The sequence below is a fragment of the Myxine glutinosa genome, chromosome 2 (assembly GCF_964187855.1).
Source record: "Myxine glutinosa chromosome 2, kmMyxGlut1.1, whole genome shotgun sequence".
Taxonomy (NCBI): domain Eukaryota; kingdom Metazoa; phylum Chordata; class Myxini; order Myxiniformes; family Myxinidae; genus Myxine; species Myxine glutinosa.
The window spans coordinates 199,879,492-199,951,580 of NC_136262.1; the positions used below are offsets into that span (position 1 = coordinate 199,879,492).

Below are 72,089 nucleotides of genomic sequence, written 5' to 3' on the forward strand. Positions count from 1 at the left end.
TCAGGTCACCGCAACAAATCTCAGACTGAGATATAGAATATAGAATATAGATATAGAATAGACTGACGTCACTTTCGGCACTGGGTTCTGTGGGTTGATTATCGGCGGGAAATTCCAACTGACATAGTTTCGGTTTGTGGAAAGTGCATGCCTTTTCATATATTTTTTGTGTACACTCGTGGTGGATGATATGTTTTAGTTTTTGAGTTATTTTTATAGACAGATAAACGGTGTAGCACAATGCATAATTTGGAAAATCATACCAGTGTTGTTTCACTAAAAAAAGTACAAGTCTAATAATAAAATATTGAAAAATATATGATTTTTTTTCGATAATTGATTTTTATAATAATTAATCTAAAACAAAATGCTTCATATTATTTTTTATTTAGACGGTACACATCGGACGTATATTTAGTCGTCAACCGCACATCGATAGCTAGTATAGAAGTCCAGATACACGTGCAACAATGTACCCCACCAAATGGGCATTTTCGAGCTGGGTGGTTTCAAAGATGGCGTCCATCCGGGCACTAAGCTACCGTTCTCAGATGTCCATCACACCTTTTCTGACACTTGAGACATTGGTCTAATGGAAAATCATAATGAGAATTACTCCCCCCCCCCCCCCCCCCCCCGGAGCATTCACTTCAAAAAATGGCCGGTTGGCTCAAGGACTAAAAGTGCTTTCTGTGTTTCTAGTAAGTGTAAATTGGTCTCCCATAATATCAGGCATAATTATCCTGCTGCTGTGTTCTACTCAACAATTTGATGGATGATGCTGACACACTCAGGTCTGAATTACATACATTGTACCGATTTGTTAATTGTGTTCTAATGTCTAGTGACGTCATCCTTGGTGAAAGTGGACCATGCCGTGCGAGTACATCATACTGAAGGAACCCAACATGGGACTTTCTAAATGACGTCATCTGCCCCCAGAATGCTCAGTGCGCATGCACAGAAATGCCTAGAAATAGCGACTTTCAGGCATGTGAAGATCTATCGTGTGTGCTCAGTCGGGATTATTTCCTAAAATGGCTCACAAAGCTTCAAAATAAGCCGAAAATATTTGGAAAAGTACCTGAGAGAAAGCTGCGTTGCGTCTCTGCACAACGAAAGATTTGGACAGAGACACCGTATCATGCTTGGGTGCTTCTGAATACTGATGGGAAGGTCATATTTTGGGTTTGTGAATGCACAGGGTAAGTTTAAAGTGTACTTTAAAATGATGATTTTACTATTAATCATAATTCATGTTGAGGGCGTGAGGGGGGCAAAGAGTAACTGAGAGGGCTATTATGAATATATTGTTTGTTTGGTTATGATACCATAAGAGAAACTAGAACGGCACTCAGTAGAGAGCAGACCTCCGCCTGGTGAACAGTTTACGTTTTCTATCCCACTGATCGGCCGGATTTGGATTCGGACCTGAACCAAAATCGAATCGGCTTGTTCTTGTCACATAACCAACTCGTCCACCAAGTTTAGTCATGTCATCCATTACTTTTTTAAATATCATGTTATATATCGCTTTTCACCCGATGATCACGGGCCTCGATTCTGTATACAAAAAAAAAAAAAAATCTCTCAATGGTGAAGAATCACTTAAAAAATTTCTACCAGCTGGATCCGGATCTTCACCAAAATTGAATCGATTCTTCATTGTTACACACACAACCTGTCCACCAAGCTTCGTCCAACTCCATCAATAACATTTTGAGATATCCTTATATATGTTCGTTTTACCCATATCACTCAATGGTGAAGAACCACTTAAAAAAAAAAAATTCTCATATCCGAATCCATATTCAGATATTCACCAATATCGAATATATTTGCCTTGTCAGACACCCAACCGGTCCACCAAGTTTCGTCCAAATCCATTCACAACTTTTTGAGATATCCTGCTATGTATCGTGTTTGGCCTTATCACTCAATAGTGAAGAATCACTTAAAAAATTCTAGTAGGCGGATCCGAATCCGGATCTTCACCAAAATGTAATCATTTCGTCATTGTCACACATGCTACATCGCTGCTAAATTTCGTACGAATCCGTACTCAACTTTTTGAGATATTTTGTTCACAAACAGACAGACAAACGGACAGACAGACAGGGGTGATAGTGGATCATGGACCAGCCACCGAGCTAAAAGAGCGCTAGAAAAAGTTTTGATGGCATGGCGTGTTAAAAGCAGCCATCCATGTTCAATCTGCTCTACATGGCGTGGGGATTAGAAAGTGCCCGGATGACATTCTCAATTTTGACTTTTCAGGTCATTTCTGAGGTCACAAAGGTCACGTGGGGTCAAATAAGGACAATGTATCTAAATTTTGCGATAACTCGTGAATGGAATATACCTACGTGTTCAAACTTTGGCACTAGATAGCGTATTGTATTGGGCTTATTTTAAGGTCACTTGCATACGCATAGGTGAAAAGCATCATGGGAAAATTCAATATGGCGTCCACAAAATGGCCGCCAAACCTGTCTCTGGTCTAGAGTAATGTACAACATGTCTTTCTGTAACCCATAAACTTCCCAAACCAAGAACATTAAACTTATCAAGTATGTAGCTTACACTATTGGGCTATTCAGAAGACTATTTGCCTGACAGTGCGAGAAAAGGATCATGGGAAATTCAAAGTTGCGGCCACACAGTGTTGTCACAGATTTGTGTTGCTCTGTTTCACTATATAACATTGAATGTTGCGTACATGTTCTTGTGGAAGCGTCTTTACAATGATGTTTTCTCTTCTCGTTGCAGATTTGCAAGTGCAGGTGAGTGCAGGTGAGTGCAAGGAGAGTGAGGAAGAGTCCAGATGATTTCACGAGCTTCTCGTCAGAACAGAGATCAGGATTATGGATCCAGTAGCTGTGATTATGCGCAAAAGCCAGAATCAATCGCACTACACACGTTGTTTCTTCTGCCAGGAATGTACAGCAACATCTGTCGATCTGCGGACATCGTCTATCGAAGGAAAACGCCAAACTCTCAATTGTTGCTTCACAGAGAAGAAAACTTAATGATACAAACAATCTAGATGTGCTAAATAGATTGGATATTGTGTCAGAAGCAAATTTTCTTGCAGAAGAGGTGAAATGGCACAAGGCATGTGTTACGGATTCGTCACTTCCGTTGTTGTGGTTCTCATCCACTGTAAACATTTTTGGTTCCATGTACTATTATTGTTATCGTTTAAGTGAAATAGAGATTACTGTTTTCAAAAGGTAAAAAAAGTTAATGTTTTAAAAAGAAACCGGACGAGGAAGAAAAAAAAGAAGGAGAGGAAGAAGAGGCGGAGCGAGTGAGGTGGACAAGGAGCCGAGCTGCTTGGAGGTTTGGAGCAAACGCTGGTGACCGGGGGTCACTAGCGAAATTTGGGGTTTCCTGGGAAAGGGATTCCTGTGACAGGGTTGTTATCGCTGTGACAGATAAACCTGCGCGACAGGTTTTGCGGTTGATTCCGAAGAGAATCATTGCAGTGCCGTTTCGTCTCGAGAATGGACCGTTGGCCATTTTACCTCGTGCCTGATTTCGCATCGCTCCAGGTTTTTCCCCTCGCTTCAACCATTTAAACGCATCCAGACGTTAACCTGGTGTGTGTGTGTAACGTGGATTTTGAGTGTGAATTTGCGGTTCGCCGATTGGGAGCCGTTGAACGTCCATACCCGAAGGTGTGATTTCCCAGCTGCCTCTTGAGGACACTTTTGCCTATCTTTGGCAGTGTGACTGTCAACCGAGCGGGATTCTGGTCTCGATACAACATCGTTCTGACGATCACTAGAGCGTGGATCGACTTTGGTTTGAAGCTGGGACAAAGACATTGGGAATGTTATTTTCGCTCACTTGGAGCACAGTGAGTTATATTGTACGAAACTGATGGTACCATCATAGGAATGATATATTGGTTTTACAATTGATTAATATTGTTATTGTACTGTTATTCTTGTGTGACCTCAATACAATACTTGTTTGTTGGTAACAATTGGTGTGGTTTCAGCATTGATCTTTGACATACAGAATAACACATCTTTCTGCCGTGACTCCTCTCAAGGCTCGGAGGTACACCGTGACCGGGGTTTGAGGAGGAGCACGTAACACATGTTACAGTACATTTACGTCTGAGAGCCAGATCAACAGGCTTATAAAACGACTTGAATCGCATGTCAGTCCTGTTAACCTTCCTATTGCTGCAACTTCATCACATACTGAACCCATCCAGATACGTAGTTCTCAAGCGCCAATTAACTGGAAAGCATGTATGTTTTGTCAGAAGGCTGATGACGAGAAGGCCCATAGAGTCACAACAATGAGGAAATCCGAATGTATCATTTAAATGGCCCAGAATAACCCAGTTATGAGCGTAAGACTGGCAGGTATCAATGATTTGATAGCAGCTGAGGGTTGTTATCACCTCCGATGTTGGGTAGCGTTTGACAGGCAAAACAAGCAGAAACACGTTGCTTCTGCATCAGGTCTCGAGCACGATGAGAGTATGGGCACTCTATGTTGCGAGTTGATTACAGGATTGTCTCGTGGCCATGTGTATGACATGATGGATGTATGGCGCAGATATGAGTGCATATGTAAGGAAGCTGGTTCAGATGTACCTCTGAAATACCAATCAAGGAGGAAGACTTTCTTTGAAGATATTCAGCAGAAAGTTAGGCATAAGGGAAATTGTGTTCAGCCTTTAGACCCGAAAGCATACCTTCTTTTGTACCCTGGAGAGAAGTCAGAGTTTCTCATCTCTAAAACTCTCACGAAGGCAGCAGAACAACATGTGGCCTCATCGAAAGAGGAGTCTACCGATGAGGAATTGACATTATCCCTTCATCCTAGCAGTATATTCCAGGAAATGGTGCATGCTGCTCTACGTGTCAGACAAGACCTACAAGATACCCCGGGTCATTCAACCACACGGCAGGGTATTGATCAGGTTCATGTTGAACGGATGATTCCTGAGAGTTTATACGGTGGATTTACGGACCCGACAGATGCTAAGTCAGCGAGGAGAGATGACATTCGTCTCCATGCCAATCATGAAGAGGATGACACGAGATTGATTCTGCATGCACACGAGGCTGTAAACTGTGACTACAAGAGAGTCATTGTCATCTGTTCAGATACCGATGTTCTTGTGATGCTGCTACATTTCTTTGCTGATCAGGCCACAGAGGTATGGATGGTTTCAGGTACAGCCAAGAGCAGACAGTGCTACCCAGTACATCTCATCGCCAATAACTTGCCACGAAATGTGAAAGATAACATCATTGGATTTCATGGGTTGACAGGTTGCGATACGACCTCCTCCTTCATTGGATATGGAAAGAAGACCAGCTGGAAACTATTTCAAAGAGAGCCTGGTCTTCTGAGCGGTGTCGGTCGTGGTGGGGCAGATAGGGGAGAACGGGGTAAATACGGACACAGATTTTTAAACCTCTGTATCTGCACAACGAGTAGTATAACTTTCAAATTAACATGGTAGCAGATACATATGAGGCATCCCCTCAATATGAGATAGATACATACCTAAAACGTTTTTCTATATTTAAGTTATCTTTAAGAAACCATTTTCGTAAGTGTCCGCAATTCCCCGCCCACTAGCGGGGAAAACCGGACACCTGGTGGGGCAACTACGGACAAGTGAAGAAGTCGACTTTTAGGGTCTTGCATAAGCCCCCTCCCCTTTTCAAACAGGCTAAACGACCTTTTAAGACACCAGAGATGCTAAGTAGTTATCTTCTCAATAGGCCTACAATGAAATGTTCCCAATAGGCCTACAATGAAATATTTTCGTCTATAGATTAACATTGAAATGTGTAATATTTGTTTGTCGTATATTGTTTTTTTTTTTAATGAAGTGATCACTCGAATTACAAGTTCTGCACTAATGACTGTGTTTCCTTTCTTTAACTTGATGAAGTTATTGGACAAGGTCTTTTAAACCAATACACATAAACAATTTTAATAAGCCTTCATCACACACCAAAATAAAATGCAACTTTAGAAAACAAATGACAATCGAAACACAAAACAAACGAGATTTGTGAAACACTTTCATTCTTGATCTGGAACCCATCAATGTTCCAGTCAGACAATTGGTGAGTTGGTAGCTAAATGTTTCTGCAAAAGGACAATTTTAACTGTAAGACGCACAAATACAAGGAAGTTATCAGGGGTGAATGTGTTAAATTAAATTAACATTAAAAATTAAATGTGCAATTAACACTAAATGCATTAGAAATCAATATAGACCGCAGAAAACATGAATGGGGCAATAGCGGCCACCCGTCCGCAATTACCCCACATTGACCTTTGACACACGATACTTTCCTCCACACAACACTGTCTCATTACATCAATTGACACTGTATGTACTTAAACCATGCTTCAAACTGAATACACGTTTCTAATAAAATCGATGATTAACCAAAACGACTGACAGCAATAAACCCAAACAGCAAAATCTAAGAACACATTTTAGGGGGTGTACTTAACTCTCTGACTGAGTATTTCTCTTTAAATGAGGCAAATAATAGAAGTTAGCTGGTATTTACCTTGTTACCTGCTAGGCCACTCACGAGTGATGACGGAACAGCGCCAGCTATCGCGAAATTCCTGTAACAGCCTTGTCCGCAATTACCCCATGTCCGTATTTACCCCGTTCTCCCCTACTGAAACCGAGAAGTTTGTCTGCCAGCTGTATGGTTCAGCTGGTGAGGAGGACATTGATAAAGTTAGATACAATCTCTTCACAAAGGGCAAGAAGGACCTGGAGAAACTTCCACCGACCAAGGATGCTCTATATCTTCATATCACTGGAGTTAACCACCAGGCGAAAATCTGGCTACAGGCCGACAAGGAATTAATGGAGATCCAGGACCCTGTTAGCACAGAGGCATGGACAGCAGCTGACGATGGTGCCCTTCAAGTTGTATGGGCGAGACTTCCTTCTGTACCAGATGCATGTCTGGAATTGATCACGTGTGGTTGCAAGGCGAAATGTGGCTCTGCAAGGTGTAGTTGCTTCATGAAAAACTTAAGATGCACTCCTGCTTGTGGTTGTGATGCAGAGGACTGTAGCAACCCTGCAGGACAATAGATTGACTCGTGTAAATTCTCTAGTTCGATAGTTGATCTCAGAAGACATATCAGGGATGGAGGACGGGACGGAGTGATGATTCTTGTTCCTCTCGCTACATTCTTTAATTCTGTAGTTAAAGCACTATTTCTGGCAATCAAATATGCTACGATGCTTTAAGATTTGTGGGAAACCATCAACATGTGGATCTACCAGAGAAATATTACAAGAATTGAAATATATGCCCGATGATTTGCAAATATGACAATGTAACTTGTATCTGATATGACCAGCGATGTGATAACGACGTTTCGTCTTTTTGTTCTGTCAGTTGCCATACAGACACTTAAAGATCCCAAAAAGACTCTTAGAATGACCTATTATTACGATTGACCAAAGGATCAACATTATAATGCCATATTCTGTATGGCTATTCTGTATTTACGACAATGACCACTAACAACACAAACACGATCTCTGAGGATGCTATATGGTTGCCCTTTAAATTTCCCATGATCCTTTGCATAGATTCTTATGCAGATCAGATTTGAAATGGAAGCAGGTGTTGAGCGATAGAGTTGTGAAGTTTCATATTAAAATATTTAATGGTATAGAAGTTAGAGAAAAAAACACTGCATTACTCTACTTAAGAGCGACTTTTTTAATACCTCATTTGGCAGCCATGTTGAATTTTCCCATGATGCTTTGTATCTATGATTATGCAAATTGATTTGAAAAAAGCCCAGTACAATGGCCTATCGAATCTTTCCTCGTTTGGGGCCTCAATTGTTTTCGTCCCAAATATATTGCAAAAACCAGATATATATTACTTATTTGACCTCACGTGACTTTTATGACCTAAAAAATGACCTTTAAGGTCAAAACTGAGAATGTCATCCGGTCACATCTTTATCCCCATCACACGTAGAGTTGATTAAGCATGAATGACTGCTTTTAACACGCCATGCCATCAAAAGTTTTTTTACATCCCTTGGCTGGCCTATGAAAACATAACCTCCATCCACCTTTGGTGGCGGAGGTAATTATATCAGATTTTTGTATCTGTTGCTAAAAGAAGAACTGTGTGTGTGCGTGTGTGTGTGTGTGTGTGTGTGTGTGTGTGTGTGTGTGTGTGTATGTGTGTGTGTATGTGTGTGTGTGTGTGTGTGTGTGTGTGTGTGTGTGTGTGTGTGTGTGTGTGTGTGCCGTAACATTTTTACCATTTGAGTTTTGTAATCCAATTTTCACCAAAGCTTTATTATGAGAATATGGAGTAGGCAAATGAATAATTTGGTCAAAAGGTCAAAAGGTCAAAGGTCAGCATCACATAAAATCATCAATTTTCATCTATTTGACCTGAGATTTCAATTTACCATTTGAGTTTTGTCATCAAATTTTCAACAAAGCTTTATTATGAGAATATGGAGAAGACAAATTCATAATTTTGTCAAAAGATCAAAAGGTCAAAGGTCAACATCACATAAAATCATCAATTTTCATTCAATTGAACTGAAATTTAAATCTACCATTTGAGTTTTGTCATCGAATTTTCACCAAAGCTTTATTATGAGAATATGGAGTAGGCAAATTAATAATTTGGTTAAAAGGTCAAAAGGTCAAAGGTCAGCATCACATAAAATGATCAATTTTCATCTAATTGACCTGAGATTTCAATTTACCATTTGAGTTTTGGTGTAGAATTTTCAACAAAGATTTATTATGAGAATATGGAGAAGGCAAATTAATAATTTGGTTAAAAGGTCAAAAGGTCAAAGGTCAGCATCACATAAAATCATCACTTTTCATCTATTTGACCTGAGATTTCAATTTACCATTTGAGTTTTGGTGTAGAATTTTCAACAAAGATTTATTATGATAATATGGAGAAGGCAAATTAATAATTTGGTTAAAAGGTCAAAAGGTCAAAGGTCAGCATCACATAAAATCATCACTTTTCATCTATTTGACCTGAGATTTCAATTTACCATTTGAGTTTTGGTGTAGAATTTTCAACAAAGATTTATTATGAGAATATGGAGAAGGTAAATTAATAATTTGGTTAAAAGGTCAAAAGGTCAAAGGTCAGCATCACATAAAATCATCACTTTTCATCTATTTGACCTGAGATTTCAATTTACCATTTGAGTTTTGTCATCAAATTTTCAACAAAGCTTTATTATGATAATATGGAGAAGGCAAATAATAATTTTGTCAAAAGGCCAAAAGGTCAAAGGTCAGCATCACATAAAATGACCAATTTTCATCTAATTGACCTGAGATTTCAATTTACCCTTTGAGTTTTGGTGTCGAATTTTCAAAAAAGATTTATTATGAGAATATGGAGAAGGCAAATTAATAATTTGGTTAAAAGGTCAAAAGGTCAAAGGTCAGCATCACATAAAATGATCAATTTTCATCTAATTGACCTGAGATTTCAATTTACCATTTGAGTTTTGGTGTCGAATTTTCAACAAAGATTTATTATGAGAATATGGAGAAGGCAAATTAATAATTTGGTTAAAAGGTCAAAAGGTCAAAGGTCAGCATCACATAAAATGATCAATTTTTATCTAATTGACCTGAGATTTCAATTTACCATTTGAGTTTTGGTGTCGAATTTTCAACAAAGATTTATTATGAGAATATGGAGAAGACAAATTAATAATTTGGTCAAAAAGTCAAAGGTCAGCATCACATAAAATCATCAATTTTCATCTATTTGACCTGAGATTTCAATTTACCATTTGAGTTTTGTCATGAAATTTTAAACAAAGCGTTATTATGATAATATGGAGAAGGCAAATTAATAATTTTGTCAAAAGGCCAAAAGGTCAAAGGTCAGCATCACATAAAATCATCAATTTTCATCTATTTGACCTGAGATTTCAATTTACCATTTGAGTTTTGGTGTCAAATTTTCAACAAAGATTTATTATGATAATATGGAGAAGGCAAATTAATAATTTTGTCAAAAGGCCAAAAGGTCAAAGGTCAGCATCACATAAAATCATCAATTTTCATCTATTTGACCTGAGATTTCAATTTACCATTTGAGTTTTGGTGTCAAATTTTCAACAAAGATTTATTATGAGAATATGGAGAAGACAAATTAATAATTTGGTCAAAAAGTCAAAGGTCAGTGTCACATAAAATCGTCAATTTTCATTCGATTGACCTGAAATTTTAAGAATTAGAATATTTTAAAATTGTTTTGTTATTTTAAGCATACAGAAGAAGAAGAAGGAGAATACACCTGAATACAAACGGACGCAGACGGGTTTTGCATTTTCAAATGCTTTCTAGTTCCAATTGCACTGGGCCATCGACTGACATCTACAGTTGCATTGCAACAACTTACAACTTAAATGCCGGTAATTTCAGGAATACATTTTTATACGACCTTTAATGTCATTGTTTTATTTAAATTGGAGCATATAATTGAACAATGATTGGGGTTATGTGTTCTATGAACTCTCTACTTCCTTCTAGTATCGTTTTGAATCCAACTATGGTGGCCATTTTTGCTAACATAATGAAGCACCTTTCTTTATCGCTTGCTCTGCTTGGCGAGCTGCTTTCAAAAGAAGTTGGTGCGGCCCGACTGGCTTGGAAAGCGATAGCAAGCAGCTTGCTAATGGAACGCAGGTGTCGTGATGACAAAGGAATTGGGGAAAAAAACGAAGTGGAAGGAGATGGGAATATTAAAACACAAAAAACCTGGAAAGAACGGAGTGGGTTTGGGAGGGTTAATGAGGAATAGAAGGGTATTCTGTATTCCATGAGCCTCGGTTTTGCATGCAATAAAGCACAGACTCACTTTCCATCCATTTTGTTCTTGTTTGTTTTCCGGGCATGAGCTGTGTATACATATAGCGTCTATACGTTAAAATGGGGGCATATTCAGTTACGAAGCAGCTAGCTAGCGCTTGCCAAGCCAGCCGTTCCTTATCAACGGTTTCCAATGGAGTGCTTAAGCGACTTGGCGAGCACTCGACAAGAAACTTAGTAAATGTACAAAGAACATCCTTGTTACCTTCACCATCAAAGGTGGATGGAGGTTATGTTTTCACCCCTGTCTGTCTGTCTGTTTGTGAACAAGATATCTCAAAAAGTTGAGGACGGATTCGAACTAAATTTGGCAGAGATTTACCGGATGTGACAAGGACGAAATTATTAAATTTTGATGAAGATCCGGATTCGGCTACTAGAAGTTTTAAGTGATTCTTCACCATTGCGAGATCTGGCCAAAACCGATACGTAGCAGGATATCTCAAAAAGTTATGGACGGATTTGGACGAAACTTGGTGACAAGTTGGGTGTCTGGCAAGGAAGAAGCTATTCGATTTTGGAGAACATTTGAATATGGATTCGGATATGAGAATTATTTAATTTTTTAAGTGGTTCTTCACCATTGAGAGATAGGGCCAAAACCGATACGTAGCAGGATATCTCAAAAAGTTATGGACGGATTTGCACGAAACCTGGTGGACAAGTTGGGTGTCTGACAAGGAAGAAGCTATTCGATTTTGGTGAACATTTGAATATGGATTCGGATATGAGAATTATTTAATTTTAAAAGTGATTCTTCACCATTGGGAGATAGGGCCAAAACCGATACGTAGCAGGATATCTCAAAAAGTTATGGACGGATTTGGACGAAACTTGGTGACAAGTTGGGTGTCTGACAAGGAAGACGCTATTCGATTTTGGTGAACATTTGAATATGGATTCGGATATGAGAATTATTTAATTTTTTAAGTGGTTCTTCACCCTTGGGAGATAGGGCCAAAACCGATACGTAGCAGGATATCTCAAAAAGTTATGGACGGATTTGGACGAAACTTGGTGACAAGTTGGGTGTCTGACAAGGAAGACGCTATTCGATTTTGGTGAACATTTGAATATGGATTCGGATATGAGAATTATTTAATTTTTTAAGTGGTTCTTCACCCTTGGGAGATAGGGCCAAAACCGATACGTAGCAGGATATCTTAAAAAGTTATGGACGGATTTGCACGAAACCTGGTGGACAAGTTGGGTGTCTGACAAGGAAGAAGCTATTCGATTTTGGTGAAGATCTGAATATGGATTCGGATATGGGAATTATTTAATTTTTTAAGTGGTTCTTCACCATTGCGAGATAGGGCCAAAACCGATACGTAGCAGGATATCTCAAAAAGTTATGGACGGATTTGCACGAAACTTGGTGGACAAGTTGGGTGTCTGATAAGGAAGAATGGATGAGATTTTGGTGAACATTTGAATATGGATTCGGATATGAGAATTATTTAATTTTTTAAGTGGTTCTTCACCATTGGGAGATGGGGCCAAAACCAACATTTAACAGGGTATCTCAAAAAGTTATGGACGGATTTGGACGAAACTTGGTGGACAAGTTGGGTGTCTGACAAGGAAGAATCGATGAGATTTTGGTGAAGATCTGAATATGGATTCGGATATGAGAATTATTTAATTTTTTAAGTAATTCTTCACAATTGAGAGATGGGGCAAAAACCAACATTTAACAGGGTATCTCAAAAAGTTATGGACGGATTTGCACGAAACTTGGTGGACAAGTTGGGTGTCTGACAAGGAAGAATCGATGAGATTTTGGTGAAGATCTGAATATGGATTCGGATATGAGAATTATTTAATTTTTTAAGTAATTCTTCACCATTGAGAGATAGGGCAAAAACCAACATTTAACAGGGTATCTCAAAAAGTTATGGACGGATTTGGACAAAACTTGGTGTCAAGTTGGGTGTCTGACAAGGAAGAATCGATTCGATTTTGGTGAACATTTGAATATGGATTCCGATATGAGAATTATTAAATTTTTTAAGTGGTTCTTCACCATTGGGAGATAGGGCCAAAACCAACATATAACAGGGTATCTCAAAAAGTTATGGACGGATTCAGACGAAACTTGGCGGACAGGTTGTGTGTGCGACAAGGACTAATTGATTCGATTTGAATTAAGATCCGAATCCGGATCAGATAAAGTTTTAATTTTTTAAGTGATTCTTTACCATTGATAGGTCAAAAACGATAAGTAGCACGATATTTGAAAATGTTGTGGATGGATTAAATTGGTGAGTTGTGTAGACGACAAGAACAAGCCGATTCGATTTTGCTTCAGGGCCGGACTGTTCACCTGCCGCAGGTGTGTGTGCTCTCTTGTACCGGGTGCTGTCGATCGAGTTGTGCGCTGTTTTCAAATCTCTGTGATTTTCTTGTTTGTTTGTTGTGAATTTGTGCGATACCCGAATGTATAAGAGGTAGTTGAGTGAAGTGACGTCATTGGACCGGACTTCGCTGCAGCATTTACATTGTAACAACAACAACAACAACAACAAGTGCGTGCAAAGGACATGACAGGTTGACCCGGAAGTGCTTTTCCTTCGGATTTGAGACACGTGGGAAGTGTTTGACCTTATAAAACAAAGAAGCCCGCGGTATTGGGCATTATTTCGGTTTTCAATCGTTCACATTCATCTCTTCTCCGCACCTGTGTCACTCCCAATCATGAATTACATGCCCGGTACTGCAAGCCTCATCGACGACATAGACAGTAAGTGGACGACGGACGCGTTTACTGTCGCAGTTTTATGTGGAATTCCGAGCCATTGACGAGCCCTTTATTCCCTTGATGTGCTCTGTGTTCGACAGAGAAACACCTCGTGCTCCTCAGAGATGGAAGAACTCTGATTGGCTTCCTTCGCAGCATCGACCAGTTCGGTTGGTTTCTGTAAAATCGATTTTGTACATATTGATAATGATGGCGTTTGTTTGTCATTTCATTTCTGCTTCGGGCGGAGATTCTTACATAAGCCTACTTGTAATTAGGATATAAACATTGTGCAGCATTTCCAATGGATGGATGCCGATGCGTGATGGTTCCGTGGGGTCAGTCAGTCTGAGGGGTGAACCAGAATACCGGCCCCGTGGGTGGTGGGGGGGCGAGCGTGAGCTCTGCACTGTGTGGCGAGCGTGAGCTCTGCACTGTGTGGCGAGCGTGACCTCTGCACTGTGTGGCGAGCGTTACCTCTGCACTGTGTGGCGAGCGTGAACTCTGCACTGCGTGGCGAGCGTGAACTCTGCACTGTGTGGCGAGCGTGAACTCTGCACTGTGTGGCGAGCGTGAACTCTGCACTGCGTGGCGAGCGTGAACTCTGCACTGCGTGGCGAGCGTGAACTCTGCACTGTGTGGCGAGCGTGAACTCTGCACTGTGTGGCGAGCGTGAACTCTGCACTGTGTGGCGAGCGTGAACTCTGCACTGCGTGGCGAGCGTGAACTCTGCACTGCGTGGCGAGCGTGAACTCTGCACTGTGTGGCGAGCGTGAACTCTGCACTGTGTGGCGAGCGTGAACTCTGCACTGTGTGGCGAGCGTGAACTCTGCACTGTGTGGCGAGCGTGAACTCTGCACTGCGTGGCGAGCGTGAACTCTGCACTGCGTGGCGAGCGTGAACTCTGCACTGCGTGGCGAGCGTGAACTCTGCACTGCGTGGCGAACGTGAACTCTGCACTGCGTGGCGAGCGTGAACTCTGCACTGCGTGGCGAGCGTGAACTCTGCACTGCGTGGCGAGCGTGAACTCTGCACTGTGTGGCGAGCGTGAACTCTGCACTGTGTGGCGAGCGTGAACTCTGCACTGTGTGGCGAGCGTGAACTCTGCACTGTGTGGCGAGCGTGAACTCTGCACTGTGTGGCGAGCGTGAACTCTGCACTGTGTGGCGAGCGTGAACTCTGCACTGTGTGGCGAGCGTGAACTCTGCACTGTGTGGCGAGCGTGAACTCTGCACTGTGTGGCGAGCGTGAACTCTGCACTGTGTGGCGAGCGTGAACTCTGCACTGTGTGGCGAGCGTGAACTCTGCACTGTGTGGCGAGCGTGAACTCTGCACTGTGTGGCGAGCGTGAACTCTGCACTGTGTGGCGAGCGTGAACTCTGCACTGTGTGGCGAGCGTGAACTCTGCACTGTGTGGCGAGCGTGAACTCTGCACTGTGTGGCGAGCGTGAACTCTGCACTGTGTGGCGAGCGTGAACTCTGCACTGTGTGGCGAGCGTGAACTCTGCACTGTGTGGCGAGCGTGAACTCTGCACTGTGTGGCGAGCGTGAACTCTGCACTGTGTGGCGAGCGTGAACTCTGCACTGTGTGGCGAGCGTGAACTCTGCACTGTGTGGCGAGCGTGAACTCTGCACTGTGTGGCGAGCGTGAACTCTGCACTGTGTGGCGAGCGTGAACTCTGCGGCTGTGTGGCGAGCGTGAACTCTGCGGCTGTGTGGCGAGCGTGAACTCTGCGGCTGTGTGGCGAGCGTGAACTCTGCGGCTGTGTGGCGAGCGTGAACTCTGCGGCTGTGTGGCGAGCGTGAACTCTGCGGCTGTGTGGCGAGCGTGAACTCTGCGGCTGTGTGGCGAGCGTGAACTCTGCGGCTGTGTGGCGAGCGTGAACTCTGCGGCTGTGTGGCGAGCGTGAACTCTGCGGCTGTGTGGCGAGCGTGAACTCTGCGGCTGTGTGGCGAGCGTGAACTCTGCGGCTGTGTGGCGAGCGTGAACTCTGCGGCTGTGTGGCGAGCGTGAACTCTGCGGCTGTGTGGCGAGCGTGAACTCTGCGGCTGTGTGGCGAGCGTGAACTCTGCGGCTGTGTGGCGAGCGTGAACTCTGCGGCTGTGTGGCGAGCGTGAACTCTGCGGCTGTGTGGCGAGCGTGAACTCTGCGGCTGTGTGGCGAGCGTGAACTCTGCGGCTGTGTGGCGAGCGTGAACTCTGCGGCTGTGTGGCGAGCGTGAACTCTGCGGCTGTGTGGCGAGCGTGAACTCTGCGGCTGTGTGGCGAGCGTGAACTCTGCGGCTGTGTGGCGAGCGTGAACTCTGCGGCTGTGTGGCGAGCGTGAACTCTGCGGCTGTGTGGCGAGCGTGAACTCTGCGGCTGTGTGGCGAGCGTGAACTCTGCGGCTGTGTGGCGAGCGTGAACTCTGCGGCTGTGTGGCGAGCGTGAACTCTGCGGCTGTGTGGCGAGCGTGAACTCTGCGGCTGTGTGGCGAGCGTGAACTCTGCGGCTGTGTGGCGAGCGTGAACTCTGCGGCTGTGTGGCGAGCGTGAACTCTGCGGCTGTGTGGCGAGCGTGAACTCTGCGGCTGTGTGGCGAGCGTGAACTCTGCGGCTGTGTGGCGAGCGTGAACTCTGCGGCTGTGTGGCGAGCGTGAACTCTGCGGCTGTGTGGCGAGCGTGAACTCTGCGGCTGTGTGGCGAGCGTGAACTCTGCGGCTGTGTGGCGAGCGTGAACTCTGCGGCTGTGTGGCGAGCGTGAACTCTGCGGCTGTGTGGCGAGCGTGAACTCTGCGGCTGTGTGGCGAGCGTGAACTCTGCGGCTGTGTGGCGAGCGTGAACTCTGCGGCTGTGTGGCGAGCGTGAACTCTGCGGCTGTGTGGCGAGCGTGAACTCTGCGGCTGTGTGGCGAGCGTGAACTCTGCGGCTGTGTGGCGAGCGTGAACTCTGCGGCTGTGTGGCGAGCGTGAACTCTGCGGCTGTGTGGCGAGCGTGAACTCTGCGGCTGTGTGGCGAGCGTGAACTCTGCGGCTGTGTGGCGAGCGTGAACTCTGCGGCTGTGTGGCGAGCGTGAACTCTGCGGCTGTGTGGCGAGCGTGAACTCTGCGGCTGTGTGGCGAGCGTGAACTCTGCGGCTGTGTGGCGAGCGTGAACTCTGCGGCTGTGTGGCGAGCGTGAACTCTGCGGCTGTGTGGCGAGCGTGAACTCTGCGGCTGTGTGGCGAGCGTGAACTCTGCGGCTGTGTGGCGAGCGTGAACTCTGCGGCTGTGTGGCGAGCGTGAACTCTGCGGCTGTGTGGCGAGCGTGAACTCTGCGGCTGTGTGGCGAGCGTGAACTCTGCGGCTGTGTGGCGAGCGTGAACTCTGCGGCTGTGTGGCGAGCGTGAACTCTGCGGCTGTGTGGCGAGCGTGAACTCTGCGGCTGTGTGGCGAGCGTGAACTCTGCGGCTGTGTGGCGAGCGTGAACTCTGCGGCTGTGTGGCGAGCGTGAACTCTGCGGCTGTGTGGCGAGCGTGAACTCTGCGGCTGTGTGGCGAGCGTGAACTCTGCGGCTGTGTGGCGAGCGTGAACTCTGCGGCTGTGTGGCGAGCGTGAACTCTGCGGCTGTGTGGCGAGCGTGAACTCTGCGGCTGTGTGGCGAGCGTGAACTCTGCGGCTGTGTGGCGAGCGTGAACTCTGCGGCTGTGTGGCGAGCGTGAACTCTGCGGCTGTGTGGCGAGCGTGAACTCTGCGGCTGTGTGGCGAGCGTGAACTCTGCGGCTGTGTGGCGAGCGTGAACTCTGCGGCTGTGTGGCGAGCGTGAACTCTGCGGCTGTGTGGCGAGCGTGAACTCTGCGGCTGTGTGGCGAGCGTGAACTCTGCGGCTGTGTGGCGAGCGTGAACTCTGCGGCTGTGTGGCGAGCGTGAACTCTGCGGCTGTGTGGCGAGCGTGAACTCTGCACTGCGTGGCGAGCGTGAACTCTGCACTGCGTGGCGAGCGTGAACTCTGCACTGCGTGGCGAGCGTGAACTCTGCACTGCGTGGCGAGCGTGAACTCTGCACTGCGTGGCGAGCGTGAACTCTGCACTGCGTGGCGAGCGTGAGCTCTGCGGCTGCGTGGCGAGCGTGAGCTCTGCGGCTGCGTGGCGAGCGTGAGCTCTGCGGCTGTGTGGCGAGCGTGAGCTCTGCGGCTGTGTGGCGAGCGTGAGCTCTGCGGCTGTGTGGCGAGCGTGAGCTCTGCGGCTGTGTGGCGAGCGTGAGCTCTGCGGCTGTGTGGCGAGCGTGAGCTCTGCGGCTGTGTGGCGAGCGTGAGCTCTGCGGCTGTGTGGCGAGCGTGAGCTCTGCGGCTGTGTGGCGAGCGTGAGCTCTGCGGCTGTGTGGCGAGCGTGAGCTCTGCGGCTGTGTGGCGAGCGTGAACTCTGCGGCTGTGTGGCGAGCGTGAACTCTGCGGCTGTGTGGCGAGCGTGAACTCTGCGGCTGTGTGGCGAGCGTGAACTCTGCGGCTGTGTGGCGAGCGTGAACTCTGCGGCTGTGTGGCGAGCGTGAACTCTGCGGCTGTGTGGCGAGCGTGAACTCTGCGGCTGTGTGGCGAGCGTGAACTCTGCGGCTGTGTGGCGAGCGTGAACTCTGCGGCTGTGTGGCGAGCGTGAACTCTGCGGCTGCGTGGCGAGCGTGAACTCTGCACTGCGTGGCGAGCGTGAACTCTGCACTGCGTGGCGAGCGTGAACTCTGCACTGCGTGGCGAGCGTGAACTCTGCACTGCGTGGCGAGCGTGAACTCTGCACTGCGTGGCGAGCGTGAACTCTGCGGCTGCGTGGCGAGCGTGAGCTCTGCGGCTGCGTGGCGAGCGTGAGCTCTGCGGCTGCGTGGCGAGCGTGAGCTCTGCGGCTGTGTGGCGAGCGTGAGCTCTGCGGCTGTGTGGCGAGCGTGAGCTCTGCGGCTGTGTGGCGAGCGTGAGCTCTGCGGCTGTGTGGCGAGCGTGAGCTCTGCGGCTGTGTGGCGAGCGTGAGCTCTGCGGCTGTGTGGCGAGCGTGAGCTCTGCGGCTGTGTGGCGAGCGTGAGCTCTGCGGCTGTGTGGCGAGCGTGAGCTCTGCGGCTGTGTGGCGAGCGTGAGCTCTGCGGCTGTGTGGCGAGCGTGAGCTCTGCGGCTGTGTGGCGAGCGTGAGCTCTGCGGCTGCGTGGCGAGCGTGAGCTCTGCGGCTGCGTGGCGAGCGTGAGCTCTGCGGCTGCGTGGCGAGCGCGATCTCTGCGGCTGCGGCTGCGTGGCGAGCGCGAGCTCTGCGGCTGCGTGGCGAGCGCGAGCTCTGCGGCTGCGTGGCGAGCGCGAGCTCTGCGGCTGCGTGGCGAGCGCGAGCTCTGCGGCTGCGTGGCGAGCGCGAGCTCTGCGGCTGCGTGGCGAGCGCGAGCTCTGCGGCTGCGTGGCGAGCGCGAGCTCTGCGGCTGCGGCTGCGTGGCGAGCTCTGCGGCTGCGTGGCGAGCGCGAGCTCTGCGGCTGCGTGGCGAGCGCGAGCTCTGCGGCTGCGGGCGCGAGCTCTGCGCTGCGGCTGCGTGGCGGGCGCGAGCTCTGCGCTGCGGCTGCGTGGCGGGCGCGAGCTCTGCGGCTGCGTGGCGGGCGCGAGCTCTGCGGCTGCGGCTGCGTGGCGGGCGCGAGCTCTGCGGCTGCGTGGCGGGCGCGAGCTCTGCGGCTGCGTGGCGGGCACGAGCTCTGCGGCTGCGGCTGCGTGGCGGGCGCGAGCTCTGCGGCTGCGGCTGCGTGGCGGGCGCGAGCTCTGCGGCTGCGGCTGCGTGGCGGGCGCGAGCTCTGCGGCTGCGGCTGCGTGGCGGGCGCGAGCTCTGCGGCTGCGTGGCGGGCGCGAGCTCTGCGGCTGCGTGGCGGGCGCGAGCTCTGCGGCTGCGGCTGCGTGGCGGGCGCGAGCTCTGCGGCTGCGGCTGCGTGGCGGGCGCGAGCTCTGCGGCTGCGGCTGCGTGGCGGGCGCGAGCTCTGCGGCTGCGGCTGCGTGGCGGGCGCGAGCTCTGCGGCTGCGGCTGCGGGGCGGGCGCGAGCTCTGCGGCTGCGGGGCGGGCGCGAGCTCTGCGGCTGCGTGGCGGGCGCGAGCTCTGCGGCTGCGTGGCGGGCGCGAGCTCTGCGGCTGCGTGGCGGGCGCGAGCTCTGCGGCTGCGTGGCGGGCGCGAGCTCTGCGGCTGCGTGGCGGGCGCGAGCTCTGCGGCTGCGGCTGCGTGGCGGGCGCGAGCTCTGCGGCTGCGTGGCGGGCGCGAGCTCTGCGGCTGCGGCTGCGTGGCGGGCGCGAGCTCTGCGGCTGCGGCTGCGTGGCGGGCGCGAGCTCTGCGGCTGCGTGGCGGGCGCGAGCTCTGCGGCTGCGTGGCGGGCGCGAGCTCTGCGGCTGCGTGGCGGGCGCGAGCTCTGCGGCTGCGTGGCGGGCGCGAGCTCTGCGGCTGCGGCTGCGTGGCGGGCGCGAGCTCTGCGGCTGCGGCTGCGTGGCGGGCGCGAGCTCTGCGGCTGCGGCTGCGTGGCGGGCGCGAGCTCTGCGGCTGCGTGGCGGGCGCGAGCTCTGCGGCTGCGTGGCGGGCGCGAGCTCTGCGGCTGCGTGGCGGGCGCGAGCTCTGCGGCTGCGTGGCGGGCGCGAGCTCTGCGGCTGCGTGGCGGGCGCGAGCTCTGCGGCTGCGTGGCGGGCGCGAGCTCTGCGGCTGCGTGGCGGGCGCGAGCTCTGCGGCTGCGTGGCGGGCGCGAGCTCTGCGGCTGCGGCTGCGTGGCGGGCGCGAGCTCTGCGGCTGCGGCTGCGTGGCGGGCGCGAGCTCTGCGGCTGCGGCTGCGTGGCGGGCGCGAGCTCTGCGGCTGCGGTTGCGTGGCGGGCGCGAGCTCTGCGGCTGCGTGGCGGGCGCGAGCTCTGCGGCTGCGTGGCGGGCGCGAGCTCTGCGGCTGCGTGGCGGGCGCGAGCTCTGCGGCTGCGTGGCGGGCGCGAGCTCTGCGGCTGCGGCTGCGTGGCGGGCGCGAGCTCTGCGGCTGCGGCTGCGTGGCGGGCGCGAGCTCTGCGGCTGCGGCTGCGTGGCGGGCGCGAGCTCTGCGGCTGCGGCTGCGTGGCGGGCGCGAGCTCTGCGGCTGCGTGGCGGGCGCAAGCTCTGCGGCTGCGGCTGCGTGGCGGGCGCGAGCTCTGCGGCTGCGGCTGCGTGGCGGGCGCGAGCTCTGCGGCTGCGTGGCGGGCGCGAGCTCTGCGGCTGCGGCTGCGTGTTTTTCATGGTTTGGGCTAGGTCACTTTGTTCCAGTGAAGGGAGATCTTAACACCACAGCATACAATGACATTCTAGACGATTGTGTGCTTCCAACTTTGTGGCAACAGTTTGGGGAAGGCCCTTTCCTCTTTCAGCATGACAATGCCCTCGTGCACAAAGTGAATCCATACAGAAATGGTTTGACGAGATCGGTGTGGAAGAACTTGACTGGCCTGCACATTTGGCCCGCATTGAACACTTTTGGGATGAATTTGAATGCCGATTCCGAGCCAGGCCTATTCACCCAACATCAGTGCCTGACCTCACTAATGCTCTTGTGGCTGAATGGAAGCAAATCCCCGCAGCAATGCTCCAACATCTAGTGGAAAGCCTTCCCAGAACAGTGGAGGCTCTTATAGCAGCAAAGGGGGGGGGACCAACTCCATATTAATGCCCATGATTTTGGAATGAGATGTTCCATATTTGGGTGTCCACATACTTTTGGTCATGTAGTATACAGTCACGTAAAAAAGTAAGTACGCCCCATGTAAAGTTTTGACTTTTTCAACATATTTCAACATACAGCTATTTGATCTTCATTTCAACAATATTGAGAGATAAAGGTGATATAATATAACAAATATCATGAAACATTTACATTTTGTAGTCCATTGTATCATTTAAATAAACATAAATGCAAATTTCGCATCGACTCTCTGACATCGACTGGGAGAAATTTTTGCCCACTCCTCCATGCAGAATTCTTTCAGCTGTGCGATGTTTGAGGGGTTTCTTGCATGCACAAATCCCCCCACAACATCTCGATGGGATTTAGATCCGGGCTTTGACTTGGCCATTCCAGAACCCTCCATCAGAACCCTCCATTTCTTTCTTTTCAGTCATTCCTTGGTGGATTTACTGGTATGTTTAGGGTCATTGTCATGTTGCAAGGTCCACCTTCGGTTGAGCTTCAACTTCTGACAGATGGCCTCACATTATCCTCTGGTACAATGAAGAATTCATAGTGGATTCTATGATGGTGAGCTGCCTAGGCCCTGATGCAGCAAAGCCGTGCCAAACCATAATATTTCCACCACCATGCTTTACAGTTGGTATCAGGTTCTTGTGGTCAAATGCTGTCTTTGGTTTTCGCCAAACATGTCTTCTGGTACTGTGGCCAAATAGCTCTACATTTGACTCATCTGTCCAGAGCACATTGTTCCAAAAGTGCTGGTCTTTGCCCAGGTGTTCATTGGCAAGCTTTAGTCTTGCCTTGATATTCTTTCTGGACAGCAAAGGTTTCCTCCTGGCACACCTCCCATGTAGATCAAATTTGTGCAGCCTCTTTCTAATGGTAGACTCGTGCACTTTGACATCAACAGTGGCAAGAGCTACCTGTAGGTCCCGTGATGACATTCTGGGGTTCTTAGAGACTTCTTTCAGCATCTTGCGGTCTGCTCTCGGGCTGAACTTGCTGGGGCGGCCTGGCCTGAACAAGTTGGCAGTTGTTTGGAATCTTCTCCACTTGTAGATGATCTTCCGGACAGTCGAATGATTGATTTCAAATTGTTTGGAGATCTTTTTAAATCCCTTCCCAGACTCGTAGGCATCTATAACCTTCTTTCTGAAGGCCTCAGAGAGCTCTTTTGATCTAGGCATGGTGACGCCACATACTTCAACAACAAAGAGCAAACCAAACGAAATGTCTGAGGTTTAAATAAGACAGGTTCCTCCAAGATCCTCTCTAACGATGTTCTAATCATTTGCACCTGAGCTGGTGCACCTGATTCTAATTTTAGGTATTTGAAGTAGTGATAAATGTAGGGGTGTACTTACTTTTTCCACATGCAAAATTTGCATTTATGTTTATTTAAATTATACAATGGACTACAAAATGTAAATGTTTCATGATATTTGTTATATTGTTGCGAATATGGAATTTGGCCTCCATATCCGCTTGTAAATATTCCCCTATTTCCCCAATACTCCCCAACTATCCCCAATCCCCCATTCCCTAGTCCCATTGTCTGTAAACAACAATCAGTAGAGCCGACCTTCCCCTTTTTCCCCCATTAAATGTCGTGCCCAGGTCCACCGCATCACACGTAGACAACTTTCGGACATCTTGCTAGTTATTCTTAGTCTATGTCAGTTAAGGACTCGTTTCCATTAATTATGACTCTTCGTTGCACCAGAATGTGATTATATGGCACCAGTAGTGAGTTTAGGACCTTTCCCATACCTCCTTCCATCTTCTTCCCCAAACAACAACAACAACAACAACTACAACAACAACTACAACTACAACTACAACAACAATTACAACAACAACGACGCTGCGCGGGGGGAGTGTGCGTCCTCCCACCAGCTCGGTTAGCCGCCATGACCATGCGCTCCACGGGGTTACCACGAAGGGGCTGGCTGTCAGCTCCTCGTCAAGGGCGGATCCTGGTAAACCCCCCGCACGCACCCAATGAGAAGCAACGTGCCGATTCCACGAGGCGGAGCTAACGAGCCGAGGGCGTGTCACTCCCCGCCGGATATACGCGGCCACGTAGCGGACGTGACGTCAGATGCGCCCCCAGCCTGAGCAGACAAGTCACCATCTCCGAGCGCTGTGACCTTCCCGCATCTCTGGACCGGACCGATTCGATTCTGCCTCGAGCCCAGGTGCACCTGGAGCCATCGATTCTGCCTTTCCTTGCCATCAATCCCCGTGTGAGTCAGCCTTTTGTCCCGTTTATCTGTCGTCTGTTGGGAATAATATAAGAGTGTGTCTAAGTGCTTGTCTTTCTATGCTGTCCCTCTCATTCCTGTAATCTAACCTTCCGCCTTAATATAACCTCCTCCGGAGGTCTTGAGAACTGAACCCTGGGTGTCGTGTCATTTGAAACCCAGCCGTGTGTCCTTTTCCTTTATTGCCTTTATTGACCTAGCGTAGCGCGATTAGTCAACGTTCGAGTATAATCGGGTAACTTGTGCAGACGTGGTCATACCAAAACCGCTCGGTAAATAACATCTAAGCCACGTCTGTAACAATTGGTGTCGAGGAGTGGAATTCGAACCCGGGACTAAATTTATTAGGCCCAAATTTGTAACAATTAGAATCGATTCGGAGCGCGTTTCCCGCGCGTTGTTAGGCCCAAACCAGGGAGGGAGAATCGATTCAGAGCGCGTTTACTGCGCTCGACGAAATTATAACGGCCGAAATTTGTTTTGTTGTATAAAAACCCGAATTTTGAAAGTCGCGCTATGGCAGACCAAGACAGCTGGGGTCCGGTAGGGGAGAGTGAGGCAGGGTCGGTCCAGGACCAAATTGAGGGACATGAGGGACAGGAGGAGAGCGAAGCAGCGAGGGTAGCAGACGCACAAAATAGCGTCGTTGTGCCCGACATTGCGGGAGCGCAAAATGGCGCCTCGCTGATCACCGCGCCCGCGACCGTGGCAGCGCCGCCGGTGGATTTGAACTTGTTTTTCATACAAATGAAGGCCCTTATGGCCCAGAATAGCGAACGGTTAGAACAAAAGATGGGGGCCAATAGCGAACGGTTAGAACAAAAGATGGGGGCCAATAGCGAACGGTTAGAACAAAAGATGGGGTCCAATAGCGAGAAATTGAGGGAGGACATGGGGTCCAATAGCGAGAAATTGAGGGAGGACATGGGGGCCAATAGCCAACGGTTAGAACAAAGGATGGGGGCCCAGATCGGAGGGTTAGGGAGTAGAATAGAAGGATTAGACAATAATTTTAAGGGATTAGACATGAAATTTGGGAAATTAGACGATAGATTAGGGGAAATACAGGAGGGGTTAATGGGGGTAGAAAACAGAATGGCCGCTCAAGAGAATCAAATGGAAGGGATGCAAAAAGGGTTAGAGGGGTTAGAAAACACCATGGAAGGCAAATTGAGGGACATGAGGGACCAAGCGGAAAGGGAAGTTAAACAAATGGAGCAGCAGATAGAGGGGGTCAGAATGGGGGTAGAAACTAAACTGGATGCTCACAGGGAGGAAATGGAGCAGATGAGGGTGGCATCTGGGCAGGAGATGCAAGTGATGGGAGAGGAGATCAGAAGAGGTGTGAGTGAGGAGGTCGGAGGAGTGCGCGAGGAGGTGAGGCACTGTAAGGAGCACATGGAGAAGGAGGTGAGAAAGGGGACTGTAAAGTTACAAGGGGGCATAGAGGTCCTGACGCAGGAGGTGGAACAGCTGACGGAGGGACAAAAAGGACTAACGGAGCAGGTTCAAAGGAACACTGCGGTATTAGGAGGTTTAAAAGCGACACAAAACGACATAAAAAACGACTTGATAGCGACAAAGAGGGAATGTCAGATGGTACGTGAGGGACTGACAACGAGGCTGGACGAGGTGATAGAGGTAATGGAGACGAAGGACCGACAGGTAAGGACGCACCTGGAAACGGTCAAGGTAGCCTTAGAGGATGAGCTTGAGGAGACGTACCGGGGAATAAAAGAGGTGAAGCAGAAACTAGAAGAAGTGGAAGAAGGGATGAGCGAAATTAAGAAGCGACGGAGAGGGGATAAGAAAGAAATAAAAGAGGAGATAAAAGAATTGGTCCAAAGTCTGTGTTTGGATCGTGATGATGTGCTCATTAACCGGATGAGGGATTCGCAGGTGATGGAGGAGAAGCGAAGAGGAAGAGGACCCGGTGTAAGTGGTGACCAATATGGTCGTGCGTATGATGCGCCAGGTGATTTAATAAGCTTGGGGGTCGAGATGGACCCGGGTGTTCGTGAGAGGCCGTTGGTGAAGTGTGCGACAGGTCTGGTGTGCGAAAGAGGAGGTGTGCGAGAAAGTCCGACTCTGGGGTGTGTGAGGAAAAAGTGCGTGCGAAGGAGTGAGTGTGCTGGCAAGAGTGAGTCGGTCGTAGCGCGTGTGCGAGGGGGCACATGGAAGCGCGGTGTGGTGAGTGTTACAGAGGGTGTAACGGGAGAGTGTGCGCGAGAAAGGTGTGTGACGGACAGGTGCATGAGGAAAGAGTGTGCTGTCAAGAGTAAGGGTGAGTGCGTGGTCAAGAGTGGTGGTGAGAGTAGTGAGAGTGACAAGGAGAGTGAGCTGGTTGTGACAGGTGAGCGAGGATGTACACCTGGGATGGAAGGATGCACACCTGGAATGGTAGAGCGTGAGTGGGAATGCACGCTGGAGTTGGTGGTGAGGCACGTGGTTGGGTGTGCGAATGAGAGCACACCTGTGATTGTCACAGAGGAGGTGACTGAGGAGGGGGCGCGAAGAGGTGTTTTGGTGAGGTGTGCGACCAACGAATGTGTGCCAAAGTGTTCGGTGGTCAGGTGTGTGACCAAGGCTGTGAGTGGAATGAGGGTACCTGGGTGTGTAAGGAAAGGTACGAGGAGCATGAGCACGGCTGGATGTGTGAGCAAGGAACGGGCTTCGGGGTGTAAGCATGCAGGTGAAGCATCGACATTAAACGGGTTAGAGGTTAGGTCGACTTTTAGCCGAATCGGGCCCTCGGTGCGTGCTGGGCCTCGCTTTGAACGGCCGCGTCCGTGCTCCACTAGGCGGAGCTGGCAGCCCAATAGGAAGGGTCGTCATGGCGACCACTTCTTGGTGAGACGTGCCGGCAGGTCGAGATCGGGCAATTGGATGGCTCCACGCCGAGGGGGTGCGTGGGATCTCGGCCCGGGTAAGCCCCCGTCCCTGCACCGAATGCGGGACGTGTCCAGCCGCTGGCACCAAACAACCCGCATTCATTGCTCGGCTTTACGAAGCCGGGCTTTGGACGGGAATTGGCGCACCGAGAGGCATTAGTGAGTAGACTGGGTGATGAGGTTAGTGTTTTGGACCCAAAATTAGAGAAAAACAAAATTTGATGATTGGCAAGGGATTGGCAGTAGTGATTGGCAGATGATGGGTAGTGATTGGCAAATTTTTGATTTGTTGAAATTTGATGTGCAAAATTGGTAGTGAGAGACCCCCGATGGGGTGGGATGGCAAATCTGCCACCCTTCCCATGCTGGGGGGCAAAGGAGCACAAGATTATGGGGTGTATGGCAGTGAAAACTAGCCCGGGTGGGTTAGGTTATATTGTAGGGATCTAGAAGAGATTGACATTAGGTAACGTTAAGATTAGTTAGTGACTGATACCTGTAGTGGGGACGCAGGTAGATTAGTGTGGATGATAATGACGTGGGAGCGCAATAGTTTAAAGGGACGACTGGGAAGCGCAAGTTTCAGAAGGGAGTAGTTAGCTGAGATGATGCCGTGTGTGTGAGAATTGAACAGGTGTGATTGCACAGGTGTGCAACTGGACAGGTGTGTGGAGCAGTGTGTGAGTAATGAGTGTTGTGGATCAGCGCGAATGCGCTTGGGGAGAGAAGGGTGCAGGTGGCACCAGGTGTGAGAGCACAGGTGTGCAGGTACAGGTGTGTGGAGAGAGTTGGAGTAAGTGGTACGGAGTGGTGTGCATGGTGCGAAGGTGTGGATGGGGGAAGAGTGGACCCCTTTCACGAGTACCCGGGGCGGGTAGTGTAAGTGTTAGGTAGAGGGTACAGGTAAATTGTGGTTGGATATTGGCATTTGTGGTGCGGTGGCAGAATGGTGTTGTGGATGGGTGCATTAGTGTTGTGGAAATGGCTGGGCGTGTAGCCTGTTAGTGTGTGTAGTTGGTTGGGCACTCCACCACTGTGAGGATGTCGGCCAGGTGAGGCCGCAGGTGGGCTCTGGGAGCCGGTAGAGTTGTGGATGGGGCCCGAGGATCCGGAGGATGGACCCGGGTAGCCCAGTGCCAGAGAGGGCACCGAGTGGGGAGAGTGCCAGAGGGCCTTCCCCAGGTAGTTAGGTTAGGGTGAGGAGCAGGTAAGCTCGGAGGCAACTGCAGTGGTGGAGGTGTGCAGGTGGGTAGACCCACTGGGAGAGGTACACGCCACAGCCCAGAAATTGTGCGAGGGCACCGGGAGATGAATTGGGGGAGTGAGACCCCAAATTGAAAAGCACCACAGGTTGGCCAATGGGAATTGGTTTTTAGAACCCATAGTGTAAGAGGGCCAATGGTTTGGCCGGAGAAAGACCCCGGGTAGTGTAAAGTTGTTAAAGTCATTTAGGAAATAGTTAGGATTGATGAACCTGTCGCACCATACGCAGCCACTTACCTGTGGTGATGATGAGGACTCCACACCTGTGTTTTCTTTGTTTTGTTGCAGAAATGAGAATTGCTGTGAGGATTTGTGAGACGCATCACGACGTGGATGAGACATTGGGGTGATTCCATCTCTCCCTCCTTAGGAGGGACTGATGATGAATTGGAGATGGCAAATTATGATGTTGAGTTGAAAATGGCAAATTTGATTGGTTAGGAGGGAGAGAAGACGAATTTGGTTTATGGGAGGAACGGGGAAGACAGTAGGGATGTTTGTTGATTTGTAAAGTAGATGTTTATGGGTAGTGTTGTGTTGTGTGGATACAGTAAGGGGTAAGGGAGGGGCCATGTAGGTTACCTGGTGGGGGGGGCGTACGGTAGGAACGTACCTGTCTCACCTGGTTCCCATGTGCCCCCAGTGTGCATCATCTTGTATTGCGTGCACTTTTGCGCCCTTACCACCTTACTCACTTGTCTTTTCTTTTGTCTCCCACCTCCGAGGATCTGGCTTTGGGGTAGAGAGAGAGGAGAGAGAGGTGCTGGCTTCGCAGTTGTGGGCCTGCACTTTCGCTGTTTGCTGCCTGGATCGATACACCATATGGACCGCAATGTCTGTGGCCACCCACAATGGACCGCAGCTCTTTTGCGGCCAAGCACCACCCGTGGAAGGACCTATGGGTCAACGTGGCACCTATGCCATGCAGGTGAACCACTTTTAGTTGACACCACTGAAGGCCACAATATAGAAATGGACGCGGTTGGCGCCTTTCTTTATTTTTTTGAAAGAGGCAAGAAGGCCAAGTGCACCACACGAAGGCAAGACCAGCGGCAGAACATCGGCCGGCTGCGACACCACCGGTGATTTATAGACACTTTATTGGTGCACCGGATGGTGCTCACTGTGTGATGGGGTGGTGCTTGATGCTTGGAAGGGGTGCTCTGCACATTATTAAAGGCCGTAGGCCACAGAGCACTCGTGGGTTGGTGTATCGATGCTAGCATGCGTGCTCTCTCTATGCATAACATCTGCATGTGTTCCTCCAAAAACAGGTCCTGGATCGTAGTGTAAATATCAGCGTAGTCTTGTGTAAATAATGCTCCCTACCGGCTGTATGTTTAGTTTGAGGATTCTTTCCGGATTCGGTTATCCTGTGGGTGTGTTTCTGTGAGGAGAAGGGTGCAACGTCGCAGGGGGACATATTTACTCATTTGTGAATATCTGTAAAACTGTCGCACTCAGGGTAGAGTTAATAGTAGAGGGAACTACATTGCGTGCCACACTAAAGTAGGTAAAAATTTATCGGGTCGGGACGCCCCGAGGGTAGAGAAGGGTGCAATGTTGCGAATATGGAATTTGGCCTCCATATCCGCTTGTAAATATTCCCCTATTTCCCCAATACTCCCCAACTATCCCCAATCCCCCATTCCCTAGTCCCATTGTCTGTAAACAACAATCAGTAGAGCCGACCTTCCCCTTTTTCCCCCATTAAATGTCGTGCCCAGGTCCACCGCATCACACGTAGACAACTTTCGGACATCTTGCTAGTTATTCTTAGTCTATGTCAGTTAAGGACTCGTTTCCATTAATTATGACTCTTCGTTGCACCAGAATGTGATTATGTGGCACCAGTAGTGAGTTTAGGACCTTTCCCATACCTCCTTCCATCTTCTTCCCCAAACAACAACAACAACAACAACAACAACTACAACTACAACTACAACAACAATTACAACAACAACGACGCTGCGCGGGGGGAGTGTGCGTCCTCCCACCAGCTCGGTTAGCCGCCATGACCATGCGCTCCACGGGGTTACCACGAAGGGGCTGGCTGTCAGCTCCTCGTCAAGGGCGGAGCCTGGTAAACCCCCCGCACGCACCCAATGAGAAGCAACGTGCCGATTCCACGAGGCGGAGCTAACGAGCCGAGGGCGTGTCACTCCCCGCCGGATATACGCGGCCACGTAGCGGACGTGACGTCAGATGCGCACCCAGCCTGAGCAGACAAGTCACCATCTCCGAGCGCTGTGACCTTCCCGCATCTCTGGACCGGACCGAGTCGATTCTGCCTCGAGCCCAGGTGCACCTGGAGCCATCGATTCTGCCTTTCCTTGCCATCAATCCCCGTGTGAGTCAGCCTTTTGTCCCGTTTATCTGTCGTCTGTTGGGAATAATATAAGAGTGTGTCTAAGTGCTTGTCTTTCTATGCTGTCCCTCTCATTCCTGTAATCTAACCTTCCGCCTTAATATAACCTCCTCCGGAGGTCTTGAGAACTGAACCCTGGGTGTCGTGTCATTTGAAACCCAGCCGTGTGTCCTTTTCCTTTATTGCCTTTATTGACCTAGCGTAGCGCGATTAGTCAACGTTCGAGTATAATCGGGTAACTTGTGCAGACGTGGTCATACCAAAACCGCTCGGTAAATAACATCTAAGCCACGTCTGTAACAATATTATATCACCTTTATCTCTCAATATTGTTGAAATGAAGATCAAATAGCTGTATTTTGAAATATGTTGAAAAAGTCAAAACTTTACATGCGGTGTACTTACTTTTTCACGTGACTGTATATGGATGAAACTTGGTGAACATGTTGGGTATGTGACGAGGATGAATTGATTCGATTTTGATGAAGATCCAGATCTAAATCCAGATACGATAATTTTTAAAGTGATTCTTCACCATTGAGAGATAAGGCCAAAAACAACATACGTGTACTGTTTAGCACTATATCTGAGTTATAGGTGGATTCAGACGAAAGAAACCTGGTGGACAGGTTGGGTGTGTGATGAGTACCAATTTATTCTATTTTTTGGTGAAGATCTTGACCCCCGATACACAATTTTTTTAATTTTATAATTTGTTATTCACCATTGAGATAGGGCCCAAAACTATATAGGTGTACTGTATAGAATGATATTTCAAACGGTTATCGATGGATTCGGACAAAAGTTGTTGGATGAGTTAGGTCAGTGACAAAAACAAGCTTAGATTTTGTTTCAGGTATTGAATGCACATCCAGCCTTTCAGTGGGCACCAAAACATAAAGGGTCCAGCCGGGCTGAGGTATGCGCTCTACCGAATGCCGTTGTAGTTACTTTATGGTTTATATGGTCATCTTGCTGAATCGATCTTTCTCCAGCACTGTGAAGATCTTCATGTTCTGACGTTCAGGCTGCAGTAGTTTTTAGGCTGAAGTGAGCTGAAATACCCGAATGTGCATATTCAAGCCTTCTGACTTGTCTATTAGTGGCTCAACCATCACGATATTGAAACAGGGTTGGGTGCACTCGGAAATATTAGCATCGCAGACATGTTTGCGGACATGATCCCGGTGTGTACCCCGATTTAGAATGGGTACACCATATCCCTGCGCATCGCAAGAGGCGACTAAGGGTCGGCACCAGGAGGGCATCCGGCCATAAAAACATTGCCTCAAACAGGGAACCATGATTGTCATGGCCCGCAAGGCTAACCCCTGCTCTAGCAGGGAAAATGGCCTTAAAACGATCATTCATTCATTCATTTCATTCATTCATGTTTGTGAAACCGCCTTCTTGGGGCTATTCAATCCTCCACTTCCCTTTATAACGAGTGAGGTACAATGGCACCATGCTCCTGCCCTGCCTTGACCACAATACTTCTCCACTTCCTTCTGTCCTCAGCCAACTCTCTCCACTCTCCAACCACCCCTACCTAACTGATATCCCTTTTCACACAATCCTATCATCTCGACCGCAGACTTCCTCTTTTCCTCCTACCTTGCTCTTTCAACCTATCCACTATATTTGTCATTCCTTGTTCCCCCATCTGCACCACATGTCCAGCCCATCTCAGCCGGCATTTCACCAATTTCCCCGTCAAGCTCATCCTCCCTCAGTTCATCCATCCTCCTTCTATCCACCCTCTTCCCTCCTGCAATCCTCAACACTCAGTTGTTCTTGCAAACATACAGCCTCTGTTGATGTCTCTGTCAGTGCCACTGTTTCCAGGCCGTAAAGGTAGGCCGGCGTTACACAAGACATCAGAACCTTTCCTTTCAATCTCCTTGATATCTTTGTCTGCCATTCTAGTAACAGTGAAATAAAGAACCGTGGAGACGAAATACTTTTGTCAATTTCAACTTATTTTTAGACAAAATTGTGAGTTATTTGAAAAAAGTGCAAGGGTACCAATATTTTTGGCCACGACTGTATGTAAAAGCTCATATTAAATGATCCCTAACGCCATCCTTTAATGGGTGTAGGGTAGTGTTTTAGGCCCCCAACAGTTGCATGGATGAATTTATTGAAGAAGTGAAAGCGAGAAATTACTTGAGGACTGATGAGAAATTGGAAAGAAAATGGCGGGAGAAATTCAAATGAGAGAAATAGGCCATCAGCCAGACCCCCAAAATAGGGTCCATTGGTACCAAAATGAGGGAGTAAGCCTAATATTGATTTTTGGATAGGTCTTTACCCCTAGAATATGAAAATATGTGATAGCAAATTCAACCATGTAGCTAAATGGGTGTTATCACCTCATTTTCAAAATGGCCGCCAAAATGCATGTTTTTCTATTAAAAACACCATGTTTCATATTCTTGTAGGAATTTGTAACAAATAGCATTGCGTTTTGAGATGTTTAAGACTTTACAACTCTCTTAAAGTATGAAATACATCATCTGAACTTTAATCCAAGAAGATAGAATCCAATATGGCGCCCAATTTCACAAAATGGCTGCCATCATAGCAACAACTTTATGCACAAAATATGCACGAAAATAACTGGCATTCAGTAGATTTGCAAGTATACACATGGAAAAAAGTATCGCACCACCACGTATTTTCGACATAGTGGAAATGTACCAATTAATTTTTGCACCTTTTCGTTGCGGTGTAGGGTAATCTTGTGCAACATTTTGTCCAGATGTTGGAACGCAATGAAGAGAACAAAATTGGGTGACACATTCCTGCCTGTCCTTCACATCATTTGTTTGTTGATACTTTCTTATCAAACGACTAATACTGGTATGGTGATGTCCCAATTGGTTAGCATCATTTCTTAGGTTAGTGAATCATTTCTAACCCCTAAAACCAGGTATAAGATACCCAAATTTGGGGTATAGGGTGAATAGTGAAAAAAACACTACATTGACCATTGATATTTTGAGAAATTTGGCGGCCATTTTGAAAATGGGTGATAACACACATTTAGCTACATCGTTGAATTTGCTATCACATATTTTCTTATTCTAGAGGTAAAAACCTTGTCAAAAATCATTATTAGCCTTACTCCCTCAATTTGGTACTGGTTGACCCCCCTAGGACTAGCCTAGGACTAGCCTAAAAATAGCGGGAAGAATTCACAATGCAATAAATGATGGTAAAATTCAGAAGAGAGAGAAAATGGTGGAGAAAAAAAAAAACAGCTAGACACAGTCACAAGCAATTTAAGCATATATACGAACACATACATCGTCCCTCACCCATACCGATCATTCCGCCCCAGAAAACTTGGAACAATCATTAATTAGCACAAATGCGTTACTGGATCCGGACACCCGAGGTATGACACAGTTTGGGTAGAAGGGGAAGGAATGTATAGGATGATGGTAGAGAAAGAATGGGGACTTGGACGCACGGCTGAAGAGACTGTTACCACGCCTCAGTGCCCGAATCCACTTCTCGCACCTCCTCCCTCCCCTTCATCGGCAGTGTTCCGATGTTCGGGAACACCATCGCGGTGCCGTCCGACCCATTTGACGCTCTGCATGGCTGTGGAAGACTCGTCCGTCCGATGTGAGTGATGTTGGCGTTTTGGGAAGGTAACGAGGAACTACTGTGGTATCGAGGATGGTGCGCTGGACCGTGTCATTTCAAAGCCGGTGTGGAGCGAACATGTGGAAAAATTATGAGGAAATTACTTGAGGACTGATGAGGAGAAATTGGAAAGAAAATGGCGGGATAAATAAATGTGTAGGAATGAGAAAGGCGTGAGGTGTGAAAGATGCAAAACTCCATTCTGCGGAATCACACTGCGAACGGGGAATTTTATCCTTCTCGCAGTCAGTGGGGCGACGCTTGATCGAACCTGCGAGAAGACCCCAGCACTTTGTCCGCACCTAGATTGCCCTGTGACCGTGGTTGTTGCGTGATCGAGTGAACGGCTTTATGAGTAGGTTTGTGTGTAACTGCACTACTTTTATGTCCGTGCGCTTTTACTCTCTTGGAGGGCATGGGGGTGAGGGGTGGGTGCTAGAAGTCCATCCTGAGTCACAATATTCCAAGGTGTTTTTGAGTTCACATTTTGATGTTAAAATGTGGAGCGGAAACGATGGTTTTTATCGATACGATTTGAGTTGATTGTAGAAATTTCAAAGGTTGGTTGCAATGCTTTGTGTGATAACTTTGCAAGCTCAAATTATTTTCTCCCTGCAGCCAACTTGGTTCTTCATCGGACGATTGAACGAATTCACGTGGGCCGTCGCTATGGAGACATTCCCCGTGGCATTTTTGTCGTACGAGGAGAGAATGTTGTTCTGCTAGGAGAGATTGTAAGAGCATATTTACTTCTTTTTTTTTTTACTTTTGTATACAAGTATAATTTACTTTTTTAACACTGAAATGCTTTGGAAGTATTTTTTTAGCATCCAACATTATATTCTTGAATTATATTTCATCTCGAGATCTTGGCGGCGACAGCACGGTTTTTTGAAGCTGTACACGTTCTCCACGTTTTCTAAATTAAGTAATTGTTCACAATTGTATTTTTGTCGAAACTGTCGTCGGTTATTTCGTGCCGCGTTTTTTGAGGCGTAGTACCGTGTCCTACCTTGAGGCTTTGTTTTTCTCTCAGCGGTCGATTGTGCTCCGATTACTTTCGTTCTCTCAGTTTTTCCCAATCTTTTCACCCCATACGTTGTTGTTTAAAATCTCAACAAAAAACAAACAAACAAAAAAACATTTCCTTCTTTGTTCTTATTCATTGTCTTATTACTTTATTCGTTCGTTCGTTCTTCGACCACGTGTTTCACCCCCATTTCCCCAGATAGTTTTCACTGTTAAATTTAAAAATGTTTAAACTTTCCCCTGAAGTACTGTATTCTGTCAGATATTATAACACCTTTTTCTTCTTCTTTAAAAGGTTGCTTTCGACTTGCTCACCAAATCTATTCATCCCAAATAAAATTACATCTCTTAGAGTGCCTCTTTCATACATTCTCTAAACTCACCTGCACTCCATCCCCCCTCCAGCGTCCTTAAATGTATTTTTGACTCGAAGGTCACAAGAAACTCATTTTGCAATAAATGTTCGTTTCCCATTCATCGTACATTTTCTAAAATCCACTCACCCCTCCCCTCCAAATCTTCCCCATCACCCATCCCGTTCAAATCTCCCCCCTTGCCCCTTCGCTCCTAAACTCCCCCCACACCCCTCCCCTCCTAGCCTCCCCCTCGCCCCTCCCCTCAAAAACTCCCCCCTCACCCCTCCCCTCCATATCTCACCCATCTCCCATCCCTTTCAAATCCCCCCCTTGCCCCTTCCCTCCTAAACCCCCCCCTAACCCCACCATTCATAAACTCCCCCCTTGCCCCTCCCCTTCAAATCCCCCCACCCTCATTTCTTCTCCATTTCCCCCCTCTCACCCCTCTTCCTCAAAGCGTCCTCCCCGCTTCTTCCCCCTTCCAACTCTCACCTCCATCTCCCCCAACCTTCTGCCTCGCTTTTTTCCCTCCTCAATTAACACCTCACTGTGCCTCACCCAATCACCATCAAACATTTTGTCCGCCCCATCCTTCCCTTTCTCCGAGCTATTCTGAAATCTCTGACAGTCAACAGCTCTCCCTACCTCTTCCTCCTCTTCCACATCTTACCCTACCCCTCCCCTCCCCCCCTGTTCTGTATCCGATGCTCCCCCTTCCTCTTCATTAACGGTATGGACCTCAAACATCCGGGGCCTTCGCTCAAACTTGACTGATCTCTCCATACAGGTTGCTTCTGTCAAACCAGACGTGATCTGCTTAACAGAAACTTTCCTCCTTCATGATGTCTCTGATTCCTTAGTATCTCTCCCGGGTTACTCCCTCCTCCGGTATGATAGACCTGAGCCTCGTCCTGGAGGTGGGGTTGCTATCTTTATCAAAAACTCTTTCCTCACTCGCCCTGCACTGCCCTCTCTCCACCTCACCCCCAGGAATACCTCTGGCTACGGCTTCCCCTTCGCTCCCACCTTTTGTTAATATGTGTGTTGTACCGTCCACCAAACAGTGATGACTCCATCTACATCTCGCTGTCTGATAATACGGACCGAACTTCTATCTACTCATCCCAACTCTCTCTTCCTCATATGTGGTGATTTCAATTGTCACCATGCCAGTTGGCTGGGTGTGGGTACCTCTCTCACCAGCCACGGCTCCTCAGCAAAGGACTTCTGCGACTCACTGGGACTGACACAATCTGTCAATTTCTCAACAATGAATGGAGGTCCTCAATGCCAAACAGGAAATTAGAGCTGTCTCCCTTGACATATCACGTGCCTTCGATACGGTCTGGCACCCCGCTCTGCTCACCAAACTCTTCTCCTGTGGTATCCATGGAAATCTCCACACATGGCTGGCGGACGTCCTCTCCAGTCATAGTCAACGTGTGGCCATGAATGGGTTTCTCTCATCTCCTCTTCCTGTTCAGGCTGGAGTTCCCCAAGGCAGTGTTCTGGGCCCTGTGCTTTTTCTGGTCTTCATCAATGATCTCTCTGACTCTCTTGAAAATCCTCTCTATCTCTTTGCTGATGACTCCACTCTCTGCCGCTCCATTCCTCATCCCTCAGATCGGCAGTCTGCAGCCTCCTCACTCTGCAGACCTGGAAAAAATCAGACTGGTCAAACAAGTAGAACATGTCCTTCAATCCTGACGAATCTCACACTCTTACGATGTCTCTCTGAAAAGACCGACTGGACAACTCTCCCATCCACTTTCTGAATAATCCTCTCCAAGAAGTTCTGTCACTCAAGCTTCTGGGTCTCATTATCTGCCATGATCTTTCTGGGAAAACCACATTTCAAATCTGGCCTCCAAAGCCAGTCGCTGACTGGGCATCCTCCGTCGTGCGAAGTCCTTCCTTGCCACACCTGAGCTCCTCACCACATACAAGGCTTTCATCCGCAGCTCATTGGAATACTGCTCTCCCCTCTGGGCTGATGCTCCTGCCTCACACCTAGCTCGTCTTCACTCCGTTGAAACCAAAGCGTTCAGATTCATTGGAATCTCCCGCGATGAAGCTAACTCCGAGGACCTTTCACTTACTCACCGCAGGCAGGTTGGTGGTCTTTCCGTCTTCTACCGACTCCTCTCTGGCCTTGCTCCCCTAGCTCTCTCTGGGCTCTGTCCCCCAAATATTCCTACAGGTCGCACAAGATCTGCCTGCAACCCTCTTATGGTTAAACTGCCAAAATCAAGACTCTCTGCTCACCTTCACTCCTTCATTCCTCTTTTCTCCCACCTCTAGAACAAACTCCCTCACTCTCTTCAATCCCATTCCTCCCTCCAGGTCTTTAAAACAACTGTTCACCATCATCTCTTATCTTCCCCCATCCAAAACCTTGATCTTTTCTACCCCCACTAATTTGACCCCAGATCCACTTTTTTGAAATACCAACTTCTTTCCTGGAAGTCCTTGCAGTGTCCTTGTGTTTTATACTTCTCCCTCCTCCCCCCAAGCCCTCTCTCTCCCACAGATCTCCCGATGTCCCTGCTCTCAAATGTTGTGTTTGTGTGCTTCCCCTTCTCTCCCCATCTTGTCTGCCGCTCCCCTTTTTATATACTTTGTTTGTCTGTTTGATTTGTTTGTGTGATAAATGTTAGCTCTTTCACGAGCCTCGATTATGTATACAAAAAAAATTAAAATAATAATAATAATGTGTTAATCGGCCTCATTTATGTTGTTTTTTAATTGTGGATATCTGACAGATTGCTCGAGTGTATTAATGTCTTGAGCAATATGTGGTACAGACTGCTCATTCGCCTACCATGTAATTTTCTCATTGTACATCATCTATGTTGCACCTATCAAAAGGAAATCTGTTCCATGACCTTCCAAGATGCTAAATGTCAGTAAGCTTGCAATTATCATAGCTCAAAAAACTAGGAACTAACCTTTCAGCAACACTGTCTGGGGTCCAATATGACGGCAAAAATCTATGATCAGTCGGCGAACCTTAGAACAGAGTATACTTTCCCATACCTATGCATTTTTAGAAAGAAGCTACACTGACTGGTTTGAGAAAATGATTAGCAACTCCATTCACTTTTGGAGGCCTTGTGAAAAGCAGTTGAGGTTGTACTAACCCCCAGAGCCAGAAGCCATGAATAATACTTCCTCTAGAGGAAATCAAAGCTCCATAGGCATCTGCATGAAATGAAAGATGCATAGTGGAACAAAAGGCTGATCAGATACAGACATTATCTGAACTAAACAACTCGAGAAGCTGGTATGCAGCACTCAAGCAGTGATACGGCTTAAACGATTCCCAGTCGTTCCAGTCAAGCATTAAGCAATGGCAGTCATGGATGCTTTAGCCTCTCCCCAAACAATGTAAGAGCTTGTCTGCTATATGAAGTTTAACCGAGAGTGGAAAAGCTCCCTGCCTTCATGGAATACCAGCCAAAATATGTAATTGCCGCAAGCCAGGGAAACTGAATAAATACGGTTACTAGAATTTTGTAACGTTTTGGGAAGCAAGCGAGTTTCCAAAATAATTCGAAGATGCCCTCATGATTTACATATTTGAATGTAAAACTTACATATTTTGAAAGTTATCATGAGTCTACTGCATCGAGGTGTTGCACTTCTCTCGGTTGCAGTCAAGATCCTAGCGAAGGCCCTCCTTGTGCAACTGCAAAAAGTGGCTGAGCATATCATTGGAGATAAGCCAGTGTGGTTTCAGTGCCTCGTGCTCAACACGAGATCCAATTTTCACCCTGTAGTAGCTGCAGTACTATGTCGTTGAGTGGTGACGAGGGCTCCATGTTGCCATCATTGATTTCACTAAAATCTTTGACACAATGGACGTAACAATTCTTCCTGAACTTGCTAAATGCCTTTCGGATGTCCAGAAAGTTCTAAGATGATCCAATAATTCATGAAGGAATGGCTGGAATTATATCGGCAGGATGCACTACGTGTGAGCCCTTTTGTGGTCCACCACGGTGTGAAACAAGGTTGTGTCCTAACCACTGTGTTACTGCGTGCATCAGACGTTGTGCTAACTCCAGGTTTCGATAAATCTTTGCGCAGAAAATGCTATTTGCACATGATGCAGCCCTAGTTTCCCACTTCATGACATTTAATAAACTAGGGCATGCCCGTACTATATATAAGCTAGGACGTGCCCGTACGTGGGTGCCCGTTCCTTGCCAAAAAAAAAAAAAAAAAAAAATTTGTGTAGGGGTGTGTGTGTGTAAACATCCTAGGGCGTGCCCGTACGTGGGTGCAAAAAAACATGCGTGCAAACAACAACAACAAAAAAAAACTTTGAAACCACGTGGCAGTAACGACCACAGAACCCCCCCCCTCTATTTACATGAATGGTTTGGTCCATTCGCAACGACCACAGAACCCCCCCCTCTATTTACATGAAATGGTTTGGTCCAAAGCGAACGGCTTGCGGTGTTTGGTAAAGAAATCGCCATAGCTCGGTAACTACTTGTCCGATTAATTTCAAACCTTGAAAAGGCACATCCTCGGGTCCCCAGCAATATACCTGGCAAGTTTCAAGTATATCGGACCGGTAGTTGTCGAGAAACAGCGGTCACAGACAAACATACACACATACACACATACAAACACACATACACACATACACACAGAGATTAATGGAATTATAGATAGATTATCTCAGCCTATGAAGCAGCTGCCTCACCCTTTGGTCTCCCCATTAGCATAAAGAGAAACCGAGATTATCTGCTAGCCATTTTGTGCACAACCCCGCCATGACCAACAAGTATACATTGCTAACGCATTACTTAACTAGAACGGCACTCAGTAGAGAGCATACCTCCGCCTGGTGAACAGTTTACGTTTTGTATCCCAGAGTAGACCAGAAAATCACAATATAGAATCGCATTTAATCACAATCATACGTCCACCACTTTTTGAGATATCCTGCTATATATAGTTTTTGGCCCTATCACTCAATGGTGAAGAATCGCTGAAAAATTAAATAATCCTCATGTCCGAATCCATATTCAGATCTTTACCAAAATCGAATCGATTCTTCCTTGTCACACACACAACCTCTCCCCAAGTTTCGTCCAAATCCGTCCACAACTTTTTGAGATATACTGCTATATATCGTTTTTTGGCCCTATCTCCCAATGGTGAAGAATCACTTTAAAAATTGTAGTAGCCGGATCCTTATCCGGATCTTCACCAAAATCTAATCGTTTCGTCCTTGTCACATATGCCACCTCTCTGCCAAATTTCGTCCAAATCTGTCCACAACTTTGAGATATCTTATTCACAAACGGACAGACAAACAGACAGACGGAGGTGAAAACATAACCTCCATCCACCTTTGGTGGTGGAGGTAATTACATCAAATTGTTTAATTTATAATTACAGCACGTTCACAGTCAGCCTCCAAGTCTCATGATTGCCTGTGGAAGTGTTTGGTCACAGTATGGCATCAAACCAAATCCAAAGTTCACCTGGCAGTTATGCTCTCAGCACGACTGTATGACATTGAGAACCTCACACTCGGCGAGCATCATGTCAATACCCTACAGAGCTTGTACGTGCAGCATCCGAGACGGATTCACCAGATCAAAATGAAGGTCAGTATCTAAAACGTGGAGATACTGCAGCGTGCTGCTCTGCCTAATGTTTAAGCCATCCTTGCTTCACCCCAATTGCGATGGGATGGACACGTGGTTTGAACAGGGGATCATTGACTTCCAAAGGCAGCGTTTTACAGCGAATTACAGTACCTAAAGTTAGATGCAATCCCCCAAGTCAGAAACTGCGCATTAAAGATGTCATCAAACGACACCCAAAATTTCTCCACCTCTTGGTAGGGTCCCCTGAAAAGTGTCGTTCTTTGTGGAGAGTAGCTATTTTGAAAAGGTGTGTAGCTCATAAGGCAAGACCGAGAAGACGGATATCGTTAAGAGCAATGCCAGATGTAGAAAGAGCTCCCAGCCTCTTACCTTCTCTTCTCCTGTGACATCTTTGGATGGGCATTCATTTCAAGACATGGCCTTTACTCACACCAGAGATATTAACGTACAGCATGCCTTGATTTCTTCCCCTCCATAGAGGTAATCATCGATTTGACGGGCTGCCATCATAAGTTGTCAATGTAATTGGGTCCATTTTTGTTTGGAAGTTTCTAAGCAATTGTTCTAGTAATCACTGCCTATCACTTTCAACAATAATCTTGAATTATGGTGGTCTTCACAACTGTTATTTGCTGATTTGTACTGCCTTTTGATTTTAATGTAGTACATGTGCTGTCATACATGTGCAACTTCATGGAACTGCATGGGTGGCCATGTTTTGGCAGGATGTGGAGAAGGAGGCAGAGACACGTTTGGAGCGAGTGTCCATTGAGGAAATCCTGGCCGCACAGCGGGAAGAACAACAGGAGAAACAGGAGGCCGAGAAGGCCAAGGTGCAGGCATTGAAAGAGAGAGGGTTGCCACTGCCTCGAGCCGATGTGACTGAAGAATATTAGAGATTGCAGAGGACAATATGGAGACCAATGTATGAAGGTTGGAGAAGAGCGGATGGCATGAGCTATTCAGTGAGCTATACCGAATGATTAATCATTAATGCCTGGGTATATACATCCTCAGGCAAAGAGACTGCTAAAAAAGTTATTATTGAAAAATTGTTTGGTTGGGCCTGAAGGGCCATTATTGTACTTGCACAGCCTAATTTAATGCATGTTTTGAGTCAAAAGATGGGAATGCTTACAAGGCAGGATGGTAAAACCTCCAACAATATGAAGTGATTTCGGACTTTGCACACAATTGGCCTGTTTGTAAGCATTTGCCTTGTATTCCAGTACATTATTTGTGGATTCTTGTTTTTATGCCCAGTAAAAGCTGTATGGAACTCGAATTTTGTACTTGCTTAACCGACAGTTATAACAACCATTCTGGCTCATTATACTCGGTGTCTAAAACCTGTTGTGCAACACCGGGCATTGTAAGGACTCGCTTAATGTCATCCTCGTCAATTGGCAATTGGAGTGTTGTTGCTTGAATTGAAAATGGAAAGGATGCTGGGTCTTGTACCATTGCCCTCAACAATATGCAGCATATACGTATGTCTTGTCAGAATAGAATGTGCTTTCCACTCTTCTCACCACCAGATGGCACATCTAAACATTAGATTGTGCAGGCAATAGCACACCTGCCAGTAAGAGCATTGAGTAGACATTGAGACCTGACAGGCATGGTCCAAGCAAGAGCTGACGTACGTTTATTTGACTTATCTCCCAGAGGGTTTGATTAGGAGAGGCTATCTGAAGCGCGGACCATATGGGATATTTTATGGACGAAGAGTTGCTCAATTCCCCACCTCCATCCTGGTCATTCCTAATCCTTTGACCCTCAAAAGAATGATGGTGAAGAATGATTAATTCGGAGCAGCAGAAGTTGTCAAGCCACTTCACCTCCAATTTTGTCAACATGCGAGAAGTTTGTTTATCACCTCTATGGAAAGCCTATGCTGGACAGTGTCGAATCATAGCAAATATGTTGTCTTCCAGCAGACATATGCACCCAAAACTGAGGATCCGCTGGCATTGATAAAATGTGTAAATCCCAGTGCTTTGCCACCTTGTTCCATAGTTTTACGCAAAAAATCGGTCATACCCATTTTATAACATCCATTTGGAAGAATACTTCATTATTGCAACAGTCTTGTACTTCAGAACCTGTGGAAAATGAATGGGTGAAACTTGCCAGATAAAATGCTATGATGGTGTTCAGGTTTCAAAAAACCATACGTCAGGCATGCAACATGGAAACCTCACCAGTATTCACAGATGGGGGTGAGGATGAGGAAGTTGCTTATATACAGTAGATACACTTTGGCCCCAACGAACCAGCCAATGAAGAGAATGCCGAATAAACCAATGTATTCAGTTTACATTATGGCGACAGTGAATGCACATTACGGTGATGGTTAATCAACATCGTCTTTACACACGAGTAAGGGAGAACATCACACCCATGGCAATATGCATTAAAACAGGTTTATAAAAAAGAAAAAAAAAAGATTAACATAAATGTTTTTTTACATGGCTACTGAGACCAAAATATTTTTTGTCTCAGTAGCCTTCATGGGTGCCATCTTGAAATTTAATCATGACATTTTCAAATTTGTATGCATACGTGTAAAGGTCAATTCTTTTTTTTCTTCTTTTTTTTGTATACAAGATTGAGGCTCGTGTAAGAGCTAACATCAATCACAAACAGAAAAAGAAACGGAGACACAAAACATACAATAAAGGGAGCGGTAGAGAGAGGGAAGCACACAAGCACAACAGCAGAGAACAGGGACAACAGAATATCCATGGGAGGGAGAGGGCTTGTGGTGAGGAGGCATGGGAAGGTGGCGGGGGGGGGGGGGGGGGGGGGAGTGGGAAAGGTGTAAAACACATGGACCAATTAATTACTTTAAAACTTAAAAAAAAAAACTGCTAGAACTTTCAGGAAAGAAAGAAGTCGGGATTAAAAAAAAAAGTGGCTCTGGGGTGAATTAACGGGGGTAGAAGAGATCAAGGTTTTGGATGGGGGAAGACAAGAGATGGTGGTGAACAGCTGTTTTAAAGACCTGGAGGGAGGAGTGGGATTGAAGAGAGTGAGGGAGTTTGTTCCAGAGGTGGGAAAAAAGAGGAATGAAGAAGTGAAGGTGAGCAGAGAGTTGATTTTGGCAATTTCACCAGAAGAGGGTTACTGGCAGATCTTGTGCGACCTGTAGGAATATTTGGGGGACAGAGCCCAGATAGAGCTGGGGGAGCTAGGCCAGATAGGAGTCGGTAGAAGACAGAAAGACCACCTACCTGCCTGCGGTGAGTGAGTGAAAGGCCCTCGGAGTTAGCTTCATCGCGGGAGATTCCAATGATTCTGAAAGCTTTGGTTTCAACAGCGTGAAGACGAGCTAGGTGTGAGGCAGGAGCACCAGCCCAGAGGGGAGAGCAGTATTCCATTGAGCTGCGGATGAAAGCCTTGTATGTGGTGAGGAGCTCAGGTGTGCCAAGGAAGGACTTCGCACGATGGAGGTTGCCCAGTTGGCGACTGGCTTTGGAGGCCAGATTGGAAATGTGGTTTTCCCAGGAAAGATCATGGCAGATAGTGAGACCCAAAAGCTTCAGTTGCAGAACTTCTTGGAGAGGACTGTTCAGAAAGTAGATGGGAGGGTTGTCCAGTTGGTCTTTTCGGAGAGACATAGTAAGAGTGTGAGATTTGTCAGGATTGAAAGACATGTTCCACTTGTTTGACCAGTCTGATTTTGTCCAGGTCTGCAGAGAGTGAGGAGGCTGCAGACTGCTGATCTGAGGGATGAGGAATGGAGCGGCAGACAGTCGAGTCATCAGCAAAGAGATAGAGAGGAAAATCATCAGTCATCAGCAAAGAGATATTGTCATTGCTTATGAACAACTGTACAGCAGTCTCAGCCACCTTCCGCACGTAATTGTGCCGTTTTTCCATCCGCAGCTTAGCAAAACGCAGCGCAGACTGCCCTCCTCTGCCATGCTTCTTAGGCAAATCGACGGTGAACCTGTGAAGCACAATTAAGGAGTTGACACCATGCCCCAAAACAGATTTTCGATGCATCCAGATAAGACTTTACTCGAGTGAATCTGGTTAAACATTTTGGGGCATGAGCAATTTTCTGCCAAATACTTTTGAGGGTGCCACACTTTAAAGCTAATTTGTGAAAAAGTGCAAGTAGATTTTTGTCAGACAGCCAAATTCAGATTGCTGAGATATCTTTTACCCTAGAAACAACCTTCAAATCTATTGGGAGAAAAAAGACAATAAAAGTGTTCCAGCTCTTGGCCTCGCAGTGGACAAGACGACTATCTTCAATCGTAGTTACCTTCAGATATTATGGGATATCTTTGTAACTCGGTCTTACAATAAGAAAGCAATTGCATGAATGTTTTGCAAAATAATTATTCTGACATTGTGTACACAAATTCATTTCTTTAAGAAATGTTCATGGCAAGCAAACTTGCTGAATAATATTAATCGATACTGTGCATCACAATATTATCTATAAACTTTAATCCTGAATCTGCCATATAGTTGTGACTTGAAAACAAAACATTTTTGGGAATCTGTGTGCTCATTTTGTCTAACAATCGAGTTTGTCAAAATCAATTTTTAATTTAAAAATTTTTTTTTTTTAAACCTTAATTTTTTTTCTTTTCCAGATTTAATTTCAAATTTTTATATTTAAAAAAAAAAAACTTTTAAGTAACATTGTCTTCCAACTTCTTTTTAAATAATAAAAACGTTTCATTAACACATTAGTTTAATTAACATTACAAGTCAAAATTGGTCATGCATTGAAGTGGCAAAACTGATTTTACATTTGAGTATATCTTGCACTAATGTGCTCCCTTAAAATATATGAAAATCTCTGTTGGTTTACAGGATGCAACAGGTATTGTTTATGGTGTGAGGGGCATGGGAGTGTGAGGGGGTGAGGACAGACATTACTGCGGCAAAAACCAACCAGGATGATGTCCTGTTCTGCTGCTCTCGCTTCTTTGTATGCACTATTCAGCGTGTTCTACTTTGACCCCTTATCATCTGCCTGAAGGTCGGCAGACATCAGCCCCATCCACAGGAAGGGTGCAAAAGTAGATCCTATCAACAAAAGATGAGTAGGCTTATTCCATCATTGCTGCCAATGTCGAGTCTTTCCTCCTTACAAACAGCTTAATCTCTGACATTTTGATTCCATCTTGGTCACTCAACTCTGGAGATGCTGAAGCCATGTCCTCTCTTGGGATATAACTCCGTCTATTTAAGTTAAGGCCTCACCATCAGCCATGTCCTCTGCTGAGCTGACAAATTTGCCAAGCTGTCCTCCAAAGCCAGCTAGTCTGGGCATTCGAGAGGCTGTTCTATCACACACTTCCCTCTATGGCATTCGAGCAGGTGGTGCACGTCATGGCAACCCCTCCCCCAACCTAACAAACAATATTTTTTATACAAGCATCAATCCTTCCCAACCCAAACCTCCAGCATAGAGTGCCTTCACAAAGTATTCACACACACACACACACACACACACACACACACACACACACACACACACACACACACACACACACACACACACACACACACACACACACACACACACACACACACACCTTGACTTTTTCACATTTTGTTGTGTTAGCATGAATTGAAAATTGATTAAATTGAGATTTTTACGGCATAGCCCACAGGGCAATGCTGTCTAGAATGGCGTTTGTCTGTCTGTATGTGTGTATGTATGTCCCTCACAAACGTCCACCAATCAGAGCTGACGATCTGGTCAGATGACAGGTGGGCAGCATCTAGTAACCACTACAGTTGCATATTTTACTAAAAGGAAATATAATAACCTTCTGTGGAACGTTTTGGGGTCCCAGCAGTTGTCGTAAGGTAGGTAGGAGGTTTCAGAAATTCCTCAATACAATTATGATTTTGAAATGCGATCGACACGGACCTTGCTCCCGAATCCGGAAGTAAACAGATGATGGTTCACTGGCTTAAATAATATCTCAATACCCTGCTCAACAGCCTGCTCCCAATTATCAGCAAAGTCATGGAATCCATCATTGCTTCGGATATGAAATCTTTCCTCTTCTCCAATGGCTTGATCTCTGATCATCAATTTGGTTTCAGACCAGGTCACTCTACTCTGGACATGCTGCTTCTGCTGTCTCAACAATGGATGGAGGTCCTCAATGCCAAACAGGAAATCAGAGCTGTCTCCCTTGACATATCACATGCCTTCGATACGGTCTGGCACCCAGCTCTGCTCACCAAACTCTCCTCCTATGGTATCCATGGAAATCTCCATGCATGGCTTGCGGACTTCCTCTCTGGTCGTAGTCAACGTGTGGCCCTGAATGGATTTCTCTCATCTCCCCTTCCCGTTCAGGCTGGAGTTCCCCAAGGCAGTGTGCTGGGCCCTGTGCTTTTTCTGGTCTTTATCAATGATTTCTCCGACTCTCTGGAAAATCCTCTGTATCTCTTTGCTGACGACTCCACTCTCTGCCGCTCCATTCCTCTTCCCTCAGATCGGCAGTCTGCAGCCTCCTCACTCTCTGAAGACCTGGACAAAATCACAGACTGGTCAAAAATGTGGAACATGTCTTTCAATCCTGACAAATCTCACACTCTTACTATGTCTCTCCGAAAAGATCGACTGGACAACCCTCCCATCTACTTTCTCAACAATCCTCTCCAAGAAGTTCTGTCGCTCAAGCTTTTGGGTCTCACCATCTGCCATGATCTTTCTTGGGAAAACCACATTTCCAAGCTGGCCTCCAAAGCCAGTCGCCGACTGGGCATCCTCCGTCGTGCGAAGTCCTTCCTAGGCACACCTGAGCTCCTCACCACATACAACAAGGCTTTCATCCGCAGCTCAATGGAATACTGTTCTCCCCTATGGGCTGGTGCTCCTGCCTCACACCTGGCTCGGCTTCACGCTGTTGAATCCAAAGCTTTCAGAATCATTGGAATCTCCCGCGATGAAGCTATCTCTGAGGGCCTTTCACTCACTCACCGCAGGCAGGTAGGTGGTCTTTCTGTCTTCTACCGACTCCTCTCCGGCCTTGCTCCCCCAGCTCTCTCTGTGCTCTGTCCCCCAAATATTCCTACAGGTCGCACAAGATCTGCCAGCCACCCTCTGATGGTTAAACTGCCGAAATCTCGGCTCTCTGCTCACCTTCACTCTTTCATTCTTCTTTTCTCCCGCCTCTGGAACAAACTCCCACACTCACTTCAATCACACTCCTCCCTCCAGGTCTTCAAAACAGCTGTTCACCACCATCTCTTATCTTCCCCCATCCAAAACCTTGATCTTTTCTACCCCCACTAATTCACCCCAGATCCACCTTGTTTGAAATTCCAACTTCTTTCCTGGAAGTCTTGGCAGTGTCCATATGTTTTATACCTCTCCCACCCCCCCCCCCCTTCCCATGCCTCCCCCCCAAAGCCCTCTCCCTCCCACAGTTCTCTCGATGTCTCCATGTCTCTCGGTCCCTGCTCTCAAATGTTGTTTGTGTCCTTCCCCCTCTCTCCCCATCTTGTCTACCGCTCCCGATGTTATTTGTTTTGTGTGTCTGTTTGTCTTTCTGTGTGATTAATGTTCGCTCTTTCACGAGCCTCGATCTTGTATACAAAAAAAAAAAAAAAATACAATCGTGATTTAACATTATATTTTGATATATTAATTATATAGTATTAATTTGTGATTGGAATGATGAATTATGTTGTTTGGAATGGAAACATAGAGATATTGAGTTTAAAGCAGAATGAGGAAATGACGTAAGGGTTTCCATCCGTGACACTCGTGGATTCCCCATTTGCAGTTTCACTATTGACTGGATGGATATAGCAACAATCAGAGTTAGTACGATTTTTGTCCAAGTCCTTCACGAACCTGCTGTCAATGTCTGACGTTCGACTGAAGGTGGCACAGGAATGTGGAATTTATCGGTTCATCGTTTGCCATTCGCAGTTTTTTTTTTTACCCAAGTCATTCACGAACCGGCTGTCCATGCCTGAAGTCAAAAATATTTACCACTTACATTATTTGCTAACTGCATGTATCCCCACTCAGGCCATACTATCTTCAACTAAAGTATCAGACAAGCCCTACTACGCCGCTGTTAGACTATCGGTCTTGTTTGTCATTGATCTACACATAATACCCCATAATCTCAAAGTAGAAATTTCTTGAGAAATCCTTACTAAATAATAAAAAATGAATTATAGAAATATGTAATTTACATAAGTATTCAACCCCCCCCCCCCCCCCCCCCCCCCTAGTCAGTACTTCGTAGAAGCACCTTTGGCAGCGATTACAGCTTCGAGTCTTCTTGGGTATGTCCACATCAGCTTTGCACATCTGGATTTGGGGAGTTCGGGAGACGTATCAGCGGCGGTAGGGAAGGTGTTAGATGGGTGATGAGCTGTTCTCGGATTCCACCAAATATAGCGCTTTGCATTCAGGCCAAAGAGTTCAATTTTTGTCTCATCAGATCACATCAGGCCTCATGTTGTCAGTCTTTTATGTGCCTTTTTGCAAACTCCAGGTGTGCTGTCATGTGCATTTTTCTCAAGAGTGGCTTCCACCTGGCCACTATCCCATAAAGCCAAGATTTGTGAAGGGCTGTAGAGACTGTTGTTCTTCCGGCAGATTCTCCTATCTCAGCCAAGGAACTTTGTAATTTTTTATTTTTTGTGTGCAGAATCGAGGCTCGTGTAAGAGCTAACTCATTGAACATGAAAACATGCACAGACACATAAAACATGCAATGAACGGAGCGGGAGACAAGAGGGGGAGAGAGAGGGAAGCACACAAGCACAACAACAGAAGAGAACAGGGACGTTAATCAAGGTCGAGGGTAGAAAAAAATAAGAGATGGTGGTGAGCAGCTGTTTTAAAGACCTGGAGGGAGGAGTGGGATTGGAGAGAGTGAGGGAGTTTGTTCCAGAGGCGGGAGAAAAGAGGAATGAAGGAGTGAAGGTGAGCAGAGTCTTTATTTTGGCAGTTTCACCATAAGAGGGTTGCTGGCAGATCTTGTGTGTCCTGCAGGAATATTTGGGGAACAGCACAGACAGAGCAGGGGGAGCAAGGACAGAGAGGAGTCGGTAGAAGACAGAAAGGTCTTCAGAATCGGCTTCATCACGGGAGATTCCAAGTTCTGTGTGAGTAGTCATTATTGAGTTCTTGGTCACCTCCCTCACCAAGGTCCCTTTTGCCCGGTTACTCAGTTTGGTTGGACGGCCAATTCTAGGAAGAGTCTGGGTAGTTCCATATTCTTTCCAATTCTGAATGATGGAGCTCACTGTGTTCTTGGGAACTTTCAACACTAGAAATTGTTTTATACCCTTCCCCAGATTTATGCCTCCTCCTAATTCCATCTCGGAGTTCCTCGGACAGTTCCTTGGACTTCATGGTAGAATTTTTGTTCTGACATGCAATGTCAACTGTGGGAACTTGTATAGAAAGGTGTTTCTTTCTAAATCATGTCCAGTCAATTGAATTGGCTACATATTGACTCAAATCAAGTTGTAGAGACATCTCAAGGATTATCAAAGGAAATTGGATGCACCTGAGCTCAATTTGGAGTGTCATAGCAAAGGGGTTGAATACTTATTGACTCGAGACATTTCAGATTTTCATTTTCATTATTTTGTAAAAAAAATTTAGAAAAACAAATTCCACTTTGTCATTATGGGGTATTATGTGTAGATCAGGTACAAAAAAAATCTCAATTTAATTCATTTTAAATTCAGGCTATAACACAGTGGATAGCAGTGGACCCTGGTGTTGGGCTAGCGGCTAGGGTGCCAGCTTAGGATAACCTAGGATCCTGGGTTCGAATCCCGGTCAGATCGCTGAATTAACGCCAGGGGGGTTGACTCAGCCTGTCATCCTTCCGAGGTCGGCAAATTGAGTACCAGTTCACTGGTAATTCCCTGTTTGTCGTTAAAGGCGGCAAAAAGGGTTGGCGTCAGGAAGGGCATCCAGCCGTAAAAAAAAAAAACATTGCTTCAAAAAGGGGACCAAAAAACAACAACCACGGTTCCCGAAAAAGGCCAACCCCCGCTTTGCGGGGAAGAAATGGCCTCTAAAGGTGGTTATTTTTTTTATTTAACACAAAATATGAAAAAGTCAAGGGGTGTGAATACTTTATGAAAGCAGCTTGTACATTCCACCCCCACACCACTCTCTCTCTCTCTCTGTTGCTTGTGTCCAGGTGGGTGCCTTACTCTCAGTTCATCCCATCTGTCGCCTTGCTCTTCCATGAGCCTAGATCTTGTAAAGAAAAAATAAGAGCGATTTCACAAATTACAGACTTGGTGATGAATTAATAGTTTAACGTAAAAGTCTACAGTCTGTAATCAGATTTTGTTCAACCCTGCCTTGCAGTAATAATTTATTTTGGTGTAGAATTGATTTACTTTTGTACATTGTATTTGTATACTCTATATTGATGTACTGTTTTATTTACCTGCATTTTGACATTTAGTTTATTACAATTGCCTATTTTGTACATTGTATTTAACAGATTTCTCATCTGAAGAAAATATTAATACAGTACTTGCTTTTTAACATGCAAACCAACTGCCATCACCATGTGCCCATGTTTGTGTGATTGTTTAAAAATATATTTTTGCATATTTTCTCTGGTGGAGTCATGTAAAATAATTTGAAATGGAACTGCAGCTTCCTTGATTGAGGCTCAGCATTTAGAGGATGAAGAATGGATAAACTCTGTAGATAAGCATCACATTATGGGGGAGGGAGGGTGGGTTTCTCCTTGCCTGATGACAGAAAGCTGAGAAAGTGATGTCATAGATGACGTTGCTGGCACCCAAACTGCTCTGGAAACTTGGATCACCACCAAGGTCCCCAGTTGTGCTTGATGTTTAAAAAAAAAAAGTGCATGATTTGTGTGACAGCTCTTCCAGAATCCTTAGATCCTGGAAAAAAAAACATCAGAAAATAAATGTTTGGAATTAAGCTATGACATTGCCCTTTTTTGCTGTTTCCTTGTTTGCGTTTGTGTGCTACTACAATTGTCTCAATTATTCCCAGCTTTGTGTGGGGGTGAGCTAGTGATAGTTTTTGGCCGAAATCTTTCACGAACTGGTTGGCCAGGCCTTATGTTCGACTGAATTTGGTCAGGGCAGGAAGGTGTAATTTGTTCAGGGTGCTGACAGTAACTCACCTACTATTTGCAACGTCCATGAACTAATGCCAGCAGACGGGATGAGTTATTTGTGATCTGAGAAATCATCTGAGAGTTATAGTTATTTGTGATGCCATGCCTGCAAAACACCAATCCGACAGTTTATAGTTGGCTCGGGAATGTCGGTGTCATTAATTACCTCCACCCACCGAAGGTAGACGGAGGTTGTGTTTTCACCCCTGTCTGGTTGTTACTTGGAAAATCGAAGATTTTTCGAGTATATTGGTCGGTTGACTTTGTTATTCTGTCTGTTTGTCGGTTTGTCACTCACCTACAGGTCACAATTCTAAACCTGTCATCATGAAACTTTACCAAGTTGTAGAGATGGTCACAACTGAGAAGCTTATTGATTTTGAGGTCAAATTTCTGACTCTGATTGACTTTAAAGTTAAACAGCATTTGCATCGTGCATCACTAAATTGGGAAACCAACTATTTTTGAGGTCAGGTCAAAGGTCAACTCAAGGTCAAACTTCTCAAATCATCAATTTTCATCTGAAAAATCATCAATTTTCATCCGATTAACCTGAAACTTAAACAGCAATTGCATAGTGCCTCACTGAATTGAGAAACCAACTAATTTTGAGGTCAAAGGTTGACTCAAGGTCAAACTTCTAAAATCGATTTTCATCCAATTGACCCGAGCTGTGATTAAGATCGTCAATTTTAATCTTCATGAAATTGACAATTTCATGTCTCCGTGACAACTTTTTTTGGGAGAGCGGAGGTGGAGGTGGATTTTGCAAGTATCCTGTATGTCTGTATTTTTTGTTTGTCTATCTGTCTGTTTGTTACCTGCGAAAATCGAAGATTTTTCAAGTATATTGGTTGGTCTTGTGCGTTATTCTGTCTGTCTGTCTTTGTTTGTCTGTCTGTTTGTTTGTCGATGTCAGTCGCCTACAGGTCACAATTTTCAACCGATCTTCACGAAACTTCACCAAATGGTAGTTGGTCATAAGCAAGAAGCCTGTTGTTTTTGGGGTCAAAAGGTCACCAACTTTGTCATATTTCTAAAATACTAAATTTTCAACCGATTGACTTGAAATTTTAAGAGGATTTGCATATCTGGACACTAAATTCAACCACCAAGTATTTTTGAGGTAATCATAGGCCAACAACTTCTTTTAGAGATATCGCAAGTATCGTGCTATGCACGACATATTTCTTGTTTGTTTGTTTGTTTGTTTGCAGGATATCTCAAAGTTGTGAACAGATTCGGATAAAATTTGGTGGCAGGTTGGATGTGTGACGAGGACAAATTTATTAGATTTTGGTTAAGATATGCATCCAGATACGAGAATCTTTTTTGTTTTTAAAGTGATTCTTCACCATCAATTCAGAGATTGGGCCAAATATGATAAATAGCACGATAAGTTGTGGACGAGTTATGAGAAAACTTGGTGGATGAGTTGGCGAGGTGAGGAGAACAAGCCGGTTAGGTTTTGGTCCAGGTCCGGATCCAGATATGGTCTCAGTTGGATACAAAATATAAATTGTTCATCATGGTGGAGACATGTGCTCTACTGAGTGCCCTCATAGTTGTAAGCTTTTATTAAGATTTTTCGGAATAAGATGGTAAATTCTGCATTACGTTTGGAACGACCTGCTGCCTCTTTTTTCTTTTATTTGATGTTAACAGCATGTTCTCATGCAGCCAATAATACATTTGCTTTTTGGCAAGTTTTACTGAACTGAACAACAAAAGCTGCTCACATGTTTTAATACGTCGTCAACAGTTTAACGAGTACATTTGACAGCTGGTCTCGGTGCTAGCAAATGTACATCGACCTGTAAGGAGCCAATTTTGCAGTTAAAGTTAGTTTGATTTTCTGAAAGTTCTTGAGTTTGATTCACAACCCTCACATTACACACTTTAACTGCAGTTAATGGCTCTGGTACAAGGCTATGCTATTGCATTCGTATTGAAAATTGGAAAACATCAGCTTATCTTCTTCTATCTATCTTCTATCTATATATCTATATCTATATTCTATATTATTATTTATATATATTATATATTATCTATATATATATATAAAAGAAAGTTTTTGTTTGTTTGTTTGTCTGCACGCGCTAATCTCCTGAATGATGAAAGATAGGAGGAAATCTCTGAAACAAAAAATGTCGGGACGGCCCCCTGGAAGGTTATCGGCTTGGTGACGAGGCCGGTCGAGGCCGCCTCGGCCGGGCTGAGCCCATTTCGCAATACATCTTCTTCTTCTTTCATAATTCTCTTGAAGTACAACTTATGCACTTAATCGGAATATCTGACTGATTGCAACACATGCTTTCAAGATTCTCTCTCGTGGGGACCGACAGAAGAATGAACAAGGAATCATTGAGCACTAACTGATACTGGGCTCGCGTCAGATCTATGTACAACAAACAACAACAACATGCATTTTAAAGGCCATTTTCCCTGCTAGAGCGGGGGTTAGCCTTGCGGTCCCCATGACAATCTTCTCCATTTTGCCCTATTTTCTGCATCTCTCCTTGTTAACCCCCTTGCCCGCATTTCTTCTTCCACCATCTTTAGCCAAGTCTTTCTCGGTCTTCCCCGTCCTCTGCTTCCTTCTACATTCATTTCCATCACTCTTCTCAACCAGTCACTTTCATCCTTCCTCAACACATGACCAAACCATCTCAACCTGTTCCTCTTCACAGCATCAATCACAGGCTCTATTCCCATCATCTTTCACAATTCATCATTTGTCTTCCTCTCTCTCAACGATACTCCGCACATCCGTCGAACCATTCGCATTTCCACCCTTTCCAATCTTCGTTGCTGCTCTACGTTCATTACCCATGTCTCGCTCCCATAAATCATAACACTTCTCACACATGCAGCATACACCTTTCCCTTCAGCTTCAACGACACTCCCCTCATCATCAGCACGCCACTCAGTTCCCGAAACTTCTTCCATGCACATCTCACTCGAGCAACCGTTGCCGAGTCTGATCCACCTTCTCCATTCAGCATGTCTCCGAGGTAGCAAAATGTTTTCACACCTTCCAGCTTCACGCCGTCTCCAAGATCCAACTCAACATTTCCTCCATCTGCAGCTCCCTCTGTGCACACCTTACATTTGAATGTAGCTGCCACACTGGTTAATGACCCTCTCGGACCACTACATTTTTGATGAACCCACTCAGCGCACATTGTACATTGAATGGAGTTCACTCCGACACCCTTCCTACACACAGCACAGGGCCACTTCCCAGTTCTTTCCACCTCACCACATGCTTTACCACTTGCCATCACCTTCGTCTTTCCGATATTCACCTTCAGACCTTTTGTCTCCATACATTCCTTCCACGTGTTCATCTTTTCCTTCAGTCCATCCATACTTTCCGCAATCAACACCAGATCATCTGCATACAACAACTCCCACGGTAAACCCTCCAGATCTATGTACACAAGATTAAATTCATTCAAAAAGAACCCGGGCAACGCCGGGTGCATTCAGGTAGTTTAAAATGAATGTGTATTTGTGTCGAAAGAGCATTTGATTAATGATTTAGGTCGAGGTTTTGGATCAGCACTTTGTTTTTCTTATGAAATGCACATCTTCCTGGTAACGTTGCTTTGACCTCTATCACACTCAGATAAATTCATTTTTCCTGGGAAAATTCGACCAACTTTTATTTGCATAGACAACAGGGAGTGTGACATCACATTTGTGATGCACCATCTTGGAGTACAAGCAAACAAAGCGAAACTACATTTGGACTGCATAATTAGCCCATCCCCTGGACAACAGGACACGGGGTTTTGTAATCACTACTGTGTGTGTTTGTGTGTCCAAGTGTCTGGGCCATAACTTTTTTTTACCACTTTTTTTTTTAACCAACTTCCAGTTTTGAGGGATGTTCAAGAGGGATTCCGAATGAGATTCTTGCAGTACTCCAAGAAACAGCTAACTTGTCTTTTATTTCTCAATATGTAATTATGTACACGAAGTAAGGTGTGTGTGTGTGTGTATGTGTGTGTGTGTGTGTGGGTGTGTGTGTGTGTGTGCACGCTTTCCGTTGAACCTCTCTTCTGGAAGAAAAAACCATCTGTATTCCAGATGGCTGAACAGAGGTCATGAGAGTGATCGGCTGAAGTTTGCAAGGGCATGTAGCGATGCTCGGCAGGCCATGAGAGAAGCAAATAATGTATGTTTCTGGGAAAAGCACAAGAAGCCCAACAAGGTAGATTTGGTGGAAAGAAGGTAGTACAGTGTATCAGGGATATGCAGCATGGTTGACATGGATTCATACCACAAACTAGAACAATGCGACTGTCGCAAATATGCCTCTGCATAGTCCCACAATGGCTAGATGCCAGCACTCTGCATATGTATGGGTAGTGGATCACGATTGTGAAGTTTCGTGTTTTTTTTTTTTTTTTTTTTTTTTAGTATACAAGATCGAGGCTCGTGAAAGAGCTAACATTAATCACACAAAAAGACAAACCGACACACAAAACACAAAAAACAAGGGGAGCGGCAGACAAGATGGGGAGAGAGGGGGAAGGACACAAAAGAGAGGGGGAAGAGGGGGAAGGACACAAACACAACATTTGAAAGCAGGGACATCGGGAGGACTTGGGGGGAGGTGGGAGAGGATTAAAACATATGAACACTGCAAGGACTCTGGGGTGAATTACCGGGGGTAGAAAAGATCAAGGTTTTCGATGGGGGACGATAAGAGATGGTGGTGAACAGCTGTTTTAAAGACCTGGAGGGAGGAGTGGGATTGAAGGGAGTGGGGGAGTTTGTTCCAGAGGCGGGAGAAAAGGGGAATGAAAGAGTGAAGGTGAACAGAGAGCCTAGACTTTGGCAGTTTAACCATAAGAGGGTTGCAGGCAGATCTTGTGCGACCTGAAGGAATATTGGGGGGACAGAGCACAGAGAGAACTGGGGGAGCAAGGCCAGAGGGGAGTCGGTAGAAGACAGAAAGACCACCAACCTGCCTGCGGTGAGTGAGTGAAAGGCCCTCGGCGTTGACTACATCGCAGGAGATTCCAATGATTCTGAAAGCTTTGGCCTCAACAGCGTGAAGCCGAGCAAGGTGTGAGGCAGGAGCACCAGCCCAGAGGGGGGAACAGTATTCCATTGAGCTGCGGATGAAAGCCTTGTATGTGGTGAGGAGCTCAGGTGTGCCAAGGAAGGACTTCGCACGACGGAAGATGCCCAGTCGGCGACTGGCTTTGGAGGCCAGCTTGGAAATGTGGTTTTCCCAAGAAAGATCATGGCAGATAGTGAGACCCAAAAGCTTGAGCGACAGAACTTCTTGGAGAGGATTGTTGAGAAAGTAGATGGGAGGGTTGTCCAGTCGGTCCTTTCGGAGAGACATTGTAAGAGTGTGAGATTTGTCAGGATTGAAAGACATGTTCCACTTGTTTGACCAGTCTGTGATTTTGTCCAGGTCTGCAGAGAGTGAGGAGGCTGCAGACTGCCGATCTGAGGGATGAGGAATGGAGCGACAGAGAGTAGAGTCGTCAGCAAAGAGATAGAGAGGATTTTCAAGAGAGTCAGAGAGATCATTGATGAAGACCAGAAAAAGCACAGGGCCCAGAACACTACCTTGGGGAACTCCAGCCTGAACAGGAAGAGGAGATGAGAGAAACCCATTCAGGGCCACACGTTGACTACGACCAGAGAGGAAGTCCGCCAGCCATGCGTGGAGATTTCCATGGATACCAAAGGAGGAGAGTTTGGAGAGCAGAGCAGGGTGCCAGACCGTATCGAAGGCACGTGAAATGTCAAGGGAGACAGCTCTAATTTCCTGTGTGGCGTTGAGGACCTCCATCCATTGTTGAGAAAGCAGAAGCAGCATGTCCAGAGTAGAGTGACCAGGTCTGAAACCAAATTGATGATCAGAGATCAAGCCATTGGAGAAGAGGAAAGAGTTAATATCTGAAGCAATGATGGATTCCATGACTTTGCTGATAATTGGGAGAAGGCTGATTGGTCTGTAGTTGCTGGGATCTGTTTTTGCACCTTTTTTGTGCAAAGCGGTGATGTTGGCTGATTTCCAAGCAGATGGCAGATGACCTTGAGCAAAAGAGAGGGTGAAGAGAACAGAAAGAGGGAGTGAAAGAGCAGAAGAACATGATTTTAGGACCCGTGGGCTGATGCCGTCAGGACCAGTTGCAGAATCAGAGTCGAGGGTTGACAGAAACTTTTCCACCTTGTCAGGAGGAAAGGACACAGAGTCCAGGAGCAGCTGGGTACGGTGGGTACAGAGAGGGATGGGTTTGGGACACAAGATTTAGAGGCAAACACAGAGTTGAGGCATTCAGCTTTTTCACGTGCGGAGTCAGCCGTTAAGCCGTTTGAGGTGAGGGAGGGGATGGAGGGGGAACAAACACCAGAAACAGATTTGACCAGACGCCACCAGGATTTGGAAGAGGGAGACAGATAAGAGAGTTCGGTCTTGAGAATGGTGAGATATTGTTTCCTGGCTCTCCTGAGGGTGGACACACACTTGTTTCGGGCTTTGTGAAAGGAAATGAGATTTCCTTCCGTTGGATTTGCTTTCCAGGAGACGAAAGCAAGTTGTTTCAGGGCAACAGCCTCACCACAAGATTCCGTGTACCATGGACGGGAGGAAGGGTATGACAACTGAAGACGAGATGGTATAAATCTGTGCATGAGAGAGAGCAATTTACTTTGAAAGAATTCCCAGGATGAGTTGATGTCAGAGGCGGTAGAGATGGGAGACCAGTCCAGATGATTGATGGCTGCTTGAAGACCGTGCCAGTTGGCCTGAGTGAAATGCCAGACTCGTCGACGCTGAGGAGGCTCTCTGAGAATGGTCAGAGAGATGTCCACTTTGACAAGCACATGATCAGATGAGCCGATTGGAGCAGAAGAAGAGCAGCAGACATTTTCAGGGAAGTTTGTCATAACCAAATCCAGAAGAGAAGATGCTCCGTTGACTGAGATCCGGGTCGGGAAATTGACAGATTGTGTCAGTCCCAGTGATCGGATAAGGTTCGTTTTTCCATCCAAGATGGCTGCCAAACCACGTGACCGATGACATCATCATTATCAAATTGTATGCAACAGTGCTGTTAGATTATATCTTGCTATAATTCACCAAATGTCCATCCATCCGTCTGTCTGTCTGTCCGTCCATTCGAATGTACCGCAAAAACGGCTGTACCGATCGCAACGATATTTTGGGTGGGTAATCCTGGAACCCCCTGAAGTAAAATAGGCTGTATTGTTTTTCCAATTTCAGCTTTGGCCTCCAGCATTTTCAGGTTTGGACTCCCGTATAACATTATTTTCCCGGGTGCTGCACAAACGGCTGCACCGATCGCTGCACGGCTGCACCGATCGGACTCGGTGACCTTGGACAAAGTCCTTTTATAAGGACATGGGTTGAATCCCTGCTTGAGAGAATGCCAACCCCCTCCCCGCCATCACGGTCGTCTCTCCAACTCACAATCCCATGAGATATGCGGAAAGGACGACGCAAAACCAATTATCTTCCTTTTGATTCGTATACAAACATCATTAAAAGTAAATAATGACCTTGGCCAAAGTTCAAACGACATGAGTTTAATCTCTACATTAGAGCATTCCACATAGCTATTTGGGCGGTGTATAAGCTAACAGATCGCTGTCTCCATCGATCTTGCCAAGGCCGTCACACCTATCCGCTCAAAATCCTTTTAACTGTTGACTTGGTAGTTTTTACAATGAAGGAAACACGTATGGGGAGTACATACGACATAGCGATTGTGAATGTGACAGCTCTGAGGCATCTTTCGCTTCACATCGAATTATTCATTACATTCATTCATTCATTTAATGATCATTACGCTCATTCTTACGCTCATTAAACGTTCATCAAATGATTACGAAAATAAAAACGAAAAACATTACGAAGTTACGTTCACACCGTCACATCAAACACTACCGTGAACACAAACATCGTCACGGCATCATTACAATGAAAACATCGTCACAAACGTTACGTTACGTAATTCAAACCGTGAACACATCGAATATTGGAGAGCCCATTGCCTAAATTTGAAACACAATGGAATAATATTTACCGATATGAACAGTGATGTGGCTTTTATTGAAATTCTACAAATACTGTTTAGATTTTGATGATTAGTGTGTGATATGATTTAACGGATGTTTATATAAATCATTTAAAATAAAAAAGCCTTCAATTTCTGATATTTTGCCTTTTCATTTGGGTCTCCCAATTGAAGCCCCGTCCATAGGGCGGGTACCGTTGCTTGTTTGTAAAATTTCGCATGGATAGGGTGAGCGGTTTCAGAGATATAATTATTTAATATTTTCCTTCAATCCAAAATGGCTGCCAAACCATGTGACCTATGATGCCATAAATTTAATATTTCAATACAAATTGGTCATAGATCATGTGCATGCAATTTCAGATTTTTATGATAAGGAATTTGATTGAAACATTTTTGGCTGGTATACCACTTCACCTATGATGTCATCATTATCATGCTTTTATTCCCCATTGGGAGTACTTGACAATGTGCCAAGTTGCAAATTTTTCCATTCAGCGGCTTCCGAGAAATAATTTTTTAATTATTTGCTTTTAATCCAAGATGGCTGCCATACCACGTCACATATGACGTCACAATTATAATAAAAAACATTCTGCATGGGTGTCACTCCTACCCTGAAAGTTTCGTCTCAATCGGACATATGGTTGCTGAGAAAAATGAGCTTTAGCCCGTACGGATGGACGGATGGACAACCCGAAAACATAATGCCTCCAGTGACTTTGTCGGCGGAGGCATAAAAAGAAAATGTAGTAAAAGATGAAGAAGGCAACCCTTACACCACAGTAGATGCTCAATAACATCAGTGGAGAAGGCACTTCACAAAGATTAACATTGAAAGCCAATTCTGCATCAGAGAGAAGATGAAAGTGAAGCAGAAGGGCATATGGTATCAAATGGTGGAGATACCAACAATGTAGGAATTAGAGGACGTCATAAGCAACCTGAAGAATGATAAGTCTGGTGGCTCCTCGGGCATCGTCAAAGCTGCATGTTGTGAAGGTGAATTTCTCGAGCTATTATTGAACCTTACACATGTGGTATGTAAGGAGAGGAGGTGCCAAATAAGTGTGCCTATTGTTACGTGGTCCCCTCGGTGACTACCTGGTCTCGGTGACCCCCGGACCGTGAGAGGAACTTCGCCAGAAAGTTCTATCACATATGCGCTTTCGCCACGCAATCCATATGAATTCCCCACAAGAGAAACTGAGTTTCAAGGATATATTTCAAGGGTAATGATACCATACAATTTCAATGCTACAATCAAGGATATTTTCCTTGAGCAATCAACAATAGACAACCATCAACAATTCACAATCCACAATCAATTCCCTAGATGATTAAGATGGCCATCTTATATATGTGTGTCCCCTCGTGTACTCACGACCCCCTTTTGGTCTCTGTCCCTCACAATGTCTCTGGGCCCCTCCTGACCAAGATGATGGTCGGCGTCGCCGCACTCGGGCGGTTGAACGAACCCCGGGTGGACGTGTTTCCACCGGGCAGGTATCGTACCGGGAACCGCGGCTGCAGCCCCCTCGTGGCCACGCGAAGCGGGTACGGTAAAGCAAGCAAAAGCCCCACGCCGCTTGCAACGCGTGTTAGGCCCCAACGTGCGACCCGTACGCGTCTTTGTAGACGGTGCCGCGAACGGTGCCAGACGCTGGGTCGGTGCACGGCCCCACGGCAACTTGACGTCTCCACCGGGTAGGTACACGTCCCGGTAACTCCTCTCGCCAGACGGGCTTGGGAACGCCGCTTTTCCACGCGGCACAAGGTCGATCCCACCTTTCGTCGGAGCGGGGCGAGGAAGAAGAATCCTCGTCGCTTCTCTTCCTCGTGTGTTTTTCCTTCCGTTTCCGGTCTCTTTTTCCAGAAGGGCTCCTGACCCTCCAACCACAACAACCCTTAATCGACTACACATGGATAAGCAAAGACCTGAATAGGAATTCACATACATTCCCATAAATATGTAACACTCCCCCCCTTCAAGAAAGAAAGTTTGAACCCATCGAAAACTTTCTTTGCCGGCCAACTTGGATAAACAAACCAGATAACTCAACCCCCCCCCCCCCACATTATCAGTTCCCCCCGGGCACAGTTATCACTTAAAAATAAAGCAACAAAATTTCACACAACCCCCAGAGATTTTCAAAGGTAATTCACTCTGGACAAAGCACCAGCAACGACATTCTCCCTGCCCTTTACATGTTCAATTTCCCGTTGGACTCCTGCCAAGCCAAACTCCATCTCCTGACCCTCTGACTTTGACTGTCAGTTTCTTGTGAATGAAGGTTAAGGGGTTGATCAAAGATCCAAAGTTAAGCAACTCGATAGCACTTTTTCCGGGAGGCCAAGCCGAGTATTCACTACATGGATGCCTTTAGGAACGTGGAGTTCACGGTTAGTCCGTGCAGGAAAGTTCTCTACCTGGGCGCCTTGAGGAACGTGGAGTTCACGGTTAGTCCGTGCATGAAAGTTCACTACCTGGACGCCTTTAGGAACGTGGCGTTCACGGTTAATCCGTGTAGGAATCTTGGCTCGGCGGCTCCGCCGCATTCAGTGCTTCAGCTTTTCAGAACTTCCCTAATAATTATGGTGGGACCGCTTGTCACTGTAGTCCCATGAATAGCGGTCTCCTTCTCGGCCACTACTTTGACAATCCTTCCTTCGGGAGCTGCCGTAACTCAGGGAGCCTCCATAATAATATTGATTGCGGCCACCACCAAAACTACCGCCCAGTTGTCCTCTCCTGTAGACCTCTCGACGCCTACGAAATGCCTTCCCTACTGTTATGGTCCGACCCTCCAAATCCTTGCCATTCCAATTCTTCTCTGCCTCTCTGGCGTCTTTTGTGCTTGCAAACGTGACAAAGCCGAACCCTCTTGACTGTTGCGTTTCCCTGTCTCTTACCAACCGCACTTCCACCAGCGGCCCATATCTGTTGAAGACAGAGGTCAGAACTTCTTCCTCTGTTTTGAAGTTCAGTCCCCCTACAAATAACTTGGTACTTTTGTCGCCATCCCGAGCTGGTGTGGTGTTATATTCCCTGCTGGGCTCTTTACCAACCCTCAGGTTACCATAAACTTGACCCCCGGCCAAATCATTCCCGATAACCACAGATACACCCTCTACAGGAAGTGTGGCTTGTAAACCGACGGTGACCGGTCCTGACACCAAATCGGACTCCAAATGGATGACATGAAGTGGAGCACTAACACCGCCCCCGATCCCCTGTAAACGAACACTATCCCCCGTTGCTGTCTCCTCGGACCATGGCAAAATGCCTTCAAGCATTAAAGATTGATGTGCTCCTGTGTCCCTCAATATCCTAACCGGTCTCCGGTTAGTCGAGGCTCCATCCAGTGACACAAACCCCTCTGAAATAAATGGTTGGTAACCCTTTTGATGGCGATTTCTCACAATGGCCATTGCATTTGGAGTCGTACTAGTCGAACTCCGCTCCTGATTTTCCTTTTTCAGGGCATAACATTGGGACATCACATGTCCAGGTTTCTTGCAAAAAGCGCAAGTAGGCCCGGAGGAAAAACTCGTGGTCTGCCTCGGGCCCCCCGGAAAATAAGTTTGTCTTGGGCCCGCATCCCTCTGATTTCGAACAGGTGGGGTATCCGCGTTGTCCCCATAATCCTCTCGAGGTCGCCGCCATGTATTGTCGTTCTCCGCACCTGCTGTTCCCCACCTCCCCTGCGGAGATCTAGGCGAGGAGTTAGGTTCGTGGACCCCTATTCGGTGGGTTAAGGCATAATCATCTGCCATGGGGGCTGCGTCCCACAACTTTGGTACTTTCTTTTCCTGCAGGTACACTTTGATGTCCTCGTGGACACACTGCTGAAATTCCTCCACCAGGATCAAGTCACGCAATGTTTCGAAGTCTTTCCCGACTCCTTTTGACTCACACCACCGATCAAACATGTTTTCTTTCACTCTGGCAAACTCCACATGGGTCTCACTCTCCCTCTTCCTGGCATTCCTGAATTTTTGCCTGTAAGCTTCCGGAACCAACTCATAGGCTTTGAGGATGTGCTTCTTCAGTACCTCATAATCTGCACATTGGTCCATTGGTAGCGCCGAATAAATCTCTTGAGCTTTTCCCACCAGCACACTTTGCACGAGTATGGTCCAGGCCTCCTCCGGCCAGTTTAATTGTCGAGCCACTTTCTCAAAGTGTGGAAAAAATTTCGCGACGTCCTTTTCACTGAACGGTGGAACCAGCCTCACATGTCTACCCACATCCCAGGTTTTCTGGTTAGGTGTCGACCCCGTCAGCAAGGGTGGTGCCTCTCCCCGTTCTCTCATTAACTCCAGCTCCTTGAATTTAATTTCTTGCTGAAGCTCCATGTCACGTTCCTTTAATTCCCTTTCCGCTTTTCTCTCCTCTGCTTCGAGTTCCCTTGTTTTCATCCTTTCTAACCTTTCCTGGAGTTCTCGTTCCCCTCTCCTTTCTTCTTCTGCTCTTTCCTTTTCTGCTTTCCTTTCTTCTTCTGCTAACCTTTCCTGGAGTTCTCGTTCCACTCTCCTTTCCTCTGCTTGTTTCTCTTCTCTCCTCTCTTCTGCTTTCCTTTCTTCTTCTTTGAACCGTTCCTGGCTCCGTAATTGCAACTCCAGTTTCCGGAGCTCAACGTCTTCTGGTTCTTCGGGTAGCCACTCCCAGGCTAACTCGTCCCATGTTCCTAATCCCACCATAGATTGTATCACCGTGGCCTGCAACTCTGCCTTCCTCAAATTAGTTCGGACCTCCAAGTTAAAATGTTTGGCCAATTTCAAGAGGTCCGACTTTAGTAACGCTCGGAACTGTGCCTCACTCGGTGTTACCGCAAAGGTCTGTGCCACAAACGCCATGGTGACTATCGTTAACACCTGTTAACCTTCACCCAAGACTTTACCCCAATTTCCCCCAAAAATTTACCAATTAATACTTAATTAATAAATTTGAATTAATAAAAATATTATTTTATTATTTTATACAAATACAATTTTAGATCCCGGACGTAGACCCAATTGCGAATCCGCAAATCGTAATTTGGACGAGCCCCCAATTCTGTTACGTGGTCCCCTCGGTGACTACCTGGTCTCGGTGACCCCCGGACCGTGAGAGGAACTTCGCCAGAAAGTTCTATCACATATGCGCTTTCGCCACGCAATCCATATGAATTCCCCACAAGAGAAACTGAGTTTCAAGGATATATTTCAAGGGTAATGATACCATACAATTTCAATGCTACAATCAAGGATATTTTCCTTGAGCAATCAACAATAGACAACCATCAACAATTCACAATCCACAATCAATTCCCTAGATGATTAAGATGGCCATCTTATATATGTGTGTCCCCTCGTGTACTCACGACCCCCTTTTGGTCTCTGTCCCTCACAATGTCTCTGGGCCCCTCCTGACCAAGATGATGTTCGGCGTCGCCGCACACGGGCGGTTGAACGAACCCCGGGTGGACGTGTTTCCACCGGGCAGGTATCGTACCGGGAACCGCGGCTGCAGCTCCCTCGTGGCCACGCGAAGCGGGTACGGTAAAGCAAGCAAAAGCCCCACGCCGCTTGCAACGCGTGTTAGGCCCCAACGTGCGACCCGTACGCGTCTTTGTAGACGGTGCCGCGAACGGTGCCAGACGCTGGGTCGGTGCACGGCCCCACGGCAACTTGACGTCTCCACGGGGTAGGTACACGTCCCAGTAACTCCTCTCGCCAGACGGGCTTGGGAACGCCGCTTTTCCACGCGGCACAAGGTCGATCCCACCTTTCGTCGGAGCGGGGCGAGGAAGAAGAATCCTCGTCGCTTCTCTTCCTCGTGTGTTTTTCCTTCCGTTTCCGGTCTCTTTTTCCAGAAGGGCTCCTGACCCTCCAACCACAACAACCCTTAATCGACTACACATGGATAAGCAAAGACCTGAATAGGAATTCACATACATTCCCATAAATATGTAACACTATGTTGTGCGCATACCCATTCCTAAGGAGGGGTACTTTATTAAGTGTGACAACTGGCATAGCATAGCACTACACAATATAGTTGGAAAGGTGGTTGCCAATATTCTACATAGAAGATTACAAGAAGTAGCTGAACAGAAGATGTGCTTCTGGAATCCCAGTGTGGATTCAGAAAGGGCTGTGGGTGCTTGGAAAAGATATTTACTGTTCACCAACTAGTTGAAATCAAGGGAGCACAGAGTGAAGACATTCCTTCCATTCATGAATTTGAGCAAGGCCTAAGACAACTGTACAAAGCACTGTGAATGGCATTAGGAAAGCTTGGGGTACCCACCCAAACTATACAGCTCACACGTTCAGTTAATCAGGACATGCAGGCACAGATTCGCCTGAATAGTATATTAATATAACTGATTGAGGTGAACAATGGGCTGAGACAAGGCTGCAGCATGGCACCAACTCTTCAACTGGTACTCCTGTCTCATCATTGAACATTGGACGGTAAAAATAAATGATGAAGATTGAGCAGGAGTGTACCTCCAAGTATGATGAGCAACAAGTATGATGTATGATTATGTGTGATGTATTGAGCAACAAGTATAATGGGAAGCTCCTCAGAAGATACACCAGAAATGCCAATGAGATGAGGATGACTGAGTGCCAGTTTGCAGATGCTGCTGCTCTTGCAGCAACAACTAGAAGGGGTGCTGAGAAGGCCATGTGTGAATACATGGTGGTATCAGGAGATATTGGCCTCTGTGTTAGTATTCTGAAGCTGATGGTAACTGGTAGGAAAGTAGCCGAGAAGGATAATATCTCCATACAAGTGGGGTATGAATTGATTGGTCACAACTGATTTTGAAGGAGGGAATGATCTCAGAAGATGACTGGCATAGAAGTGGCATAGAAGATGACGATCATATGAATCTGTGTTTGAAACACCCAGCCAAGCTGACCCTACAGCAGAGCAACCAAGACTAGTTATATGCCATTAATGAAAAACAACCTTTAGAAGAGTGACAAGAAACCTGTTAGTGCAGAACACGGAGTGAGCAGTCCATTACGTATCTTGCCTGAGATGGCTCTGCAGTCGAGAAGGTATGGCTGTCCACAATTGTAGACCAGCTCCACACTGAGTGCCTCTGTATTGCATTTGCTCCCCAAAGGGTAATTCTAATGGATTATAAAGGGTAATTCTAAAGGGTTCTAAAGTGTAATTATATTGGGTTCGAAAGGGTAATTCTAACGTGTTTTAAAGGGTAATTCTAATGGGTTATATAGGGTAATTCTAAAGGGTTCTAAAGCGTAATTCTAAAGGGTTCTGTAAAGGGGAATTATATTGGGTTCAAAAGGGTATTTCTAAGGGTTATAAAGGCTCATTCTAAAGTGTAATTCTAAAGGGTTATAAAGACTAATTCTAAAGGGTTATAAAGGCTAATTCTAAAGGGTAATTCTAAAGGGTTATAAAGGCTAATTCTAAAGGGTTATAAAGACTAATTCTAAAGGATTACAAAGGCTAATTCTAAAGTGTAATTCTAAAGGGTTATAAAGACTAATTCTAAAGGGTTATAAAGGCTAATTCTAAAGGGTAATTCTAAAGGGTTATAAAGGCTAATTCTAAAGGCTAATTCTAAAGTGTAATTCTAAAAGGTTATAAAGGCTAATTCTAAAGTGTAAATCTAAAAGGTTATAAAGGCTAATTATAAAGGGTTATAGAGGCCAATTCTAAAGTGTAATTCTAAAGGGTTATAAAGGCTAATTATAAAGGGTTATAGAGGCCAATTCTAAAGTGTAATTCTAAAGGGTTATAAAGACTAATTCTAAAGGGTTATAAAGGCTAATTCTAAAGTGTAATTCTAAAGGGTTATAAAGGCTAATTCTAAAGGCTAATTCTAAAGTGTAATTCTAAAAGGTTATAAAGGCTAATTATAAAGGGTTATAGAGGCCAATTCTAAAGTGTAATTCTAAAGGGTTATAAAGACTAATTCTAAAGTGTAAATCTAAAAGGTTATAAAGGCTAATTATAAAGGGTTATAGAGGCCAATTCTAAAGTGTAATTCTTAAGGGTTATAAAGGCTAATTCTAAAGGGTTATAAAGGCTAATTCTAAAGTGTAATTCTAAAGGGTTATAAAGGCTAATTCTAAAGGCTAATTCTAAAGTGTAATTCTAAAAGGTTATAAAGGCTAATTATAAAGGGTTATAGAGGCCAATTCTAAAGTGTAATTCTAAAGGGTTATAAAGACTAATTCTAAAGGGTTATAAAGGCTAATTCTAAAGTGTAATTCTAAAGGGTTATAAAGGCTAATTCTAAAGGCTAATTCTAAAGTGTAATTCTAAAAGGTTATAAAGGCTAATTATAAAGGGTTATAGAGGCCAATTCTAAAGTGTAATTCTAAAGGGTTATAAAGGCTAATTATAAAGGGTTATAGAGGCCAATTCTAAAGTGTAATTCTAAAGGGTTATAAAGACTAATTCTAAAGGGTTATAAAGGCTAATTCTAAAGTGTAATTCTAAAGGGTTATAAAGGCTAATTCTAAAGGCTAATTCTAAAGTGTAATTCTAAAAGGTTATAAAGGCTAATTATAAAGGGTTATAGAGGCCAATTCTAAAGTGTAATTCTAAAGGGTTATAAAGACTAATTCTAAAGTGTAAATCTAAAAGGTTATAAAGGCTAATTATAAAGGGTTATAGAGGCCAATTCTAAAGTGTAATTCTAAAGGGTTATAAAGGCTAATTCTAAAGGGTTATAAAGGCTAATTCTAAAGTGTAATTCTAAAGGGTTATAAAGGCTAATTCTAAAGGCTAATTCTAAAGTGTAATTCTAAAAGGTTATAAAGGCTAATTATAAAGGGTTATAGAGGCCAATTCTAAAGTGTAATTCTAAAGGGTTATAAAGACTAATTCTAAAGGGTTATAAAGGCTAATTCTAAAGTGTAATTCTAAAGGGTTATAAAGGCTAATTCTAAAGGCTAATTCTAAAGTGTAATTCTAAAAGGTTATAAAGGCTAATTATAAAGGGTTATAGAGGCCAATTCTAAAGTGTAATTCTAAAGGGTTATAAAGGCTAATTCTAAAGTGTAAATCTAAAAGGTTATAAAGGCTAATTATAAAGGGTTATAGAGGCCAATTCTAAAGTGTAATTCTAAAGGGTTATAAAGGCTAATTCTAAAGGGTTATAAAGGGTACTTCTAAGGGGTTATAAAGGCTAATTCTAAAGGCTAATTCTAAAGTGTAAATCTAAAAGGTTATAAAGGCTAATTCTAAAGGGTTATAAAGGGTACTTCTAAGGGGTTCTAAAGGCTAATTCTAAAGTGTAATTCTAAAAGGTTATAAAGGCTAATTATAAAGGGTTATAGAGGCCAATTCTAAAGTGTAAATCTAAAAGGTTATAAAGGCTAATTATAAAGGGTTATAGAGGCCAATTCTAAAGTGTAATTCTAAAGGGTTATAAAGGCTAATTCTAAAGGGTTATAAAGGGTACTTCTAAGGGGTTATAAAGGCTAATTCTAAAGGGTTATAAAGACTAATTCTAAAGGGTTATCAAGGCTAATTTTAAAGTGTAATTCTAAAGGGTTATAAAGGCTAATTCTAAAGGCTAATTCTAAAGGCTAATTCTAAAGGGTTATAAAGGGTACTTCTAAAGGGTTATAAAGGCTAATTCTAAAGGGTTATAAAGACTAATTCTAAAGGGTTATAAAGGGTACTTCTAAAGGGTTATAAAGTGTAATTCTAAAGGGTTATAAAGGATAATTCTAAAGGGTTATAAAGGGTACTTCTAAAGGGTTATAAAGGCTAATTCTAAAGGGTTATAAAGACTAATTCTAAAGTGTAATTCCAAAGGGTTATAAAGGCTAATTCTAAACGGTTATCAAGGCTAATTTTAAAGTGTAATTCTAAAGGGTTATAAAGGCTAATTCTAAAGGCTAATTCTAAAGGGTTATAAAGGCTAATTCTAAAGTGTAATTATAAACTAAAGGGTTATAAAGCCTAATTCTAAAGTGTAATTCTAACGGGATATAAAGGCTAATTCGAAAGGGTTATAAAAGGTAATTATAAAGGGGTATAAAGGCTAATTCTAAAGGGTTATAAAAGGTAATTCGAAAGGGGTATAAAGGCTAATTCGAAAGGGTTATAATGTCTAATTCTAAAGGGATATAAAGGCTAATTTTTAAAGGGTTATAAAAGGTAATTCTAAAGGGGTATAAAGGCTAATTCGAAAGGGTTATAATGTCTAATTCTAAAGGGATATAAAGGCTAATTTTTAAAGGGTTATAAAAGGTAATTCTAAAGGGTTATAATGGATAATTCTAAAGGGATATAAAGGGTAATTATAATGGGTTCTAAAGGGTAATTATAAAGGGTTCGAAAGTGTAATTCTAAAGGGTTCTAAAGGCTAATTCTAAAGGGTAATTATATTGGGTTTGAAAGGGTAATTTGAATGGGTTCTAAAGGGTAATTCTATTGGGTTCGAAAGAGTAATTCTAACGTGGTTTGAAGGGTAATTCTAAAGGGTTGTATAGCGTAATTATAGAGGGTTCTAAAGGGTAATTCTATTGGGTTCAAAAGGGTATTTCTAAAGGGTTACGAAGGCTAATTCTCTAGGGTAATTCTAATGGGTTTGAAAGGGTAATTCTAATGGGTGATTCTAAAGGGTTGTAAAGGGGTAATTCGTTATTCTAAAGGGTAATTCCAATGGGTTTGAAAGGGTAATTCTAATGGGTGATTCTAAAGGGTTGTAAAGGGGTAATTCATTATTCTAAAGGGTAATTCTAAAGGGTTTTAAAGGTAATTCGAAGGGGGTTTAAAGGGTAATTCTGATTGGTTCTAAAGGGTAATTCCAAAGGGTTCTAAGGGCTAATTCTAATGGGTTATAACGGGTAATTCTGAAGGGTTTTAAGGGCTAATTCTAAAGGGTAATTGTAATGGCTTCCAAAGGGTAATTATAAAAGGTTCTACAGGCTAATTCTAACAGGTTGTACAGGCTAATTCTAATGGGTTCTAAAGGGTAATTATAATGGGTAATTCTAAAGCGTTATAAAGGGTAATTCATAATTCTAAAGGGTTCTAACAGTTCATTCGTAATTATAAGGAGTTCTAAAGGGTAATTGTATAGGGTTCTAAAGGGTAATTCTGAAGGGTTTCACTCGTTTCTAGGCTTTGCCTATTTCATATTAAAAATACCAAACTGAACCGCTTCCTTTGGACACGGGAGGGATTTTTTTTAATCATAGCATAAGTTGGGCATCTGTACAAATTGTATTATACTGTATATACAAATAATCATAATACTACATGTAGTTTCTGTATAAAATGTAATATACTGTGTCTATTGTTTATTGTAGTGAAGTGTTCCATTACCAATCAGCTTACTGTCGCTTGCTAAGCCAGCCGTTCCTTATTAACCGTTTCATTGGAGTGCTTGCTTCAGCGCTTAAGCCACGTGGCGAGCACTCGATAAGCTGCTTGGTAATGGAACACGCCTCCAGTAACAGGTCATGTGATCCCTTGATGAAGGAATCAATTCTAAAGATACAGATATCCTCAGTAATTGATCCATCTGAAACTGCATTTTGTGAGATGAAATTGTAAACGTGATACTGTAACATTCCAACGGCAAAAGCAAAGTCTCGCGAGATTGCATACATCCACGGGAGTTACAATGGTGGTTGTTTTTAAGATATTACAAATACTGTATTTATAAACCTGATATATTTCAAACAGCTGAAAAATTAAAGCTTTTTAAAACTCATTTTAACCACCTTAATGTGAGTTCATGGAGGTCGATAGCTTTTTAATTTAATGTTTCGTCACTTGACTGGAGAAACGTACCTCATGCCGCCTGGATCAAAAATGGAGCATTTATTACACCGCAACCGAAAAACCTGCAATAAATAAATTGTTTGATTAAATTAACAGCAATGCCTGAGGAAAATTAGCTTTGCCTGCTGGCGAATGAAAAAATGTGATTCGTTTCGGTAAAGCTGAAGAAGCGTGAATGAATAACTGAATGAATGAATAAAGGAAAAAAAATTCTGCGAGTGCAAATCGAGGCTGCCGTTTTCAAAGTTGTTTCGAAATTTTCACTCACAGACTCGATTAACATTTTATCCAAAATAAATACATAATGCATGTTCATTCACTTTCCTGGTTACATATTAAT

At 45.6% G+C, this 72,089-nt stretch overlaps 1 protein-coding gene across 1 annotated transcript; it reads left to right on the top strand.

Annotated features, from left to right (window-relative positions):
• The first annotated feature begins 13,469 nt into the window (after positions 1-13,469).
• Positions 13,470-42,035, top strand: LSM1 (LSM1 homolog, mRNA degradation associated). The gene is made up of 4 exons (XM_068106469.1): positions 13,470-13,661; positions 13,760-13,828; positions 34,354-34,469; positions 41,476-42,035. Exons 1-4 carry the CDS (start codon positions 13,616-13,618, stop codon positions 41,644-41,646), a joined length of 402 nt encoding a protein of 133 aa, XP_067962570.1. The 5' UTR covers positions 13,470-13,615; the 3' UTR covers positions 41,647-42,035.
• The last annotated feature ends 30,054 nt before the right edge of the window (positions 42,036-72,089 follow it).

Coding starts and splice junctions, on each gene's coding strand:
- LSM1 (XM_068106469.1), top strand. CDS start 13,616: ATGAATTACATGCCCGGTACTGCAAGCCTCATCGACGACATAGACA. Junction 13,829..34,353: donor TCGCAGCATCGACCAGTTCG/GTTGGTTTCTGT, acceptor TTCTCCCTGCAG/CCAACTTGGTTCTTCATCGG. Junction 34,470..41,475: donor TTGTTCTGCTAGGAGAGATT/GTAAGAGCATAT, acceptor ATGTTTTGGCAG/GATGTGGAGAAGGAGGCAGA.